General features: G+C 54.2%; 3 protein-coding genes across 6 annotated transcripts in view; 2 read left to right on the top strand and 1 right to left on the bottom strand.

Moving 5' to 3' along the window:
- Nucleotides 1–408, top strand: part of LOC139240911 (dynactin subunit 2-A-like) — a 93,567-nt gene extending 93,159 nt beyond the window's left edge. The window contains exon 14 of the mRNA XM_070869418.1: nt 1–408. This exon is cut by the window's left edge and continues 234 nt beyond it. The gene's annotated coding sequence lies outside the window, so the exon portion shown is untranslated.
- Nucleotides 409–10,575: 10,167 nt separating this feature from the next.
- On the bottom strand, nt 10,576–46,169 carry LOC139241026 (methyl-CpG-binding domain protein 5-like). Its single transcript, XM_070869741.1, has 12 exons — nt 45,806–46,169; nt 41,488–41,840; nt 34,631–34,733; nt 28,702–28,876; nt 26,497–28,095; nt 21,040–21,812; nt 19,589–19,769; nt 18,149–18,366; nt 15,730–16,329; nt 14,127–14,200; nt 11,734–11,809; nt 10,576–10,811 (listed from the first exon to the last, which is right to left on the bottom strand). Exons 2-12 carry the CDS (start codon nt 41,595–41,597, stop codon nt 10,740–10,742), a joined length of 3,981 nt encoding a protein of 1,326 aa, XP_070725842.1. The 5' UTR covers nt 41,598–41,840; nt 45,806–46,169; the 3' UTR covers nt 10,576–10,739.
- A 9,098-nt stretch (nt 46,170–55,267) lies between these two features.
- Nucleotides 55,268–70,490, top strand: part of LOC139241027 (CCAAT/enhancer-binding protein delta-like) — a 16,995-nt gene continuing 1,772 nt past the window's right edge. Inside the window, exons 1-4 of one of the 4 annotated variants that reach the window (XM_070869742.1) lie at nt 56,197–56,296; nt 57,956–58,000; nt 63,107–63,528; nt 68,379–70,490. The exon at nt 68,379–70,490 is cut by the window's right edge and continues 1,772 nt beyond it. In XM_070869742.1, coding sequence (XP_070725843.1) covers nt 56,284–56,296; nt 57,956–58,000; nt 63,107–63,528; nt 68,379–68,831 — 933 coding nt within the window. In that variant the 5' untranslated portion in view covers nt 56,197–56,283 and the 3' untranslated portion in view covers nt 68,832–70,490. Of the gene's footprint in view, nt 56,297–57,955; nt 58,001–62,656; nt 62,906–63,106; nt 63,529–68,378 lie in introns of those variants that run through there. The other 3 variants (XM_070869743.1, XM_070869744.1, XM_070869745.1) reach the window with 3 other exon arrangements.

The following is a 70,490-nucleotide window of genomic DNA, read 5'->3' on the forward strand; positions in this document are numbered from 1 at the left end:
GGGCAGGGAAAGCACTCTAACTCCACAGCAGCCCGATCAACTCGGCCAACACTGCCCACTCAGTTCTGCTCCTTGAAACCGATGTTTATAAATATACATCCCATTTCTTTACTCTCTCTTGCCCCCCCCCCCCCCCTTCTTATTTAATCAGCCAACGGTTTAAGCTTCAGGCGACGGAGCGCGCAGAACACGAGGCGTGTGAACCGGTGTGATCGCCCTCCCCTTTCCCCCACCTTTTATTGGTGATGTATCATGTAACCCGTGCTGTCTGTCGCTCTCCCAACGCCCCCTCCAGAGCGGCTCCGTGTATAAATATGGTAATCGTGCGCCTCTCGTACACTATATATGTAACCCCCCCCCGCCCCCTGTTGCTTGCCAATACAGTCCCAATAAAAGGCCTTTGCCGGATACTGCTGTCTCTGTCTGGTGCAACGCGCGCTGCACTCTCGCACACACAGCTACACGAAGCTGCCAGTCTGTACCGCGCACCCCTCGCTCTGCGTCCACGGCTCTCGGCCGGACTGCCTGGTTAAAGGGGCTTTGCTCCGCTGTACAAATGGTTTGCACTCGCATTGCGCTGTGGGAGACGGACAGAGAGACGCAGTAACTCTCAAGTGTTGGGTTGCTGCCCAGCTCCTCGAGTCTGCAGGAGGAGATGGTCGGTCCCTAACTTCGCCACTGGTGATGGAGGGGCAGCACGGGGCAGTGTGTGTGTGCGCACGTTTCCGACAGTGTGTGTGTCTGGATGGCTGGCTGTTTGAGTGGGGCTGTGTGCATGCGCGCATGTGTCTCTATCTGTGTCTGTGGCTCCGTAGCTGTGTTTCTCAATGTCCCTGTGGATGTGACTGGCTGGCTGTGTGTCTGTGCACTGGTTTCACGAGTGCAGCAATCTGTCTGGAGCGCCGAGCAGCGGATGTGTTGCAGATCCTCGCGTCATTACCTGCAGCAGCTGGCCTAGATTTTCCCACTTGCCCCATCCCGATCCTTGGAATTGTCCGGAGGTGCCGCTGGTAACGAGAGATTTCTGCCGGTGATCTCGGGGAAAGCACTGCAGAGTCGGGTAGCGCGGTTTAGTTGCAGACACCAATGGGATGTCGGTGTCTGGCTGCAAGGATCTCTGGTCAAAGGAGTTCAGCACAAAACTGCTCCCTGGTCCCCACAGCACTCTGGACATGTGGCTCGGAGTGCCCACAGGATGGTTGGTGCAGGGAAATGGGGGAAAATCAGACTTTTGTAGTATGGTTGGAGCTGAGGCTCCCAATTGGTCGATGGAGCTTTACTCTGTATCTAACCCCATGCTGTACCTGCCCTGGGAGTGTTTGATGGGACAGTGTAGAGGGAGCTTTACTCTGTATCTAACCCCCTGTACCTGCCCTGGGAGTGTTTGATGGGACAGTGTAGAGGGAGCTTTACTCTGTATCTAACCCCCTGTACCTGCCCTGGGAGTGTTTGATGGGACAGTGTAGAGGGAGCTTTACTCTGTATCTAACCCCCCCTGTACCTGCCCTGGGAGTGTTTGATGGGACAGTGTAGAGGGAGCTTTACTCTGTATCTAACCCCCTGTACCTGCCCTGGGAGTGTTTGATGGGACAGTGTAGAGGGAGCTTTACTCTGTATCTAACCCCGTGCTGTACCTGCCCTGGGAGTGTTTGATGGGGACAGTGTAGAGGGAGCTTTACTCTGTATCGAACCCCCTGTACCTGCCCTGGGAGTATTTGATGGGACAGTGTAGAGGGAGCTTTACTCTGTATCTAACCCCCTGTACCTGCCCTGGGAGTGTTTGATGGGGACAGTGTAGAGGGAGCTTTACTCTGTATCTAACCTCATGCTGTACATGCCCTGGGAGTGATTGATGGGACAGTGTGAAGGGAGCTTTACTCTGTATCTAACCCCGTGCTGTACCTGCCCTGGGAGTGTTTGATGGGGACAGTGTAGAGGGAGCTTTACTCTGTATCTAACCCCCTGTACCTGCCCTGGGAGTGTTTGCTGGGACAGTGTAGTGACCTTTAGTCTACTACCAATTTTTCAATCCCCATTGCTTTGCAGTTTAATTCTCGTGCACACTACACGCATTGCACCTGCTAAAGTGGACTGAGGTTCTGCAAAGCCAGCTGGTGAAATAATCACGCTCTGTTTCAATTCTTGCACTGGACAACAGCACATGGATTGTACACACCAAGCAATAGGACATCTGAGGACTGGTGTCATCTGGAATCGTACCAAGCCCTGTAGCAGGAGAATGACAAACCCTTTGTCCCCCCTCTCCAACGCATCCATCGTGCTCTCTCTGCCACCTACACCGCTCTCCGTTGCTTTATCTACTGTTCCCGATCTGTTGCTTTCACACTGGATCATTGTTTCCTCCACCACTGGGTCCGTTGCTCTTTTCCCCACCAGATCCCTTGCCCCTCCTTACATTGGAGGCAGTTTGGAGAAGGTTCACGAGATGAAGGAATTTCTTATGATTGAAAGGTTGAGTCTGTACTTATTGGAGTTGAGAAGAGAGGAGCTTAGGATTCCGAGGGGGCTTGACCAGGTCGATGTCGAGGTTGTTTCCCCTCATGGAGGAATCTGGAACTCGGGGGCAGAGTCTCACATTAAGGGGTCACCCATTTAAGACAGAGATGAGGAGGAATTTCTTCTGAGGGTTGTAAATCTGTGGAATTCTCTGCCTCAGAGAGCTGTGAAGGCTGGGTCATTGAATATATTTAAGGCAGAGATACAGATTTTTGAGCGATAAGGGAGTCTAGGGTTATGGGGAGCGAGCTGAGTCCATGGTTACATCAGCCATGGTCTAAGTGAATGGCAGAGCAGGCTCTACTACTATTTCTTATGTCCGCTTCTTCCCCCCCCCCCCCCCCCCCACTGGATCCGTCACCCTTGGAGTACCGTCCCAGGGAGAGTTGGTGTGCAGACAAGGAAATAAAACCCCAATCGTGTTCTATTCTACAGCGTTTGACAGGTGGTGAGGCACACAAGAGAATGCGACACGGATCCCCAGGCGGGAGCACTACGATTGACTATCTCGCTGAGTCCGGACACGGATGCAAAACTGCAGTGAGCGCAGGCTGAGTTGAACCAGAGACCACAATGAGCGACTTTGCTTCCCCAGAAGCTGGTTTGTTCTTACATTTATACATCACCTTTCACCACCACCTCGGGACGTTCCCAAAACGCTTTATCGACACTTTATTTTGCAACGTAGTCACTGTTGTAACGTAGGGAAACGTGGCAGCCAATTTGCGCACAGCATGTTTCTGCCATCAGCAATAAGATGACGAACAGGTAATCTGTGTTTTAACGATGTTGGTTGAGGGATATATATTGGCCCCAAGACACTGGGGAGAACGACACTGCTCTTCGAAATGGTGGCCACAGGCTCTTCTGCGTCCACCAGAGAGGGCAGAGGTGGCTGAACAGCCCAATACGGGACCCACAGTCCCTGTCACAGGTGGGACAGATAGACGTTGAGGGAAGGGGAGGGTGGGACTGGTTTGCCGCACGCTCCTTCCGCTGCCTGCGCTTGGTTTCTGCACGCTCTTGGCGACGAGACTCGAGGTGCTCGGCGCCCTCCTGGATGCACTCCCTCCACTTAGGGATGACTGGTCTTTGGGCCAGGGACTCCCAGGTGTCGGTGGGGATGTTGCACTTTATCAGGGAGGCTTTGAGGGTGGTCCCTTGTAACGTTTCCTCTGCCCACCTTTGGCTCGTTTGCCGTGAAGGAGTTCCGAGTAGAGCGCTTGCTTTGGGAGTCTCGTGTCTGGGGGACATGCGGACAATGTGGCCCTGCCCAGCGGAGCTGGTCGAGTGTGGTCAGTGCTTTGATGCTGGGGCTGTTGGCCTGATCGAGGACGCTAACGTTGGTGCGTCTGTCCTCCCGGGGGATTTGTAGGATCTTGCGGAGACATCGTTGGTGGTATTTCTCCAGCGACTTGGTGTCTACTGTACATTCTTCACGTCTCAGCCATACAGGAGGGTGGGTATCACGACAGCCCATGAGCTTGGGAGTAAATTTGAGGGCCTGATCTTCAAACACACTAATCCTCAGGTGGCCGAAGGCTACACTGGCGCACTAGAGGTGGTGTTGAATCTCGTCGTCTATGTCTGCCCTTGCTGATAAGAGGCTCCCGAGGTATGGAAAGTTGTCCAGGGCCGTGCCGTGGATTTTGGATGACTGGGGGCGGGGAGTGGGGGAAGGCAGTGCTGTGTGGCGGGGTCAGGTTGGTGGAAAACCTTTGTCTTATGGATATTTAGTAAGGCCCATCTATGCTTTCATACGCCTCAGTGACGATGTTGACTATGACTTGGAGTTCAGTCTCTGAATGTGTTGAGACGCAAGCGTCGTCCATGTACTGAAGTGCTGTCATCATCATCATCGGCAGTCCCACAGAATCGAGGAAGACTTACTTCCACCCCTAAAGTGAGTTCTTTGGTGGCTGAACAGTCCAATACAGGAGCCACAGTCCCTGTCACAGGTGGGACAGATAGTCGTTGAGGGTAAGTGGAGGGTGGGACTGATTTACCACACGCTCCTTCCACTGCCTGTGCCTGACCTCTTCATGCTCGCGGCGTTGAGATTCGAAGAGCTCAACGCCCTCCTGGATGCACTATCTCCACCTTGGTCGGTCTTTGGCCAGGGACTCCCAGGTGTCAGTGGGAGTACAGAACCAGTGGGAACCTGTTCAAGCTTCATCGACTCCAGGCCAGATCCAAGACTGTCCCAACCTGTCGTCTAACTCCCTCAGTACTGCCCCTCCGACAGTGCGGCGCTCCCTCAGTACTGCCCCTCCGACAGTGCGGCGCTCCCTCAGTACTGCCCCTCCGACAGTGCGGCGCTCCTTCAGTACTGCCCCTCCGACAGTGCGGCGCTCCCTCAGTACTGCCCCTCCGACAGTGCGGCGCTCCCTCAGTACTGCCCCTCCGACAGTGCGGCGCTCCCTCAGTACTGCCCCTCCGACAGTGCGGCGCTCCCTCAGTACTGCCCCTCCGACAATGCGGCACTCCCTCAGTACTGTCATAGAAGTTAACAGCACGGAAGGAGGCCATTTTGGCACATCATGTCCATACCGTCCAACAAGAGGCTATCCAGCCTAATTCCACTTTCCAGCTCTAGGTCTGTAACCCTGCAGTTTACAGCACTTCATAGAAACATATAAAATAGGTACAGGAATAGGCCATTCAGCCCTTTGAGCCTGCATCACCATTCAATAGGATCATGCAACCTCAGTACCCCTTTCCTGCTTTCTCTTCATACTCCTTGATCCCTTTAGCCGTAAGGGCCACATCTAACTCCCTTTTGAATATATCCAACACACTGGCCTCAACAACTTTGATAGAGAATTATGAACCTGTGGAATTCTGAGTGAAGAAGTTTCTCCTCATCTCGGTCCTAAATGGCTTCCCCCTTATCCTTAGACTGTGACCCCTGGTTCTGGACTTCCCCAACATCGGGAACATTCTTCCTGCATCTAACCTGTCCAATCCAGTCAGAATTTTATATGTTTCTGTGAGATTCCCACTCATTCTTCTAAATTCCAGTGAATATAAGCCTAGTCGATTCAGTCTTTCTTCATATGTCAGTCCTGCCATCCCGGGAATCAGTCTGGTGAACCTTTGCTGCACTCCCTCAATAGCAAGAATGTCCTTCCTCAGATTAGGAGACCAAAACTGAACACAATATTCCAGGTGATGCCTCACCAAGGCCCTGTACAACTGTAGTAAGACCTCCCTGCTCCTATACTCTCATCCTCTCGCTATGAAGGCCAACATACCATTTGCTTTCTTAACTGCCTACTGTACCTGCATGCCTACGTACCATGACACCCAGGTAAATAGCTGGAGTCCCAGCACAGAACCTTGCGGTACCCCACTAGTCACTGCCTGCCATTTTGAAAAGGGCCCGTTTATTCCCACTCTTTGCTTCCTGTCTGCCAACCAGTTCTCTATCCACGTCAATACATTACCCCCAATCTCCTGTGCCTTGATTTTGCACAATCTCTTGTGTGGGATCTTGTCAAAAGCCTTTTGAAAGTCCAAATACACCACATCCACTGGTTCTCCCTTGTCCACTCTACTAGTTACATCCTCAAAAAACTCTAGAAGATTTGTCAAGCATGATTTCCCTTTCATAAATCCATGCTGACTTGGACCGATCCTGTCACTGCTTTCCAAATGCACTGCTATTAGATCTTTAATAATTGATTCCAGCATTTTCCCCACTACCAATGTCAGGCTAACCGGTCTCTCATTCCAGCAGATCCAAGTACTTTTTAAATGTGGTAAGGGTTTCTGCTTCGACCACCCTTTCAGGCAGTGAGTTCCAGACCCCCACAACCTTACTACTCGGGAAATCAAGGGGTATGGTGAGAAAGCAGGAAGGGGGTACTGAAGTTGCATGTTCAGCCATGAACTCATTGAATGGTGGTGCAGGCTCAAAGGGCCGAATGGCCTACTCCTGCACCTATTTTCTATGTTTCTAACCCTCTGCATGAATTAATTTCCCCTTCGACCAATTACTTTAAATTTATGCCCCCTAGTTGTCGACCCCTCTGCTGAGGGAAATAAGTCCTTCCTATCCACTATAGGCCCCTCATAATTGTATACACCTTAATGAGGTATCCCCTCAGCCTCTGTTCCAAAGAAAACATACCCAGCTTCTCCAGTCTTTCCTCATAGCTTAGATTCTCCACTCCTGGCAACATCCTGGTAAATCTCCTCTGCACCCTCTCCAGTGCAATCACATCCTTCCTGTAATGTGGTGACCAGAACTGCACGCAGTACTCCAGCTGTGGCCTAACTAGTGTTTTATACAGTTCAAGTATAACCCTCCCTGCTCTTGTATTCCATGCCTCGGCCAATAAAGGCAAGTATTCCGTACGCCTTCTTAACCACCTTATCCACCTGGCCTGCTACCTTCAGGGATCTGTGGACCTGCACTCCCAGGTCCCTCTGTTCCTCTACACTTCTCAGTGTCCTACCATTTAATGTGTATTCCCTCGTTCGCCCTCCCCAAATACATTACCTCACAATTCTCTGGATTAAATTCCATTTGCCACTGTTCTGCCCACCTGACCAGTTTATTGGTATCTTCCTGCAGTCCACAGCTTTCTTTTTCATTATCAACTACACAGCCGATTTTTGTATTATCTGCAAACTTCTTAATCATACCCCCTATATTCAAGTCTAGTTATTGATGTATACCACAAAAAGCCAGGGACCCAGCACTGAGCCCTGTGGAACCCCACTGGAAACAGCCTTCCAGTCACAAAACACCCATCCACCATTACCCTCTGCTTCCTGCCTCTGAGCCCATTTTGGATCCAACTTGCCACTTTGCCCTGGATCCCATGGGCTTTTACTTTCGTGACCAGTCTGCCATGTGGGACCTTATCAAAAGCTTTGCTAAAATCCATATACACTACATCGTACACACTGCTCTCATCAACCCTCCCGGTTACCTCCTTGAAAAATGTAATCAAGTTAGTCAGACACGACCTTCCCTTAACAAATCCGTGCTGACTGTCCCCCATTAATCCAGGTCTTTCTAAGTGAAGATTTATCCCGTCCTTAAGGATTTTTTTTCCAAGAATTTTCCCACCAGAGGTTTAGGCTGACTGGCCTGTAATTACTCAGTCTATCCCTTTCTCCCTTCTTAAACAAGGTACAACATTAGCAGTCCTCCAATCCTCTGGCACCACACCTGAAGCCGGGGAGAACTGGAAAATGATGGGCGAAGCCTCTGCTATTTCCTCTTTTGCTTCACTTAGCAGCCTGGGATACATTTCATCCAGGCCTGGGGATTTATCCACTTTCAAAGCTGCTAAACCCCTTAATATCTCCTCTCTCATGTTTATTTCATCTAATATTTCACACCACTTTTCATCGATAGTAGTGTCTGCATCGCCCCTCTCTTGTGAAAACAGATGCAAAGTATTCATTAAGAACCATACCCACATCTTTTGCCTCCACACACAGATTACCCTCATGGTCTCTAATAGGCCCTATCCTTTCTTTAGTTATCCTCTTGCTCTTTAATATATTTATAAAACATCTTTGGGTTTTCCTTGATGTTACTTGCCAAGAATTTTTCATGCTCTCTCTTTGCTGTCCTAATATCCTTTTTAATTTCATGTCTGGACTTTTTATACTCCTCCAGAGATTCTGCAGTATTGAGCCCTCGGTATCTGTCACAAGCCTCTCCCTTTTTTCCCTTTATCCTACCCTGTGTAACGCTCCCTCAATACTGCCCCTCCGACAATCCCTCATTACTGTAATGGCCTCCTCCTGTGCCTAATGTAACAGGCTCGAGGGGCTGAATGGCCTCCTCCTGTTCATGTAACAGGCTCGAGGAGCTGAATTGCATCGTCCTCCTGTTCCTAATGTAACAGGCTCGAGGGACTGAACGGCCTCCTCCTGTTCCTAATGTAACAGGCTCGAGGGGCTGAATGGCCACCTCCTGTTCCTAATGTAACAGGCTCGAGGGGCTGAACAGCCTCCTCCTGTTCCTAATGTAACAGGCTCGAGGGGCTGAACGGCCTCCTCCTGTAACAGGCTTGAGGGGCTGAACGGCCTCCTCCTGTTGCGAGTACCCGATCTGTACTCACCAGCACTTTAGCCCAGTGTCACAAAGCTTACTTGCAGCCACACATTTCGGAAGGACAGAACCTGTAATTTCACTGGGCGGGCGTTTGCAGCATCATCTCGCCCTCTCCGGCTGCGGAAATCCTCATGGAGGTACAGCAGTGTGAAATGTCCATCTGTGGGCCGACACCAGCTTGCCCCCATTAGCGAGGCCCCCAATCCACCCCCACACAGTTGTGTTGTGAGCGACGGGGCAGCACCATGCTGAACTGCACCACTTCTTCACGTCAAGACTTCTCCTGTCAACGGCAAAGTGGCCTGTGGGTTTATAAGCTCTTCCTTTCAATTAACGGTCGGAGAGGGCTGTTCCTTCACTTCCTTATCCCCCATCGTGGGCACGTTCACAGCCATTCACACCAGAACTAGCATCAATTCTCAGAGGGGGTGCCTTGTGCTTGTGGCAATATTCAGGTGGGCTGGGCAGTGACAATGTACCAAGAGTTGCAGTTGGCAGTGGGGAAAGGAAAAGTGCCCCAAGCGTGTGTGAAATATTTAGAGAATTTTTATTAATTTATTCTCAATGTGGGCGTCGCTGTCGAGGCCAGCATTTATTGCCCATCCCTAATTGCCCCTTGAGAAGGTGGTGGTGAGCCGCCTTCTTGAACCGCTGCAGTCCGTGTGGTGAAGGTGCTCCCACAGTGCTGTTAGGGAGGGAGTTCCAGGATTGTGACCCAGCGACGATGAAGGAACGGCCGATATATTCCCAAGTCGGGATGGTGTGTGACAGGGAGGGGAACGTGGAGGGGGTGGTGTTCCCATGCGCCTGCTGCCCTTGTCCCTCGAGGCGGGTAGAGGTGGCGGGTTTGGGAGGTGCTGCCGAAGAAGCCTTGGCGAGTTGCCGCGGTGCATCTTGTAGACGGTGCACACTGCAGCCACGGTGCGCCGGTGGTGGAGGGAGTGAGTGTTGGAGGTGGTGGAGGGAGTGAGTGTTGGAGGTGGTGGAGGGAGTGAGTGTTGGAGGTGGTGGAGGGAGTGAGTGTTGAAGGGGGTGGGTAGCGTGGCCCATCGAGCGGCCTGCTTTGTCCTGGATGGTGTCGAGCTTCGAGTGTTTGTTGGAGCTGCAACTCATCCAGGCAAGTGGGGAATGTTCCATCACACTCTTTGTCGATGGTGGGAAGGCTTTGGGGAGTCGGGAGGTGAGACACTGGCCGCAGAATACCCAGAAGGGGATAGGAGTGTTGAGGCGAATAGTATACATAGATTTAAGGGAAAGCTAGATAAACACATGAGGGAGAAAGGAATAGAAGGATATGACGATGGGGTGGGAGGGGGCTGGTGTGGAGCATAAACACCAGCACGGAGCAGTTGGGCCAAATGGCCCGTTTTAGTGCTATAAATTTCCAACAACCAATTAACATGCACTCAACCTCATTCAGGAGTTTGAAGAAATAACCAAACAGTAACCAGTAAAGGAGAGAGATTAGACTGGTCGGGGTTATTTATTCCGTTCTACCTAATTATATTAAAAGTATTCAAAATTGCTTTGGGCAGACTATACAAACAGGGAGGGAGGGTATAACAAAAAAACTAAAATAATTAACCAACCCATGTGTAACTGGAGTCAGGTACTCGAAGGGTCAACAAGTGCAGCTGGGCGAGTCTTTAACTGGCTGGCTTGGAGAACAGGTCAAAAAATATATATATCGATCACTTGAGTGTTTCCGAGGGAGGGGGAGGGGGAGGGAAGTTTAAATATCGAGGGTGACAGGAGGCAGAATTAACGGTACAAAGATTATTGCTGTATCGAATTACTCGCCTGCAGTAAGGCTGCGCCACCAGTAGATGGTGATGGTCGACCCCAAACGGGCCACGAGAGGGTTTTAAATTGGAACCCACGACACAATGGCCCCATTGTCAGTTTAATGGTAGCCCCCTGACCCGCAGGGGGCTCTACTACACACCCACCACCCCCCCTCCCTTCCCCACCCACTCCCGCTCGTCCCGATGGCAACTGATTCCATCTACTGGTGCGACGTATCATTTTTTTTTTTAAAAAGAGAGTTCAGAACCGCCAAGTAGAATACAGATAAAAATTATATATAAATGTCTCCCAAAATGACCTCCTGGGGATCCACCGCCTGCTCCCAGCGAGGCCAGCGTTATCGCACAATCTTCCTCTGTTTAGACTTCATTGGCTTCCTCAGTTTCTCTTTTGGAGTTTGGTGCTCAGCCTGAAATGATAAATCATTTTGCTTTTTTCAACTTCAACAAAAAAAGCTATTAAAAAAATCGCGTCACAACATTTCAGAGAAGAAAACATGGTTATGTGAAGTGTCGATATACAGGGAGACTTCCCCCCACCCCCGACCTTCCGATTGCTGGCCATTTTAATTCTCCGCTCCCAGTTTGATCCCCCCTCTCTTTCCAGTCCCAGGACACTGGGCAGAACTCCCATTGTTCTTTTTCCAAATAGTGCCTGGGATCTTCGACAACCACCTGAGGGGGCAGACGGGGCCTCGGGTTTAACGTCTCATCCTAAAGACGGCCCCTCCGACAGTGCGGCGCTCCCTCAGTACTGCCCCTCCGACAGTGCGGCGCTCCCTCAGTACTGCCCCTCCGACAGTGCGGCGCTCCCTCAGTACTGCCCCTCCGACAGTGCGGCACTCCCTCAGCACTGCCCCTCCGACAGTGCGGCACTCCCTCAGTACTGCCCCTCCGACAGTGCGGCGCTCCCTCAGTACTGCCCCTCCGACAGTGCGGCGCTCCCTCAGTACTGCCCCTCCGACAGTGCGGCACTCCCTCAGTACTGCCCCTCCGACAGTGCGGCGCTCCCTCAGTACTGCCCCTCCGACAGTGCGGCGCTCCCTCAATACTGCCCCTCCGACAGTGCGGCACTCCCTCAGTACCGCCCCTCCGACAGTGCGGCACTCCCTCAGTACGTAACTCCCTCAGTACTGCCCCTCCGACAGTGCGACACTCCCTCAGTACTGCACTGCAAGCGTCAGTCTGGATCTCTAGTCTCGAGTGGGGACTTGAACCCACGACCTTCTGACTCAGAGGCGAGAGAGAGTGCAGCTACTGCCACAGGGACTAAGGTTCAACACACCGCAGAATATTCCCCCGCCGTTTATCTGGCTCTTGACCTGTACTCACGTTGGCTGTTATTTGGTCCAGTTCCATCATGGCTTCCTGCAATGCAACTTCTAGATTGCTGCTTATTTTCGGAGTGCTGTGGAGACAAGGAGTGGGGGGTCAGCGGTGAACATAAGAAAAAGCCAACTCCCGTTACAAATTCCCACCTCCGCGTTTATAACAGGAACTGGCTATGTAAACAAGTCACACTGTAGTTACACTCTCCTGTCAGTGGGGGTGCTGCCAGCACCTCAGTTTGTGTAGGAGGTAGGTTGGACCTGGATTTCACGGTGGCGGGGCAGAGTGATTTGAGATTCCAACTACACCAGTCACTAAAATATCGTGGACTGATACAAAAAGCAATCAAACAGGCTAATGAAATGTCGGCCTTTATCGACCAGTTGCTTAGAGCTCTAGTCAGACCCCACCTGGAGTAACTGCGTTCAGTTCTGAGCACCTCACCTCACCTCAGGAAGGATACATTGGCCTTGATGGGCGAGCAGCGCAGATTCACCACAATGATACCCGAGGGGGGCTAAAAGAGGTTAAATAACAAGGACAGGTTGCACAGGCTTGTATTCCCTCGAGCATAGAAGACTAAGGGACAATCTGATCGAGGTGTTTAAAATGATTAAAGGATTCAAGAGGGTAGATAGAGAGAAACTATTTCCTGTGATGGGGGAAGTTCATTCAGGAATGATGTCAGGAAGCACTTCTTCACACGAAGGGTAGTCGGAATCGGGAACACCCCCTCTGCCCCAAAGAGCTGCAGGTGTTGAAGGTCAGTTGCAGCTCTGAAAATTGAGATCAATAGATTTTTGTTGGTAAGGGGATCGAGGGATACGGAGAAAAGGCAGGTAAATAAGAACATTAAGAGCAGTGGTTGGCCATTGGGCCCCTCGAGCCTGCTCCGCCATTCAAAGAGATCATGGTTGATCGTTGACCTCAACTCCACTTTCCCGCCCAGTCCCCATATCCCATAATATCCAAAACTCTATCGATCTCAGCCTTGAATATACTCAAGGACTGAGCCTCCACAGCCCTCTGGGGCAGAGAGTTCCAAAGATTCACCCCCCTCTGAGTGAAGAAATTCCTCCTCATCTCAGTCCTAAATGGCCGAGCCCTTATCCTGAGACTGTGTGACCCCTGGTTCTAGACTCCCCAGCCCGGGGGGAAACACCTGCATCTACCCTGTCAATCCCCCTCAGAATCTGGTATGTTTCAGTGAGATCACCTCTCATTCTTCTAAACTCTAGAGAATATCGGCCCAGTCTGCTCAATCTCTCCTCATAGGACAATCCCCCCATCCCAGGAATCAGTCTGGTGAACCTTCGCTGCACTCCCTCTATGGCCAGTATATCCTTCCTTAGGTAAGGAGACCGACACTGTACACAATACTCCAGGTGTGGTCTCACCAAGGCCCTGTATAACTGCAGTAAGACATCTTTACTCTTTTCTCAAATCCTCCTGTAATAAAGGCCAACATACCATTTGCTGTAAACACTTGCTGTACCTGCAGGTTAACTTTCAGTGATTGGTGTACAAGGTCGGCCAGGTCCCTCTGTACACCGACATTTCACAATCTCTCACCGTTTACAAAATACTCTGCTTTTCGAGTTTTCCGACCAAAGTGGATAACTTCACATTATATTCCATTCATCATGTTCCTGCCCATTTACTTAGCCCGTCTAAATCTCTTTGCATCCTCCTCACAACTTACATTTCATCATCAATCATCAGCAAACTTGGATATATTACACTCCTCATCCAAATCATTGATATAGATTGTGAATAGCTGGGGCCCCAACACTGATCCCTGCAGCACCCCACTAGTTACAGCCTGCCAACCCGAAAATAACCCGGTTATTTGGAGTTTAAATGGAGTTGAGATGCAGATCAGTCATATGATATGATTGAATGGTGGAACAGGCTCGAGGGGCTGAACGGCCTCCTCCTGTTCCTAATGTAACAGGCTCGAGGGGCTGAATGGCCTCCTCCTGTTCCTAATGTAACAGGCTCGAGGGGCTGAACGGCCTCCTCCTGTTCCTAATGTAACAGGCTCGAGGGGCTGAATGGCCTCCTCCTGTTCCTAATGTAACAGGCTCGAGGGGCTGAACGGCCTCCTCCTGTTCCTAATGTAACAGGCTCGAGGGGCTGAACGGCCTCCTCCTGTTACTAATGTAACAGGCTCGAGGGGCTGAATGGCCCCCTCCTGTTACTAATGTAACAGGCTCGAGGGGCTGAATGGCCTCCTCCTGTTCCTAATGTAACAGGCTCGAGGGGCTGAATGGCCTCCTGTTGACTTAGAAACATAGAAAATAGATGCAGGAGCAGGCCATTCGGCCCTTCGAGTCTGCACCACCATTCAATAAGATCATGGCTGATGTAACAGGCGCGGGGGGATTGAAACTTACTTTTTGCTTCTTTTTCTGGTTCTGTGTGAGCCATCAAGTGTTCCAGATAGCGTCTTCACAGTCTCCGGGTTCATCTGGGATGGGGGACGGGGGAGAGGGGAAGAGAGACAATCACAGGCGCTGAGTAACAAGGTCTTAGCATGGCAGGGCTCCACGAAAACATGCACCCGTTGAAGGCGAATATCCTCCATTAGGATCTCGCGTTAAATGTGTGATATATTCTTTACATCATAAACACACGCTAACAAGATGGCTCTGCAGAAAACTTGTCAGATGACCTGGTCACATGACCCTTTTATTATTGTACATCAGCAGTTGCATTACCATAGTCGTCCACTAGGTGGAGCATATACACACACACACAGAAAATAGGTGCAGGAGCAGGCCATTCAGCCCTTCGAGCCTGCACCACCATTCGATATGATCATGGCTGATCATGCACCTCAGTACCCCTTTCCTGCTTTCTCTCCATACCCCTTGATCCCTTTAGCCGTAAGGGCCACATCTAACTCCCTCTTGAATACACCCAACGAATTGGCCTCAACAACTTTCTGCGGTAGGGAATGCCACAGGTTAACAACTGAGTGAAGAAGTTTCTCCTCATCTCGGTCCTAAATGGCTTACCCCTTATCCTTAGACTGTGACCCCTGGTTCTGGACTTCCCCAACATCGGGAACATTCTTCCTGCATCTAACCTGTCCAGTCCCGTCAGAATTTTATATGTTTCTATGAGATCCCCTCTCATTCTTCTAAATTCCAGTGAATATAAGCCTAGTCGATCCAGTCTTTCTTCATATGTCAGTCCTGCCATCCCGGGAATCAGTCTGGTGAACCTTCGCTGCACTCCCTCAATAGTAAGAACGTTCTTCCTCAGATTAGGAGATCAAAACTGAACACAATATTCCAGGTGAGGGCTCACCAAGGCCCTGTACAACTGCAGTAACACCTCCCTGCTCCTATACTCAAATCCTCTCGCTATGAAGGCCAACATACCATTTGCCTTCTTCACCGCCTGCTGTACCTGCATGCCAACTTTCAATGACTGATGTACCATGACACCCAGGTCTCGTTGCATCTCCCCTTTTCCTAATCTGTCACCATTCAGATAATATTCTGTCTACGTGTTTTTGCCACCCATCAATTTCCCTAACACAATTTTCCGCCTAATAAGGATTTCCTTCAGTATATATTACACTTCTCTCTCCTTAATGAAGAAGTAATCATAACAAAATAATCATTATATAGTTTGGCAGTCTCTGCCCAGCCCAACACAATGACTTTAACGTAGTAAAGCATCTCAAGGCTCTTCATTGGAGCATAAATCAGACAAAATTTGACACCGAGCCAGATCAGGAGATGGCGAAAAGCTTGGTTTTAAGGAGTATATTAAACGAGAGAGAGAGAGGGGGGCAAAAAGGTTTAGGGAGGGAATTCCAGTGCTCGGGGGCCAGGCAGCTAAAGGCACAGCCACCAAAGTGAAAAGGGGAGGAGGGCTGTGGATATTTTCAGCTGCTAGCTTGGCGAGGCGATTCAGCTGTTGGGAGTTGTGGAATTTTTGGAGGGAGGGGGAACAGAGAGAGAGAATCTTGATATTTTGTTTTACCTTGGCTAACCCCCTCTTCTGCTGCCTGGGGTGTTGTGCGTTGCTGTGCGCCCCGTGCTTGCCCGACCTGAAGGGGCCACCCTTGTCCTGCCCTGGCTGCGTGCAGTCGCAGCCCGGAATCCGGTGTCCGTGCCGCTCCGCAGGCCCCCCAGTGTCCGTCCCGCACTGTCCGTTAACGCACTCACGCCCGCACTTGCGCCATTCCTCCGCGCGGCCGTTGTGCCCTGAGATTTCCCCATTCAGTCCGATGTAGGCCTCCCGTGGGCCCTCATCCTCGCCGCTCGGCCGCGGCGTGCTTCGCCCAGCGGCCCCTTCCTCCTCCGCCCCCTCCCGCCACCCGGGCTGGGCTCGTGTAAAGGCACTCGTGGTACTGAAGGCTGAAGCGGGGCAGAGGTCGGCGGGTGCGGAGAGCGTCGCCCCTTCGCCTGCCGGGGCTCCGTCGCAGGGGTCCATCCCCTCGGGCTTCCGCTGGAGGGATGGGGAGGGGTCCGAGGGCAGCTGACTCGACGTGGAGTTGTGGGAGGGAGCTGGGCTGGTGTACGGGCCGTCGGGGAGGCTCCCCATTTTACCGGGGACCATCACGGCCTGCCCCATGGTCAGCTGAAAGAGAGGAAGAAATAAGGAGTCAATGTAACAGGAGCTGGAGGGAAAGAAAGCACCATCTAAACAAAGAACTTGCATTTCTATAGCCCCTTTCACCACCTCAAGAGGTACCAAAACACCAATGAAGTACTTTCCCCGAACCCTCCCCCACCCACCCCCAGGTGCAGTCACTGATGTAATGTGGGAAACACGGCAGCTGATTTGCACACAGCAAGCTCCCACAAACAGCGATGTGATAAACGATCAGATAATCTGTTTTAGTGATGTTGATTGAGTGATAAATATCGGCCCCAGGACACCCGAGATAACTCCCTCGAATAGTGGCCGTGGGATCTTTTACAGCCCTCTGACAGTACTCCCTCAGTACCGCCCCTCCGACAGTGCGGCGCTCCCTCAGTACTGCCCCTCCGACAGTGCGGGGCTCCCTCAGTACCGCCCCTCCGACAGTGCGCCGCTCCCTCAGTACCGTCCCTCCGACAGTGCGGCGCTCCCTCAGTACCGCCCCTCCGACAGTGCGGCGCTCCCTCAGTACCGCCCCTCCGACAGTGCGGCACTCCCTCAGCACTGCCCCTCCGACAGTGCGGCACTCCCTCAGCACTGCCCCTCCCCTCCAACAGTGCGGCACTCCCTCAGCATTGCAGTGGGAACGTTAGCCTAGATTTTTGTGGCTATGTCTCTCTCGAGTGGGACTTGAACCCACAACCTTCTGAGGAACAGCACCTCATCTTTCGATTAGGCACTCGATAGCCTTTCGGAATCTACAACGAGTTCAACAATTCAGATTGGGTTGGACAGGATAGATGTGGAGAGACTGTTTCCACTTGTGGGACAATCAAATATGAATTACTAATAAATCCAATGGGGAATTAGCAGCAATTTCTTTACCCAGAGTGTGTTGAGAATGTCGAACTCACAACCACAGGGAGTGGTTGAGGCAAACGGCCGAATCCCCCACCATCAACCATTGACCAGAAACTTACCTGGACCAGCCACATAAATACTGTGGTTACAAGAGCAGGTCAGAGGCTGGGTATTCTGCGGCCAGTGTCTCACCTCCTGACTCCCCAAAGCCTTCCCACCATCGACAAGACACAAGGCAGGAGTGTGATGGAACACTCCCCACTTGCCTGGATGAGTTGCAGCTCCAACAAACACTCGAGAAGCTCGACACCATCCAGGACAAAGCAGGCCGCTCGATGGGCCACGCTCCCCACCACCTTCAACACTCACTCCCTCCACCACCTCCAACACCCACTCCCTCCACCACCTCCAACACTCACTCCCTCCACCACCTCCAACACTCACTCCCTCCACCACCTCCAACACTCACTCCCTCCACCACCTCCAACACTCACTCCCTCCACCACCTCCAACACTCACTCCCTCCACCACCGGCGCACCGTGGCTGCAGTGTGCACCGTCTACAAGATGCACCGCGGCAACTCGCCAAGGCTTCTTCGGCAGCACCTCCCAAACCCGCCACCTCTACCCGCCTCGAGGGACAAGGGCAGCAGGCGCATGGGAACACCACCACCTCCACGTTCCCCTCCCCGACTTGGGAATATATCGGCCGTTCCTTCATCGTCGCTGGGTCACAATCCTGGAACTTGCTCTCCAACAGCACTGTGGGAGCACCGTCACCACACGGACTGCAGCGGTTCAAGAAGGCGGCTCACCACCTCCTTCTCAAGGGGCAATTAGGGATGGGCAATAAATGCCGGCCTTGCCAGCGACGGTCACATCCCGTGAATAAATTTAAAAAATAGATGAGTAGTTTAAAAGTGGGGAGAAGAGGAGAGCGGAGGCACAGATTTACCTGGACATTCTGAAAGAGGCATGCTAGGGGGTTAGTGTGATTATTCACTTGTCCTGTGAGGGGGGTCTGGCTCGGAAACATCTGGATGCCCAGGGGTCCCTGGAGAGATTGTACCAGTGGCTGTTGTTGCTGCAGTAGCCAGGGGTTGCTGCTCAGCATTGTCTGCACCCCTGGCAGCTGTGGTGGACTCAAGCCGCTGTTCAACGCCGACATGTCACCTGAGGAAAGACGACACATCAGATTACATTGCGTCTACAGCACAAAAGCAGGCCATTCGGCCCCTCCGGTCCGTGCCGGTGTTTGCGCTACACACCAGCCCCCTCCCACCCCTCCTCCATCTCTCCCCATCACCATATCCTTCTATTCCTTTCTCCCGCATGTGTTTATCCAGCTTCCCCTTAAATACATCGATACTATTCGCCTCAACCCCTCCCTGTGGCAGCGAGTTCCACATTCTCACCCCGCTCTGGGTGAAGAAGGTTCTCCTCATCTAGAAGTCATTAGTAAATGCAGTGAATAGTTGAGGCCCCAACATAGATCCCTGCAGGACACCACTAGTCACATCCTGTCCTTTAGAGTACCTGCCCATTATCCCTACTCTCTGGTCTCCTGCCACTCAGACAGTTCCTAACCAGGTCAATAATTTACTCAATTCCATGAGCTGCAACCCTTAGTTAAGAGTCTTTTATGAGGGACTTTATCAAATGCCTTCTGGAAGTCCGTAGAAATAACATCCACAAACATTCCCCTGCCCACTACTTTAGTCACCTGCTCAAAAAAACTCAGGCATGGCCTACCTTTCACAAACCCATGCTGGCTCTCTCTGATCAGCTGAAAACGTGCTCAATCACCATATCCTTAATTATCATAGAATCACAGAAATTTACAGCACAGAAGGAGGCCATTTCGGCCCATCGTGTCCGCGTCGGCCGACCAAGAGCTACCCAGCCTAATCCCACTTTCCCGCTCTCGGTCTGTAGCCCTGTAGGTTACGGCACTTCAGGTGCACATCCAAATGCCTTTCAGGCCGCCCCAGACCCCCACCGCCCTCTGGGTGAAGACATTTCCCCCAAATCCCCTCTAAGCCTCCCCCCAATTGCTTTCAATCCATGCCCCCTGGTTGTCGGCCCCTCTGCCAAGGGAAACAGGTCCTTCCTATCCACTCTATCTAGGCCCCTCATCATTTTATACACCTCAATCAGGTCTCCCCTCAGCCTCCTCTGTTCCAAAGAAAACAACCCCAGCCTATCCAATCTTTGCCCATCACTAAAATTCTCCAGTCCCGGCAACATCCCCATAAATCTCGTAATTTTAGACTCTAGAAATCTCCCTTTGGACTAGAATTCCCTGGTTTCCCCAGCACAGACCATTGGGTGGTGTATTCACCTCCCTGCAGCTGGGTCACAAGCGAAGGACCTGCAGACTGAAGGCCCCACTCACCCAGCAAACTGGCTCCCAGCAGCGGGTTCAGGAGCTGAGGCATCACGGTGTTGATTTTCCCATGTCCCGGTAATGGCAACAGGGATTCACCGACCGACAGCACCGTGCTGCCCTCCGGGTTCGGGGAGGCGGTGGTGCAGGTCGTGGCAGTAGATCCCAAGGGAACGGCAGAAAGGCAGACCTAGAGATGGGGAGAGTGGGAGAGAGAGAGGGGAGAGAGAGAGGTGAGAATCAGTCATCCAATCACACAACAAACACTAGGACACAGTTCCGAAACACAAGTTGAGATTTAATATTCTTTCAATATAAATAACTATATATGTTTCAATTTTAAAAATGAGGTGTTTAAGATGATTGAAGGATTTGATAGGGTAGAGAGAGAGAGAAAAACTATTCCCTCTGGTGGGGAGAGTCCAGAACAAGGGGGCGTCACCTTAAAATTACAGCCAGGCCGTTCAGGGGTGACGTCAGGAAGCACTTGTTCACACAAAGGGCAGTGGGAATCTGCAACTCTCTCCCCAAAAAAAAGCTGTTGATGCTGGGGGTCAATTGGAGCTTTCAAGACTGAGCTGCATACATTTTTGTGTTAGGGTATCAAGAGTTATGGAACCAAGGTGGGTAAATGGAGTTAAGATACAGATCAGTCATGATCTAATTGAATGGGGGATCAGGCTCGAGGGGCTGAACGGCCTCCTCCTGTTCCTAATGTAACAGACTCGAGGGGCTGAATGGCCTCCTCCTGTTCCTAATGTAACAGGCTCGAGGGGCTGAATGGCCTTCTCCTGTTCCTAATGTAACAGGCTCGAGGGGCTGAACAGCCTCCTCCTGTTCCTAATGTAACAGGCTCGAGGGGCTGAATGGCCTCCTCCTGTTCCTAATGTAACAGGCTCGAGGGGCTGAATGGCCTCCTCCTGTTCCTAATGTAACAGGCTCGAGGGGCTGAACGGCCTCCTCCTGTTCCTAATGTAACAGGCTCGAGGGGCTGAACGGCCTCATCCTGTTCCTAATGTAACAGGCTCGAGGGGCTGAATGGCCTCCTGTTCCTAATGTAACAGGCTCGAGGGGCTGAATGGCCTCCTCCTGTTCCTAATGTAACAGGCTCAAGGGGCTGAATGGCCTCCTCCTGTTCCTAATGTAACAGGCTCGAGGGGCTGAATGACCTCCTCCTGTTCCTAATGTAACAGGCTCGAGGGGCTGAATGGCCTCCTCCTGTTCCTAATGTAACAGGTTCGAGGGGCTGAATGGCCTCCTCCTGTTCCTAATGTAACAGGCTCGAGGGGCTGAATGGCCTCCTCCTGTTCCTAATGTAACAGGCTCGAGGGGCTGAACGGCCTCCTCCTGTTCCTAATGTAACAGGCTCGAGGGGCTGAACGGCCTCCTCCTGTTCCTATGCTCTACAAAAGAGAAACCAATGCAGATAGAGTCCCGGCTCCCCCTCCCCACCCTTGTACCTGAGGCGGACTGGTACCATTGTCTGATGAAGAGCTGAGCACGGTGGCCAGGAGCTGGGGGTTTAGGCCCAGCCAGGCCGGCACGCTGGACGACGTCGGGAAGAGAAGGGGCAGCACGGCACCGTCGTGGCCAGAGGGTCCTCCGAAAGCGTTGCCCAGGGGGCCGGTCAGCAGTCCCTCCTGCCTGTGCCCGGCGGTCTGGCCGCCGGACAGCTGGTCCTGGAGGGTGGGGAATTGGAGAACGGACGAGAGCGCGCCGGGCTGTTGCTGCTGCTGAGTCAGGTCGGCCAGAGGAAGGCTGATGGGCGGCAGAGGGAGGATGGCTGTTGGCGAGTGGTTCTGGAGCAGCGCAGCCATGAGGATCTGCAGGGCCTGTAGTGTCTGTCCATCGAGGTCGCTGGAGTTTGGGGATAAAGCTGTGTGCAGATTCGGGTTGAGAAGACCCAGGAGAGTCAGTATGATGTCCCCCTGCCCGTCCACGGCACCGGGGAGCAGGTTTACAGGGTTCTGGCTGAGCGCCTGCTGTTGGCCGACGGCGAGGGAGATGGGCAGCGGGCCCAGCAGGTTGGGGTTCAGAGTTCCGGGCAGCCCAGGGCTGCTGGGGGCCGGCTGCCCGAACGGAAGCACCTGGTTACCGAAGGGGCAGCTCTCTCCGAGGGTCAGCGGCCCGGGCAGTGACTCGTTTACTGTAGTGGTAACTATGACGGCGGGGTCGAGGAGCGAGGTGGTCTTTGTGCCGGCGACAGAGACGGAGGCAGACGGAGACGTACTTTCTGCAAATGGAAAAAAAACGGAAGGTCTTAAGCAATTGACAAGCCAGGATTTAACAAAAGAAAAATGGTTCAGGTGTAATCCCATGAGGGGCCGCTTGTACTTAAATCAGTAACTACCACGTCCGTGGACAGTTGAACTAGGAGTTGAAACGCACAAATTAGTTTGTAGAATCTCACAGCACATGTATGTGCCAGCTCTTTGAAAGAGCTTTCAGACTATAAGGAATAGGAGCAGGAGTCGGCCATTCGGCCCCTCGAGCCTGCTCCGCCATTTAATACCATCATGGCTGATCCGATCATGGACTCAGCTCCACTTCCCCGCCCGCTCCCCATAATCCTTCACTCCCTTATCGCTCAAAAATCTGTCTATCTCCACCTTAAATATATTCAATGTCCCAGCCTCCACAGCTCTCTCCATAGATTCACGACCCTCAAAGAAATTCTTCCTCAGCTCAGTCTTAAATGGGCAACTCCTTAGTGAAACTATGCCCCCTAGTTCTAGATTTCCCCACCTACCCTGTCAAGCCCCCTCAGAATCTTATATGTTTCAATAAGATCACCTCTCATTCTTCTAAACTCCAACGAGTAGAGGCCCAATCTGCTCAACCTTTCGTCATAAGACAACTCCTTTATCCAATCAGTCCCACTCCCCTTTCCCCCACAGACCTGTGAATTTTTCCCCTTCCAGTATTTACCCAATTCCCGGTTTGAAAGTCACGATTGAATCTGCTCCCACCGCCCTTTCAGGCAGCGCGTTCCCGATCACAACAACTCGCTGCGTAAACACAGGCAACTTTTGGTCCAGCTTTGTGACCAGCTAGATCCGAGTGGTGACCTCGCCCCAGGATATTGACCGATTTGGCGATAATAATGCCACTGAATGTCAAGGGGAGGTGGTTAGGCTATCTCTTGTTGCAGCTGGTCATTGTAAGGCACTTGTATGGTCTGCATGTTACTTATCAGCCCAAGCCTGAATGTCCTCCAGATCTACAGAAGATTGCACACACTGGTTTCACACGTACAAGAGGCAACAGGAGATTTCACACGATAGAAAGGCTACACCCGGGATCACACGGTTTTGAGTGGTCTGGCCATCAGCCCTTCATTAATGCAACGGTGGGCGAGCGACCATGGGAGTTCTTAACTTTAAACTCACACACCAATTGTCAATCATATAAAAAAAAATAGGACATCGTGGTAGATTCTTCACTGTAGTCGGAGGAGCCTCGAGAATTTTCGCCTGGAGGCAGGATGACAACAACATGCATTTGTATAGCTTCTTTAATGTAGTAAAAGGTCCCAAGGCGCTGCATCGGAGCGATTACTAACACCAAGCCGCAAAAGGAGATATTAGGGCAGGTGAGAGAGAAGTTTTAAGGAGCATCTTAAAGGAGGAAAGAGGTAGAGAGATGGAGAGGTTTAGGGAGGGAGTTCCAGAGCTTGGGGCCCAGGCAGCTGAAGGCACAGCTGCCAAGGGTGGGGCGATTATAATCAGGGATGTGCAAGAGGCCAGAATTGGAGGAACGCAGAGGTGTCGGAGGGTTGTGGCGGCTGGAGGAGGTTACAGGAATTGGGGTGGTCGCGGAGGCCATGGAGGGATTTAAACAGGAGGATGAGAACTTTAAAATCGAGGCATTGCTGGATCGGGAGCCAATGTAGGTCAGCGAGCACAGGGGGATGGGTGACCGGGACTCGGTGAGAGTTAGGACACGGGGGCAGTGAGCACAGTGGGTGATGGGTGATTGGGACTCGGTGTGAGTTAGGACACGGGGCAGCGAGCACAAGGGGTGATGGGTGAGCGGGACTCGGTGTGAGTTAGGACACGGGTCAGCGAGCACAGGGGGTGATGGGTGAATGGGACTGGGTGTGAGTTAGGACACGGGGTCAGTGAGCACAGGGGGTGATGGGTGAGTGGGACTCGGTGTGAGTTAGGACACGGGGCAGCGAGCACAAGGGGTGATGGGTGAGCGGGACTCGGTGTGAGTTAGGACACGGGTCAGCGAGCACAGGGGGTGATGGGTGAATGGGACTGGGTGTGAGTTAGGACACGGGGCAGTGAGCACAGGGGGTGATGCGTGAGTGGGACTGGGTGCGAGTTAGGACACGGGGTTAGCGAGCACAGGGGGTGATGGGTGAGTGGGACTTGGTGTGAGTTAGGACATGGGGGCAGCGAGCACAGGGGGTGATGGGTGAGTGGGACTCGGTGCGAGTTAGGACACGGGGGCAGCGAGCACAGGGGGTGATGGGTGAGTGGGACTGGGTGTGAGTTAGGACACGGGGCAGCGAGCACAGGGGATGATTTGTGAGTGGGACTGGGTGCGAGTTAGGACACGGGGTTAGCGAGCACAGGGGGTGATGGGTGAGTGGGACTTGGTGTGAGTTAGGACACGGGTCAGTGAGCACAGGGGGTGAATGGGTGAGTGGGACTCGGTGCGAGTTAGGACACGGGGGCAGCGAGCACAGGGGGTGATGGGTGAGCGGGACTCGGTGTGAGTTAGGACACGGGGCAGCGAGCACAAGGGGTGATGGGTGAGCGGGACTCGGTGTGAGTTAGGACACGGGTCAGCGAGCACAGGGGGTGATGGGTGAATGGGACTGGGTGTGAGTTAGGACACGGGGCAGCGAGCACAAGGGGTGATGGGTGAGCGGGACTCGGTGTGAGTTAGGACACGGGTCAGCGAGCACAGGGGGTGATGGGTGAATGGGACTGGGTGTGAGTTAGGACACGGGGTCAGTGAGCACAGGGGGTGATGGGTGAGTGGGACTCGGTGTGAGTTAGGACACGGGGCAGCGAGCACAAGGGGTGATGGGTGAGCGGGACTCGGTGTGAGTTAGGACACGGGTCAGCGAGCACAGGGGGTGATGGGTGAATGGGACTGGGTGTGAGTTAGGACACGGGGCAGTGAGCACAGGGGGTGATGCGTGAGTGGGACTGGGTGCGAGTTAGGACACGGGGTTAGCGAGCACAGGGGGTGATGGGTGAGTGGGACTTGGTGTGAGTTAGGACATGGGGGCAGCGAGCACAGGGGGTGATGGGTGAGTGGGACTCGGTGCGAGTTAGGACACGGGGGCAGCGAGCACAGGGGGTGATGGGTGAGTGGGACTGGGTGTGAGTTAGGACACGGGGCAGCGAGCACAGGGGATGATTTGTGAGTGGGACTGGGTGCGAGTTAGGACACGGGTTAGCGAGCACAGGGGGTGATGGGTGAGTGGGACTTGGTGTGAGTTAGGACACGGGTCAGTGAGCACAGGGGGTGAATGGGTGAGTGGGACTCGGTGCGAGTTAGGACACGGGGGCAGCGAGCACAGGGGGTGATGGGTGAGCGGGACTCGGTGCGAGCTAGGACACGGGGGGTGATGGGTGAGTGGGACTCGGTGCGAGTTAGGACACGGGGGGTGATGGGTGGGCAGGACTCGGTACGAGTTAGGACACGGGGGGTGTGATGGGTGAGTGGGACTCAGTGCGAGTTAGGACACGGGGCAGTGAGCACAGGGGGTGATGGGTGAGCGGGACTCGGTGCGAGCTAGGACACGGGGGGTGATGGGTGAGTGGGACTTGGTGCGAGTTAGGACACGGGGGGTGATGGGTGGGCAGGACTCGGTACGAGTTAGGACACGGGGGGGGGTGATGGGTGAGTGGGACTCGGTGTGAGTTAGGACACGGGGCAGTGAGCACAGGGGGTGATGGGTGAGCGGGACTCGGTGCGAGCTAGGACACGGGGGGTGATGGGTGAGTGGGACTCGGTGCGAGCTAGGACACGGGGGGTGATGGGTGAGTGGGACTCGGTGCGAGTTAGGACACGGGGGGTGATGGGTGGGCAGGACTCGGTACGAGTTAGGACATGGGGGGGGTGATGGGTGAGTGGGACTCGGTGCGAGTTAGGACACGGGGCAGTGAGCACAGGGGGTGATGGGTGAGCGGGACTCGGTGCGAGTTAGGACACGGGAGCAGTGAGCACAGGGGGTGATGGGTGAGCGGGACTCGGTGCGAGTTAGGACACGGGATGAGCTGGAGTTTACAGGTGGTGAAAGATGGGAAGCCAGCCAGGAGTGTGTTGGAATAGTCAAGTCTGGAGGTAACAAAGGCACGGATGAGGGTTTCAGCAACAGATGAGCTGAGGCAGGGTGGATACGGGCGATGTTACGGAGGTGGAAGTAGGCGGTCTCGGTGATGGTGAGGATAGGTGGTCGGAAGCTCATCTCGGGACCAAACACAACAACCAAGGTTGTGAACGGTCTGGTTTAGCCTCAATGGCCAGGCAAAGGGATGGAGTCAGTGACGAGGGAATGGAGCTTGTGGTGGGGACCGAAGATGACCACTTCAGTCTTACCAATATTTAGTTTGAGGAGGAGGAAGAAACTTCGAGAGCTCTTCTGCTTTGCTGCTGACCCTTGGTTTACAGGGTTGTGTGCATTTTCTGATTTGCTTGATGCCTGCGTTAATTGTGTCGACAACAGACACACAAGTGATCAGAAATAGGGAATTCATGTCGATTCCACCCCCCGCAAAAGCGCAGAGGATGTACTGAAGCCCAATCGTGGTAACGTCCCGCCAATCTCCACCCAAAGAAACCAGCTGGCCTAGCGCACAGATCGACACTGAGGGGGCGTCTGGATTAGTGCGAGGCTGGGCTGGGCAACACCCGATGGGGGGGAATGCTACCTTCCAGCTCAGCGTACTTACCGGGATTTCCGACGTTGTGGACGCAGTCGGGCATCACGAGCAAGGCGGAGGCCGGGACCTTGAGTAACGGAGTGCTGCTCCCGGGCGCAGGCCCCGGCAGAGCGACCAGGCCCAGCAGCGGGCTGCCCGTCTGCTGGCAGCCCGGGATTAAATTAGTGCTTATACTTTGGCAAGAGGCTCCCTCGGCGTCCCCGACGGGCAGGCTCTGGGTGCAGAGGTGGGTGAGGCTCGGCTCAAATCCGCTCGGCTGGCTGTCGGGACGGGGCAGGAAGGACGGAGGGGCAGAGACGGAGACGAGGCCTCCGCCGTTGGCCGGAGCACGCAGAGAGTAGAGCAGCTGCGACGCTTGCGATGGATCGGCTTCCGGCCTCCAGCCATGTGACTGCTTGAGCATGCTGAGCACCGTGGGGGCAGTGGGCTTGCGTTTCCGCGAGGGGTCCTTCTGAGGCGGCCCCGCCCGCCCGCCTCCTCCTCCCGAGGCCGTTGCTGCTGCCGAGCCCAGAAACCCGGGGAGGGGGTAACCGTTTGGTAAAGTGCTTGTTGCCCCGGGATCGCCAGCCGTCAGCTTGCTCCGGCTAGCCAGCTGGGCTTTGGCAGCGGCCGAGAGCAGGCTGCTGGCCGGGAAGAAGGCAGCGTTGTGGTGGCTGAAGATCTGGTTTAAAGGCATGCCCAGAAGGCCGGGCTGGGGCAAGTTGTCCGGCAGGGCGGCAGAGGGGGAGGAGGGGTGGGGGGCAGAGAGCGGGAGGCCGGGGTGGACCGGGCAGGGCTGCAGCAGACCCTCCGGCCGGGCGGTCGGGCTGGGCGGCAGGGAGGGCACAGGGGAGCTCAGGGACCGCGGCGATCTGGAGGGGGGCCGGGAGGAGACGCACGGGGGCTGCAACACGTAGCACCCTGGATCGGAGGAGGAGACGGACAAATGACGCGAGCCCTGGGGCGACCTCGCCGCGCCGATCCCGTGGCTGGCTCTGCCCGCGGCCAGAGGCGGGTATACACTCGCGCTCTCCGGGCTGGCAGAGGCGGGGCGGAGGAGGAGGAGGGCGAGGGGATCGTTCCCGGAGCCGAGCGGCTGACCCCGTGCCCCGCAGGGCTTGGCGAACGAGGGCGCTGCCGCTGCCGTCTCGGGACTAGGGGCGAAAGCGCGGGAGATCTTCGCGGCAGGACTCTTTGGAGAGCGGGGAGCAGGAGGAGGGTGAGGGTGAGCGACGGGAACACAAGGTGTCATTGCCTGGGGCTTCTGCGGCAAGCCGGAGGGAACGGACGGGCTTCGGGGCTGGAGGCGAGCGGCGATCGGGTGAAGCTCCGAATTGAAGGCGGAGCAAGTCCTGGGTTCGAGCCTGGGCGACTGGGAGCCAGCCTCTCCCTGTGGCCGGGGGCAAGGAGAATGTTGCCTGCAGTCCGAGCTGCCGTGCCTCTGCCGGTGGGCCAGACGCTGACCCGGGGGCTGTTCCGGCTGGTAGGATCTGGCCACGGCGCCCGGTGCTCCCATTAACTTGGAGAGCAAAGCGCTCTTGTACTCCGGCATCAAGGAGTGAGGCGCCTTGCTCATCGTCATCATCATCCCCGGCAAAGGAGTTTCCGCAAACTGGCTACAGCTCCCTCCTGCAATCCGGGGGGAAAAAAACAGAATCGTAAATGCCACCGTCTCAGAATTTATTTAGTAATTGTTTATGAATATCAACATTTATGAACAGGAGTGTCAGCTGTGGCTCAGTGGGTAAGCACCCTCGCCTGAGAGTCAGAAGGTTGTGGGTTCAAGTCCCACTCCAGGGCACACAAATCTAGGCTGACACTCCCAGTGCGGTACTGAGGGAGCGCCGTACTGCACTGTCAGAGGGGCGGTACTGAGGGAGGGCCGCACTGTCGGAGGGGCTGTCATTTGGATGAGATGTCAAACCGAGGTCCCAGCCTGCCGGTTCAGGAGGGAATAAATCTTCCCATCTGAAGAGATGGGGAAATCTCCTGCATCCTGGGCCAATACATCTTTAAACCAACACCGCCACTAACAGATTAAGTGGTCAGTTATCTCAGGTGCTGTGCGTGGATGCTTTCTGTGCGCGAGTTGGCTGCCATGCTGCCCTAGGCAAAAGTGAGCGCACTTCCAAAAAGTACTGCATTGGCTGTGCAGCACACTGGGACGTCCTGAGGCGGTGAAAGGCAAGTTGTTCTTTCCTTTGCCAGGAAGGTGCATGGAAATCTTTTACGCACCAGTCGTCGGGCCGCTTAGTGCAAGCGATGGGTGAGGCGACTCCAAGCTCTTGTGAAGCGTTGCCATGGCGACGATCTTCCTCTTGTGATTGCAGAGTTTGGTCACATCCTCGTCCGCTTTCACGTCCTCTGCCGTCCTGTGTTTAACCGTCGCCGCAGGATCAAAGGTGAACACCTGCGAGCGCGCGAGAGAGAGAGAGAGACAGAGAGGGGTAGAGGGATAATTTCAGAACTCGAATCACCAGACATCTGGCAATTGTCAGACGGAAATTGACCTTGTAACTGCCGCGTATTACAACAAAATGGTGTCCAATTCTGGGCATCACACTTGAGGGAGGATGTGTAGGCCTGGGAGAGGGTGCAGAGGGAGATTGACCAGAATGGTCCCGGGGGGATGAGGAACTTCAGTGACGTGGGGAGACTGGAGAAGCTGGGGTTGTTCTCCTGGGAGCAGAGAAGGTTAAGGGGAGATTTAATAGAGGGGTTCAAAATTATGACGAGTTTCACCCCTTAACCGTCTAAATTCCAGGGAATACAACCTTAGTTAGTTAGTTCCCGATGTTGGGGAAGTCCAGAACCAGGGGTTACAGTCTAAGGATAAGGGGTAAGCCATTTAGGACCCAGATGAGGAGAAACTTCTTCACTCAGAGAATTGTGAACCTGTGGAATTCTCTACCACAGAAAGTTGTTGAGGCCAGTTCGTTAGATATATTCAAAAGGGAGTTAGATGTGGCCCTTACAGATAAAGAGATCAAGGGGTATGGAGAGAAGGCAGGAGTGGGTACTGAGGTGAATGATCAGCCATGATCATATTGAATGGTGGTGCAGGCTCGAAGGGCCGAATGGCCTGCTCCTGCACCTATTTATGTTCTTATGTTAACCGTCTAAATTCCAGGGAATACAACCTTAGTTTGTGTAATCTCTCCTCGTAATTTAACCCTTGGGAGTACAGGTATCATTCTGGTCAATCTGAGCTGCACTTCCTATCAAGGCCAATATATCCTTCCTAAGGTGTGGTTTTAATAATACGTCCTGTCTGTCAGCTTGCCCCCACGCCCCATTATAAATTGTTGTGTCCACATTTACAATGGAAATTTCCTATGTAAACGGTCACAGTAATTACAGTCTGTTGTCAGTGACAGTGCTCTAGCCCCTCAGTTTTTTTATCATCAGTCCGTAGAGCAGATGGGAATAAAGGGATCTGGGAACAGGGATTTAGGACCGCTACTCGTGTGGAGAATATATGAATACAAGAACACAAAAAACAGGAGCAGGAGTAGGCTGTACGGCCCCTCGAGCCTGCTCCGCCATGCAATATCATGGCTGATCTTCTACCTCAACTCCACTTTCCCGCCCTATCGCTTGATTCCCTTCGTGTCCAAAAAAATCTATCGATCTCAGCCTTGAATCTACTCAACGATTGAGCCTCCACAGCCCTCTGGGGCAGAGAATTCCAAAGATTCACCATCCTCTAAGTGAAGAAATTCCTCCTCATCTCAGTCCTAAATGGCCGACCTCTTATTCTGAGACCGTGACCCCTGGTTCTGGACTCCCCAGCCCGGGGGAAACATCCTCCCTGCATCTACCCTGCACAGCCCTGTAAGAATGTTATACATTCAATGGGATCACCTCTCATTCTTCTAAATTTCAGAGAATATCGGCCCATTCTACTCAATCTCTCCTCAAAGTACAGCCCTCTCATCCCACAAATCAGTCCAATGAATCTTTGTTGCACCCCCTCTAAGGCAATTATATCCTTTCTTGGGTAAGGTGACCAAAACTGTACACAATACTCCAGGTGTGGTCTCACCAAGGCCCTATATAACTGCAGTAAGACATCCTTGCTCCTGTACTCAAATCCTCTTGCAATGAAGGCCAACTTTGACTTTAGAATTGCTTCCTGTAGGTGCATATTAACTTACTGTGAACACAGACCTGTTGGGCCAGATTTCTTGTTTAAAAGGGGCTGCAAGAACAGAGACCCGAGGGGTGTTTGTGCACAAATCTTTGAAGGTGGCAAGGACAGGTTACGAACATAACATAAGTAGGAGCAGGAGTAGGTCATAAGGCCCCTCGAGCCTGCTCCGCCATTCAATAAGCTCATGGCCTCAGCTCCACTTCCCCGCCCGCTCCCCATATCGTTTAAGAGGTAGTTAGTAAAGCATATGGGATCCTGGGCTTTATAAATAGAGTACAAAAGCCAGGAAGTTATGCTAAACCAATATAAAGTACTAGATCAGCGCCAGCTGGAGTATTGTGTCTCAATTCTGGGCACTGCACTTTAGGAAGGATGTGGAGGCTTTGGAGAGGGTGCAGAAGGGATTTACCAGAATGGTTCCAGGGATGAGGGACTTCAGTTACGCTGATCGACTGAGTAAGAAATTTGATTGTTTTTCAAAATCATTTAAAGAAGAGTAAATCAAGAGAAACGGTTTCCAATGGCTGAAGGGTCGGTAACCAGAGATAAATTTTGTCTCCGAGTCAGAAGGCTGTGGGTTCAAGTCCCACTCTAGAGACGTGAGCACAAAAAAAACTCGCACAAAGCACGCAAATTGGCTGCCACGTTTCCCACATTACAACAGCGACTACACTTCAAAAGTACTTAATTGGCTGTAAAGCGCTTTGAGACATCCAGTGGTCGTGAAAGGCGTTATATAAATCCACTTTCTTTTTTTTAAACCAGAGGGCACAAATTTAAGGTGATTGGCAGAAAACCCAGAGGCGACGGGAGGAAAAACCTTTTTGACACAGCGAGTGATTAGGATTTGGAACATAGAAAATAGGTGCAGGAGCAGGCCATTCGGCCCTTTGAGCCTGCACCACCATTCAATATGATCATGGCTGAAAATGCAACTTCAGTACCCCATTCCTGCTTTCTCTCCATACCCCCTGATCCCTTTAGCCGTAAGGGCCACATCTAACTCCCTTTTGAATATATCCAACGAACTGGCCCCAACAACTTTCTGTGGTAGAGAATTCCACAGGTTCACCACTCTGAGTGAAGGAGTTTCTCCTCATCTCGGTCCTAAATGGCTTACCCCTTATCCTTAGACTGTGACCCCTGGTTCTGGACTTCCCCAACATCGGGAACATTCTTCCCGCATCTAACCTGTCCAGTCCCGTCAGAATTTTATATGTTTCTATGAGATTCCCCTCTCATTCTTCTAAATTCCAGTGAATATAAGCCTAGTCGATCCAGTCTTTCTTCATATGTCAGTCCTGCCATCCCGGGAATCAGTCTGGTGAACCTTCGCTGCACTCCCTCAATAGCAAGAACATCCTTCCTCAGATTAGGAGACCAAAACTGAACACAATATTCCAGGTGTGGCCTCACCAAGGCCCTGTACAACTGCAGCAACACACTGCCCGACAGGGCGGTGGAAACAGATTCAATAGTAGACTTCAAAAGGGAATTGGGTGAAGACTTGAATGAGAAAAAAATTGCAAGAATGATCAGCCATGATCTTACTGAATGGCGGTGCAGGCTCGAAGGGCCGAAGGGCCTACTCCTGCACCTGTTTTCTATGTTTCAGAAGAGGAAAGAGGGGTGGAGGGTGGGGGAGTGGGACTAACTGGATTTTTCTTCGAAAGAGCTGGTGCAGGCTCGATGGGCGGAATGGCCTCCTTCTGTGCTGTACAATGCTATGATTTTTTAAAAATTCATTCTCAGAATGTGGCGTCGCTGGCAAGGCCAGTATTTATTGCCCATCCCCCTAATCGCCCTTGAGAAGGTGGTGGTGAGCTGCCTTCCTGAATTGCTGCAGTCCTTGTGGTGAAGGTACCCCCACAGTGCTGACTTTGTCGTAGCGGTTTGGTACAACTGAGTGGCCCGCTGGGCCGTTTCAGAGGGCAGTTAAGAGTCAACCGCATCGCTGTGGGTTTGGAGTCACATATAAACCCAGACCGGGTAGGGCGGCAGATTTCCTTTGCGAAAGTATAGAAACATAGAAAATAGGTGCAGGAGCAGGCCATTGAGCCCTTCGAGCCTGCACCACCATTCAATGAGTTCATGGCTGATCATCACCTCAGTACCCCCTTCCTGCTTTCTCTCCATACCCCCTGATTCCTTTAGCCGTAAGGGCCATATCTAACTCCCCTTTGAATATATCTAACGAACTAGTCTCAAAAACTTTCTGTGGTAGCGAATTCCACAGGTTCACCACTCTCTGGGTGAAGAAGTTTCTCCTCATCTCGGTCCTAAATGGCTTACCCCTTATCCTTAGACTGTGACCCCTGATTCTGGACTTCCCCAACATCGGGAACATTCTTCCTGCATCTAACCTGTCCAGTCCCGTCATAATTTTATATGTTTCTATGAGATCCCCTCTCATTCTTCTAAACTCCAGTGGATACAAGCCCAGTTGATCCAGTCTCTCCTCATGTCAGTCCAGCCATCCCGAGAATCAATCTGGTGAACCTTCGCTGTACTCCCTCACTAGCAAGAACGTCCTTCCTCAGATTAGGCCAAAACTGAACACAATATTCCAGGTGAGGCCTCACCAAGGCCCTGTACAACTGCAGCAAGACCTCCCTGCTCCTATACTCAAATCCTCTAGCTAAGGAGGCCAACATGCCATTTGCCTTCTTCACGGCCTGCTGTACCTGCATGCCAAACTTCAATGACTGATGTACCATGACATCCGGGTCTCGTTGCAACCCCCTTTTCTTAATCTGTTACCATTCAGATAATATTCTGTCTTCCTGTTTTTGCCACCAAAATGGATAACCTCACATTTATCCACATTATACTGCATCTGCCATGCATCTGCCCACTCCTGTCCTCTTAGCATCCTCCTCGCAGCTCACACCGCCACCCAGCTTAGTGTCATCTGCAAACTTGGAGATATTACATTCAATTCCTTCATCCAAATCATTAATGTATATTGTAAATAGCTGGGATCCCAGCACTGAACCCTGCGGTACCCCATTAGTTACTGCCTGCCATTCTGAAAAGGACCCATTTATTCCTGTCTGCCAACCAGTTCTCTATCCACGTCAATACATTACCCCCAATACCATGTGCTATAATTTTGCACACCATTCTCTTGTGTGGGACCTTGTCAAAAGCCTTTTGAAAGTCCAAATGCACTACATCCACTGGTTCTCCCTTGTCCACTCTACTAGTTACATCCTCAAAAAATTCTAGATTTGTCAAGCATGATTTCCCTTTCATAAATCCATGCTGACTAGGACCGATCCTGTCACTGCTTTCCAAATGCGCTATTTCATCTTTAATAATTGATTCCAACATTTTCCCCACCACTGATGTCAGGCTAAACGATCTATAATTACCTGTTTTCTCTCTCCCTCCTTTTTAAAAAAAAGCGGTGTTACATTAGCTACCCTCCAGTCCATAGGAACTGATCCAGAGTCAATAGTATGTTGAAAAATGATCACTAATGCATCCACTATTTCGAGGGCAACTTCCTTAAATACTCTGGAATGCAGCCTTTCAGGCCCTGGGGATTTATCGGCCTTCAATCCCATCAATTGCCCTAACACAATTTCCCGACTAATAAGGATTTCCTTCAGTTCCTCCTTCTCACTAGACCCTCGGTCCCCTAGAATTTCCAGAAGGTTATTTGTGTCTTCTTTCGTGAAGACAGAACCAAAGTATTTGTTCAATTGGTTTGCCATTTCTTTGTTCCCCGTTATAAAGTCACCTGATTCTGACTGCAAAGGACCTACGTTGGTCTTCAATGAACCAGATGGGTTTTTAACGACAATTCAGTAGATACTAGCTTTTTATTCCAGATTTAATTAATTAACTATTTAAATTGCCCAGCTGTTGCGGTAGGATTTGAAGATGTCTCAAGACCATGAGACCAGTCCAGGAACATAACCACTATGCTACCGTACCCCAAAAGGGCGATTTCTATGGAATATGATACATTCTGATTACCTGGGCCAGACCCTTATGCCAACCTACCTTGTGCACGATAAGAGGACACTCCAGGCCACACTTGCAGGCTCCCTCTGTCAAGAGGTACATCCTCACCTGCTCGACAGAGGAGAGGACTGTACCACTTGGACTGCAGAGAAAAGGAGAAGAGGAGAAATTAGTTTGACGGGTTGCAGAATCTCCGTCACATTGATTTTTTACCATTTTTCCAGAGAAAGGAATTAAGGAAAACAGTCTTATTTAAATATCGGAGTTCTAAAAACATATGTATTCACACAATTTTTTAAAAAATAGATCAGTGCGGGGCTCCCTCAGTGCCACCCCTCCGACAGCGCGGGGCTCCCTCAGTACTACCCCTCCGACAGCGCGGGGCTCCCTCAGTGCCATCCCTCCGACAGTGCGGGGCTCCCTCAGTGCCACCCCTCCGACAGTGCGGCGCTCCCTCAGTGCCGCCCCTCCGACAGTGCGGGGCTCCCTCAGCGCCGCCCCTCCGACAGCGCGGGGCTCCCTCAGTACTAACCCTCCGACAGCGCGGGGCTCCCTCAGTGCCACCCCTCCGACAGTGCGGGGCTCCCTCAGCGCCGCCCCTCCGACAGTGCGGGGCTCCCTCAGCGCCGCCGCTCCGACAGTGCGGGGCTCCCTCAGTACTGCACTCCCTCAGTACTGCCCCTCCGACAGTGCGGGGCTCCCTCAGTACTGCACTCCCTCAGTACTGCCCCTCCGACAGTACGGGGCTCCCTCAGCGCCGCCGCTCCGACAGTGCGGGGCTCCCTCAGTACTGCCCCTCCGACAATGCGGCGCTCCCTCAGTACTGCCCCTCCGACAGTGCGGCACTCCCTCAGTACTGCCCCTCCGACAGTGCGGCGCTCCCTCAGTACTGCCCCTCCGACAGTGCGGGGCTCCCTCAGTGCCACCCCTCCGACAGTGCGGGGCTCCCTCAGTACTGCCCCTCCGACAGTGCGGCGCTCCCTCAGTACTGCCCCTCCGACAGTGCGGGGCTCCCTCAGTGCCACCCCTCCGACAGTGCGGCACTCCCTCAGTACTGCCCCTCCGACAGTGCGGCGCTCCCTCAGTACTGCCCCTCCGACAGTGCGGGGCTCCCTCAGTGCCACCCCTCCGACAGTGCGGGGCTCCCTCAGCGCCACCCCTCCGACAGTGCGGGGCTCCCTCAGCGCCACCCCTCCGACAGTGCGGGGCTCCCTCAGCGCCGCCCCTCCGACAGCGCGGGGCTCCCTCAGTACTAACCCTCCGACAGCGCGGGGCTCCCTCAGTGCCACCCCTCCGACAGTGCGGAGCTCCCTCAGTGCCACCCCTCCGACAGTGCGGCGCTCCCTCAGTACTGCCCCTCCGACAGTGCGGCGCTCCCTCAGTACTGCCCCTCCGACAGTGCGGCGCTCCCTCAGTACTGCCCCTCCGACAGTGCGGCGCTCCCTCAGCGCCGCCCCTCCGACAGTGCGGGGCTCCCTCAGCGCCGCCCCTCCGACAGTGCGGGGCTCCCTCAGCGCCGCCGCTCCGACAGTGCGGGGCTCCCTCAGTACTGCACTCCCTCAGTACTGCCCCTCCGATAGTGCGGGGCTCCCTCAGTACTGCACTCCCTCAGTACTGCCCCTCCGACAGTACGGGGCTCCCTCAGCGCCGCCGCTCCGACAGTGCGGGGCTCCCTCAGTACTGCCCCTCCGACAATGCGGCGCTCCCTCAGTACTGCCCCTCCGACAGTGCGGCACTCCCTCAGTACTGCCCCTCCGACAGTGCGGCGCTCCCTCAGTACTGCCCCTCCGACAGTGCAGGGCTCCCTCAGTGCCACCCCTCCGACAGTGCGGGGCTCCCTCAGCGCCACCCCTCCGACAGTGCGGGGCTCCCTCAGCGCCGCCGCTCTGACAGTGCGGGGCTCCCTCAGCGCTGCCCCTCCGATAGTGCGGGGCTCCCTCAGCGCTGCCCCTCCGACAGCGCGGGGCTCCCTCAGCGCCGCCCCTCCGACAGCGCGGGGCTCCCTCAGCGCCACCCCTCCGATAGTGCGGGGCTCCCTCCGATAGTGCGGGGCTCCCTCAGCGCTGCCCCTCCGACAGTGCGGGGCTCCCTCAGTACCGCCCCTCCGACAGCGCGGGGCTCCCTCAGCGCCGCCCCTAACCGGCCGCACACGATTGGGCGGAACAGTAAGCGCGCCCTCAGCACTGCACTGGAGTGTCAGCCTAGCCCAACAACCTTGTGACTCAGCACGTCACGGCCGGTCCCATTCAGCTGTCTCTCCTTTCTCCCTTCCTGTTTAGCCTCCTCCTAACCTCACGTTGCAATACCTCCATTTTTATATCTAACCTCATGACTTCACATGATCTGTGGATGCACCAATTGCCAGAAGTCTTCATCAAAGAGCTCCTGCACAAATACTTCTCACTCTTCTGACCTCTTATGGTTTCGAGTTGTACAGAAAGGCATTGGTGTTCAAGACGAAGACATAAAACCCAACCAAAATGCTTGTAGTTTAGAATCTAAATGTAAGGATGTGCAAGCTGTCCTCGAAGGAGGCTGTTAACCTTTGTACACACATGCTATTTTTAACTATAGCATTACATTGAATTTACACCACAGTAAATGGCCATAAGGCCCCACCGCTCCGTGCCGGGGTTAAACTCCACACCAGCCCCCTCCCACCCCTCCTCCATCCCACCCCCATCACCATATCCTTCTATTCCTTGCTCCCTCATGGGTTTATCCAGCTTCCCCTTAAATCCATCGATACTATTCGTCTCAACCCCTCCCTGTGGCAGCGAGTTCCACATTCTCACCCCGCTCTGGGTAAAGAAGTTTCTCCTAATATCCCTGTTGTATTAGTGACTATCTTATATTTATGGCCCACTAGTTTCGGACTAGACCCACAAGTGAAAACATCTTCTCTGCATCTACCTTATCAAACCTTTTATAATTTTATTCTATCAGGTGACCCCTGAATCTTCTCTTTTCCATAGCTTCAGCACGTTCCATATTTACTGATAGTTATAACCTCTCAGTTTTCGTATCATTCTTGTAAATCTCTATTTGCACCTCCTCCAGTACCTATATATTCTTTTAATAATATGGAGACCAGAACTGTGCACGGTGCTCCAAGTGTGGTCTAACCCAGGTATATGGAGACCAGAACTGTGCACGGTGCTCCCAGTGTGGTCTAACCCAGGTATATGGAGACCAGAACTGTGCACGGTGCTCCAAGTGTGGTCTAACCCAGGTATATGGAGACCAGAACTGTGCACGGTGCTCCAAGTGTGGTCTAACCCAGGTATATGGAGACCAGAACTGTGCACGGTGCTTCCAGTGTGGTCTAACCCAGGTATATGGAGACCAGAACTGTGCACGGTGCTTCCAGTGTGGTCTAACCCAGGTATATGGAGACCAGAACTGTGCACGGTGCTTCCAGTGTGGTCTAACCCAGGTATATGGAGACCAGAACTGTGCACGGTGCTCCAAGTGTGGTCTAACCCAGGTATATGGAGACCAGAACTGTGCACAGTGCTCCCAGTGTGGTCTAACCCAGGTATATGGAGACCAGAACTGTGCACAGTGCTCCAAGTGTGGTCTAACCCAGGTATTATGGAGACCAGAACTGTGCACGGTGCTCCAAGTGTGGTCTAACCCAGGTATATGGAGACCAGAACTGTGCACGGTGCTCCAAGTGTGGTCTAACCAAGGTTCGATACAAGTTTAACATAATTGCTCTGCTTTTCAATTTGTCCAGAAATGAACCACAGTGCTTTTGTTTGCTTTTATTTAATGGCTTTATTAACCTGCATCGCTACATTTAATGATTTGTGAATCTTTACCCACAAGTCCCTCTGTCCCGCTACCCCATTTAGACACTTATTTTCCCAGAAGTATGTGGCCTCCTTATTCTAAACTACTAAAATGCCCCACCTCACACCTATCTGTAGTGAAATTGATTTCTCTTTGTTTATATCCCAGATAGATTCCCAGAACGATATTTGTCCAATTATCCTACATTACAACAGTGACTACACTTCATAAAGTACTTTGTTGGCTGGAAAGTGCTTTGGATGTCCGATAGATGTGAAATGCAAATCTATCTTTCTTTCATGCAAAACTAAAACACAGATGTACCAGAATGGTTCCAGGGGATGAGGGACTTCAGGTACGTGGGGAGACTGGAGAAGCTGGGGTTGCTCTCCCTGGAGCAGAGAAGGCCAAGAGGAGATTTGATCAAGGTGTTCAAAATCACAAAGGTAAATAAAGAGTAAATGTTTCCAATGGCGGATAGGTCGGTAACCAAAGGGCACAGCTTCGCAAAAGAACCAGAGGCGACAAGAATAAAATCTCTCTCTCACAACAAGTGGTCAGGATCTGGAATGTGCTGCCTGATAGGGTGGCGCAAACAGATTCAATAGTAGCCTTCAAAAGGGACTGGGCGAGAAAACAACTGCGGCGATATGGAGAAAGGGGAGGGGTGGGGAATGGGACTAACTGCTCTTTGAAAGAACCGGCGCAGACTCGATGGGCTGACTGGCCTCCTTCTGTGCTGTGCTGTACTGTTCTGTTCTGTCTTCGCCCGTCTCCGCCCCACCTGCCTCAGCTCATCTGCTGCTGAAGCCCTCATCCGTGCCTTTGTTACCTCCAGACTTGACCATTTCAACGCACTCCACTGGCCTCCCACATTCTACCCGACGTAAACTAGAGGTCACTGGAGTTACAGCACCAACAATGTCTCCGCAAGATCCCGCAAATCCTCTGGGAGGACAGACGTACCAACATCAGTGTCCTCGACCAGACCAACATCCCCAGCATTGAAGCACTGACCACACTCGATCAGCTCCGCTGGGCAGGCCGCATAGTTCGCATGCCAGACACGAGATTCCCCAAGCAATTGCACTACGCGGTGCTCCTTCATGGCAAATGAGCCAAAGGTGCGCAGCGGAAACGTTATAAGGACACCCTCAAAGCCTCCCTGATAAAGTGCGGCATCCCCACTGACACCTGGGAGTCCCTGGGCCAAAGACAGCCCTAGGTGGAGGAAGTGCATCTGGGAGGGCGCTGAGCTCTTCAAATCTCAACGCTGCGAGCGTGAAGAGGTCAGGCGCAGCCAGCGGAAGGAGTGTGTGGTAAATCAGTCCCCCCCACCACTTCATCCGACGAATGTCTGTCCCACCTGTGACAGGGTCTGCGGCTCTCGTATTGGACTGTTCAGCCACCAAAAAACTCATTTTAGGAGTGGAAGCAAGTCTTCCTCGGCTCCGAGGGACTACGAGAGATGATGATGAAACTAGAGGTGATCCAAAACTCGGCTGCCACCCCCCCCCCCCCCCCACCACCGTGTCCTAACTCGCAGAGTCCCGCTCACCCATCACCCCCTGTGCTCGCTGACCCCGTGTCCTAACTCGCACCCAGTCCCTCTCACCCATCACCCCCTGTGCTCGCTGACCCCGTGTCCTAACTCGCACCGAGTCCCACTCACCCATCACCCCCTGTGCTCGCTGCCCCGTGTCCTAACTTGCACCGAGTCCCACTCACCCATCACCCCCTGTGCTCACTGCCCCGTGTCCTAACTCGCACCGAGTCCCACTCACCCATCACCCCCTGTGCTCGCTGCCCCGTGTCCTAACTTGCACCGAGTCCCACTCACCCATCACCCCCTGTGCTCGCTGCCCCGTGTCCTAACTTGCACCGAGTCCCACTCACCCATCACCCCCTGTGCTCACTGCCCCCGTGTCCTAACTCGCACTGAGTCCCACTCACCCATCACCCCCTGTGCTCACTGACCCCGTGTCCTAACTCGCACCGAGTCCCACTCACCCATCACCCCCTGTGCTCACTGACCCCGTGTCCTAACTCACACCCAGTCCCACTCACCCATCACCCCCTGTGCTCGCTGACCTACATTGGCTCCCGGTTAAGCAATGCCTTGATTTCAAAATTCAATTCCTTGTTTTCAAATCCCTCCATGGCCTCCTCACCCCTCCCTATCCCTGTAACCTCCTCCAGCCCCTACACCCCTCCCTATCTCTGCAACCTCCTCCAGCCCCCTACACCCCTCCCTATCTCTAACCTCCTCCAGCCTCTGTACCCCTCCCTATCTCTGTAACCTCCTCCAGCCCCGACACCCCTCCCTATCTCTGTAATCTCCTCCAGTCCCTACACCCCTCCCTATCTCTGTAACCTCCTCCAGCCCTTACACCCCTCCCTATCTCTGTAACCTCCTCCAGCCCCTACACCCCTCCCTATCTCTGTAACCACCTCCAGCCCCTACACCCCTCCCTATCTCTGTAACCCCTTCCAGTCCCTACACCCCTCCCTATCTCTGTAACCTCCTCCAGCCCCTACACTCCTCCCTATCTCTGTAACCCCTCCAGCCCCTACACCCCTCACTATCTCTGTAACCTCCTCCAGCCCCTACACTCCTCCCTATCTCTAATCTCCTCCAGCCCCTACACTCCTCCCTATCTCTAATCTCCTCCAGCCCCCTACACCCCTCCCTATCTCTGTAACCTCCTCCAGCCTCTATACCCCTCCCTATCTCTGTAACCACCTCCAGCCCCCACAACCCCCCCCCCAATGATGTCTGCACTCCTCTAATTCTGCCCTCTTGAGCATCCCTGATTATAATCGCTCCACCATCGGTGGCCGTGCCTTCTGTTGCCTGGGCCCCAAGCTCTGGAACTCCCTCCCTAAACCTCTCCACCTCTCTTTCCTCCTTAAAATCTACCTCTTTGACCAAGCTTTGTGTCACCTGCGCGGCTCGGTGTCAATCTCATAATACTCCTGTGGAGCGCCCTGGGACGCTTCACTACGTTAAAGGCACAAGTTGTTGTTGTTGTATAATTCCATGATCATGGGACTCCGCTTTTTGTACGATCAGCATTGTTAACGACCAAGTCTCAACGAACCTGATATAAGCCACCCTCTGCTCTTCGAGTCTTCGATCCCAGCCAACGGGAATCTGCATGGCCGCCGGCCCTCCTCCTCTGTCTCTGCTGCATTCCTTCCCGCCATTCATTTTGCAATTTCTTCGTTCGGAGACCCAAGCAAGAAGGTCAGCGGCACCTGGGCGTCATGTTGCTATTGACCCCGGGGGAGAGCGCCCATCCAGCTCAGCGTCTTGCCTCCGAGATCTGCCGGCACGTCCCGTGCACCGCGGGGGAGGCAGACCAGCCACTGTGGATCCATTCCGGCCGGTTTCCCACTGCGGGGCACAGTCACTGGGCCAGTCGGTCCCGTGGAGAGCGGCTACAGCTGGGGGCTGAAAAAGAAAGAGAGCGCAAGAATAATGATGGCACTCAAGTTCAAACATCCCTATACCACAAGCAAATATTCACAGAGAGTGCTGGAGGGGATTCAAAACCCTGCTGCCTCTAATTCTGCCCTCCTGAACATCCCTGATTATAATCGCTCCACCATCGGTGGCCGTGCCTTCTGTTGCCTGGGCCCCAAGCTCTGGAACACCCTCCATGAACCTCTCCGCCTCTCTCTCTCCTCCTTCAAGATGCTCCTTAAAACCTACTTCTTTGACCAAGCTTTGGGTCACCTGTCCCTAAGTTCTACTTAGGTTTAGAGATTTCTGTTAACCGAAGGTATTAAGGTATACGGGGTAAGGGAGGGTAGATGGAGCTAGATCGCAGAACAGCCATGATCTCACTGAATGGCAGAACAGGCTCAAGGGCCTTCTTCTGTCCCTACGCTGGACTGACTCAGCACAAACCAGACAGGGTTAGATTAGCACCTATTCAACGGCAGGTCCCTGCCAGCTTCCCTCCCCTCTCAGAGATTGCATCCACACTATCGGACGTTAATCGACAGTTCATCAGCAGAAAGTACACATTATAAATGAGAGTCAGCCAGTGACTCAGTGGGTAGCACACTCTCTCTCACTGAGTCACAAGCTTGTGGATACAAGTCCCAGTCTAGAGACTTGAGCACAAAAATCGAGGCTGACACTCCAGCGTCGCACTGTCGGAGGGGCAGTACTGAGGGAGTGCCGCACTGTCGGAGGGGCAGTACTGAGGGAGCGCCGCACTGTCGGAGGGGCAGTACTGAGGGAGCGCCGCACTGTCGGAGGGGCAGTACTGAGGGAGCGCCGCACTGTCGGAGGGGCAGTACTGAGGGAGCGCCGCACTGTCGGAGGGGCAGTACTGAGGGAGCCCCGCACTGTCGGAGGGGCAGTACTGAGGGAGCACCGCACTGTCGGAGGGGCAGTACTGAGGGAGCACCGCACTGTCGGAGGGGCAGTACTGAGGGAGCACCGCACTGTCGGAGGGGCAGTACTGAGGGAGCACCGCACTGTCGGAGGGGCAGTACTGAGGGAGCACCGCACTGTCGGAGGGGCAGTACTGAGGGAGCACCGCACTGTCGGAGGGGCAGTACTGAGGGAGCACCGCACTGTCGGAGGGGCAGTACTGAGGGAGCACCGCACTGTCGGAGGGGCAGTACTGAGGGAGCACCGCACTGTCACAGGGGCAGTACTGAGGGAGCCCCGCACTGTCGCAGGGGCAGTACTGAGGGAGCACCACACTGTCGGAGGGGCAGTACTGAGGGAGCGCCGCACTGTCGGAGGGGCAGTACTGAGGGAGTTCCGTACTGTCACAGGGGCAGTACTGAGGGAGCACCGCACTGTCGGAGGGGCAGTACTGAGGGAGCGCCGCACTGTCGGAGGGGCAGTACTGAGGGAGCCCCGCACTGTCGGAGGGGCAGTATTGAGGGAGCACCGCACTGTCGGAGGGGCAGTACTGAGGGAGTGCCGTACTGTCACAGGGGCAGTACTGAGGGAGCACCGCACTGTCGCAGGGGCAGTACTGAGGGAGCGCCACAGATTAATTTTTAAAAAACCATTTAAGCAGGTGGAATGACAAATAAATAACCCATGACAATAAATACAAGAGTGGCTGGGTGGACAGAGGGGGACCGGGACAATAAACACAATAGTGACGAGATGGATGTAGAGTGACAGAAACCACAGTGAATTTGGAGAATGACCGAGCCCAGGGTTTGAGCCATGCGGTGGAGTGAGGGCGGACACGAACTCAGTGGGCTTGGGTACAGGGGGATGGAGGGGGTTATTACCCCACTGCCCCAGTCCCCAAAAACACCCCTCACCTCCCTAGGGTAGTGGCAGTATCGGTGGGAGGGAGGGGGAGCTGGTGAGAGACCCTCGACCCTCCTTTTATCAGCAGCTCCACCAACCCCAGAATAAAACCTGCCGATCTACTGACAGGCGCCTGGAACCTCCCTGAGGGGGGCGATTCTGGAACATCAACATCCGGGAAACTGCTCGAACTTCAACATCCTGGAAACATCCTGGCAGCTCAACATTTTGGACGATTCTGGAAGCCGCTGGAACTTTCTAGAGGGGGAGGGGGCATTCTGGAACCTCAACATTCGGGGAAGCTGCTAGAACATTCTGGAAGATTCAGAAACATTCTGGAACGTCAACATTCAGGAAGATGCTAGAACATTCTGGAACCTCAACATTCGGGAAGATGCTCAAATATTCTGGAAGATTAAGAAACATTCTGGAACCTCAACATCCGGGAAGATGCTAGAACATTCTGGAACCTCAACATTTGGGGAGATGCTAGAACATTCTGGAACCTCAACATTTGGGAAGATGCTAGAACATTCTGGAACCTCAACATTCAGGAAGATGCTAGAACATTCTGGAACCTCAACATTCAGGAAGATGCTAGAACATTCTGGAACCTCAACATTTGGGGAGATGCTAGAACATTCTGGAACCTCAACATTTGGGGAGATGCTAGAACATTCTGGAACCTCAACATTTGGGGAGATGCTAGAACATTCTGGAACCCCAACATTCAGGAAGATGCTAGAACATTCTGGAACCTCAACATTGCTGACCCTGAACATTCAGGAAGCTGCTAAAACATTCTGGAACCCCAACATGCGGGAAGCTGCTAGAACATTCTGGAACCCCAACATGCGGGAAGCTGCTAGAACATTCTGGAACCCCAACATGCGGGAAGCTGCTAGAACATTCTGGAACCCCAACATGCGGGAAGCTGCTAGAACATTCTGGAACCCCAACATGCGGGAAGCTGCTAGAACATTCTGGAACGGCAACATGCGGGAAGCTGCTAGAACATTCTGGAACCCCAACATGCGGGAAGCTGCTAGAACATTCTGGAACAACATGCGGGAAGCTGCTAGAACATTCTGGAACCCCAACATGCGGGAAGCTGCTAGAACATTCTGGAACCCCAACATGCGGGAAGCTGCTAGAACATTCTGGAACCCCAACATGCGGGAAGCTGCTAAAACATTCTGGAACCTGAACATCCAGGAAGCTGCTAGAACAATCTGGAACCCCAACATGCGGGAAGCTGCTAGAACATTCTGGAACCCCAACATGCGGGAAGCTGCTAGAACATTCTGGAACCCCAACATGCGGGAAGCTGCTAGAACATTCTGGAACCCCAACATGCGGGAAGCTGCTAGAACATTCTGGAACCCCAACATGCGGGAAGCTGCTAGAACATTCTGGAACCCCAACATCCAGGAAGCTGCTAGAACATTCTGGAACCCCAACATGCGGGAAGCTGCTAGAACATTCTGGAACCCCAACATCCAGGAAGCTGCTAGAACATTCTGGAACCCCAACATCCAGGAAGCTGCTAGAACATTCTGGAACCTCAACATCCAGGAAGCTGCTAGAACATTCTGGAACCCCAACATCCAGGAAGCTGCTAGAACATTCTGGAACCCCAACATCCAGGAAGCTGCTAGAACATTCTGGAACCCCAACATCCAGGAAGCTGCTAGAACATTCTGGAACCCCAACATCCAGGAAGCTGCTAGAACATTCTGGAACCCCAACATCCAGGAAGCTGCTAGAACATTCTGGAACCCCAACATCCAGGAAGCTGCTAGAACATTCTGGAACCCCAACATCCAGGAAGCTGCTAGAACATTCTGGAACCTCAACATCCGGGAAGCTGCTAGAACATTCTGGAACCCCAACATTGTTGACCCTGAACATTCTGGAAGCTGCTAGAACACTCTAGAACCTCAACATTCTGGAAGTGTCGAGAACATTGTGGAACGCTGTGGAAGCTTGTTTCCGAGAGAAGGAGAAGGAGAAAGAGAAAGAGAAGGAGGAGAAGGGGAAGGGGAAGGGGAAGGAGAAGAAAGATTGCGGGCAGCCCGCGAGAGACAAACTTCACCCCCCGGTCCCCCCGCTCCCCGAGTTATTACCTCATGCCACATCCCGGCCGCCGCCGCCCCATTCCCTGCCCGCCCGCCGGGCCAGGCCAGGCCGGGCCGGGCTCTGAGGGAGCAGGGGTGTGGGCGGCCGGCCCGCCGACCCGCCGAGCGCCGAGCGCCGCCGCCTCTTCTCTCTCCGCAGGCCAGAAAGGGAGCCGGGGAAGGAAGGGAGGGTTGTTTTGTTTTCCTTTTTCTTTCCCCCTCCCTCCTCCTCTCCTCCTGCTCCGGCTTTTATAATATTCTTCTTGTGAGTGAGTGAGTGTGTGTGTAAAAAAAAAAAGAAAAGGAAAATGACTTCCAGCCGATCGGAGGGTGTGTGTGTGTGTGTGTGTGAGTGAACTCTGAACCGGAGGTGCCTGTCACAGGGGGAGGGGGCGGGGCCCCAGGGTTTGCACCCACGTGATACTCTGCCGCTGGCCAGCCACAAGTTCGAGGGAGAGGGCGACCAAGGCTGGGTCACGTGTTTACGCTGCAGCCCCACCGCCGACTGGGCTCAAGGCTAAAGGGAGGGGAGGGGCCGGGGCCCACACGTGATCGGTGCCACGTGATAGCTGTGCTTTGCAAGCCAGAAATTGAGGGCGGGAAGAATGGGAGGCGAGGGCCCACACGTGTGTGTGTGTGTACCAGTGCTGCGTACCGTCGACCACACTAAAGGGGGCGAGGCCCATGTGTACCACACGTGTGTGTTCCAGTGCTGCGTACCGTCGACCACGCTAAAGGGGGCGAGGCCCAGGTGTACCACACGTGTGTGTACCAGTGCTGCGTACGGTCGACCACGCTAAAGGGGGCGAGGCCCAAGTGTACCACACGTGTGTGTACCAGTGCTGCGTACGGTCGACCACGCTAAAGGGGGCGAGGCCCAGGTGTACCACACGTGTGTGTACCAGTGCTGCGTACGGTCGACCACGCTAAAGGGGGCGAGGCCCAGGTGTACCACACGTGTGTGTTCCAGTGCTGCGTACGGTCGACCACGCTAAAGGGGGCGAGGCCCAGGTGTACCACACGTGTGTGTACCAGTGCTGCGTACGGTCGACCACGCTAAAGGGGGCGAGGCCCAGGTGTACCACACGTGTGTGTTCCAGTGCTGCGTACCGTCGACAAGCTAAAGGGGGCGAGGCCCATGTGTCCCACACGTGTGTGTTCCAGTGCTGCGTACGGTCGACAAGCTAAAGGGGGCGAGGCCCAGGTGTACCACACGTGTGTGTACCAGTGCTGCGTACGGTCGACAAGCTAAAGGAGGCGAGGCCCAGGTGTACCACACGTGTGTGTACCAGTGCTGCGTACCGTCGACCACGCTAAAGGGGGCGAGGCCCATGTGTCCCACACGTGTGTGTTCCAGTGCTGCGTACGGTCGACAAGCTAAAGGGGGCGAGGCCCATGTGTACCACACGTGTGTGTTCCAGTGCTGCGTACGGTCGACAAGCTAAAGGGGGCGAGGCCCATGTGTACCACACGTGTGTGTTCCAGTGCTGCGTACCGTCGACCACGCTAAAGGGGGCGAGGCCCAGGTGTACCACACGTGTGTACCATGTGTTCCAGTGCTGCATACCGTCGACCACGCTAAAGGGGGCGAGGCCCATGTGTACCACACGTGTGTTCCAGTGCTGCGTACCGTCAACCACGCTAAAGGGGGCGAGGCCCATGTGTACCACACGTATGTGCCACGTGTTCCAGTGCTTCGTACCGTCGACAGGCTAAAGGGGGCGAGTCCCATGTGTACCACACGTGTGTACCATGTGTTTCAGTGCTGCGTACCGTCGATAGGCTAAAGGGGGCGAGTCCCATGTGTACCACACGTGTGTTCCAGTGCTGCGTACCGTCGACCACACTAAAGGGGGCGAGGCCCATGTGTACCACACGTGTGTACCACGTGTTCCAGTGCTGTGTACCAGCGACAGGCTAAAGGGGGCGAGGCCCATGATTTGGATCACGTGTTACTGCGCTTGCGGAGGTGGTGGCGGCTCGCATGCTGTGGCATGGAGTGGCGAACACTCGAATCAAAGGCAGGGTCTCGATTGAGGAGATCTTCCAAGTGCTCCTTCCAGCCTCGTTGGCCTTGAGTGTTTGCCCATTCTTGGCCAGCAGCGGGGTGGGGTCTTGGGTGCCTGGGCCCGTAGGTGGCCTTGACAGCTTCAGAACAACACGGCTACGGGTGCGGATGGAATCCCTGCTGGGGCGCTAAAGTATGGCGGAGAGGCGCTGCTGGCGCGAATACACGACCTCATCTCTCTCATCTGGAGGGAGGAGAGCACGCCGGGAGATCTCAGAGATGCAGTGATCGTGACCATCTTTAATAAAGGGGACAAGTCCGACTGCGGCAACTACAGGGGAATCTCCCTGCTATCAACCACTGGGAAAGTTGTCGCTAGAGTCCTCCTCAACCGTCTTCTCCCGGTGGCCGAGGAGCTCCTCCCGGAGTCACAGTGTGGATTTCGTCCCCTCCGGAGCACAACGGACATGATCTTTGCAGCGCGACAGCTGTAGGAAAAATGCAGGGAGCAGCGCCAGCCCTTATACATGGCCTTCTTCAACCTTACAAAGGCCTTTGACACTGTCAACTGCGAGGGTCTATGGAGCGCCCTCCTCCGTATCGGATGCCCCCAAAGGTTCGTCGCCATCTTCTGCCTGCCCCACGATGACATGCAGGCCATGATCCTGACCAGCGGATCCATCACAGACCCAATCCACGTCCAGACCGGGGTCAAACAGGGCTGTGTCATCGCCCCAACCCTCTTCTCAATCTCCCTCGCTGCCATGCACCACCTCACACTCAACAAGCTCCCCGCTGGAGTGGAACTAAACGACAGAACCAGTGGGAACCTGTTCAACCTTCGCCCTCTCCAGGCCAGGTCCAAGATCACCCCAACCTCTGTCGTCGAGCTACAGTACGCGGACGATGCCTGCGTCTGCGCACATACAGAGGCTGAACTCCAGGATATAGTCGATGTATTCATTGAGGCGTACGAAAGCACGGGCCTCACGCTAAACAATCCGTAAGACAAAGGTCCTCCACCAGCCTGTCCTCTCCGCACAGCACTGCCCCCCAGTCATCAAGATCCACGGCACGGCCCTGGACAACGTGGACCATTTCCCATATCTCGGGAGTTTCCCATCAACAAGAGCAGGCATCGTCGCCGAGATCCAACATCGCCTCCAGTGCGCCAGTGCAGCCTTCGGCCGCCTGAGGAAGAGAGTGATCGAAGCCCAGGCCCTCAAATCCACCAACAAGCTCATGCTCTACAGGGCTGTAGTTATAACCGCCCTCCTGTATGGCTCAGAGACATGGACCATGTACAGTAGACACCTCAAGTCGCTGGGGAAATACCACCAATGATGTCTCCGCAAGATCCGGCAAATCCCCCGGGAGGACAGACGCACCAACGTTAGCGTCCTTGACCAGGCCAACATCCCCAGCATCAAAGCACTGACCACACTCGACCAGCTCCGCTGGGCAGGGCCACATTGTCCGCATGCCCCAGACACGAGACTCCCAAAGCAAGCGCTCTACTCAGAACTCCTTCACGGCAAACGAGTCAAAGGTGGGCAGAGGAAACGTTACAAGGGACCACCCTCAAAGCCTCCCTGATAAAGTGCAACATCCCCACCGACACCTGGGAGCCCCTGGCCCAAAGACCAGTCCGCCCTAAGTGGAGGAAGTGCATCCGGGAGGGCGCTGAGCACCTCGAGTCTCGTCACCGAGAGCGTGCAGAAACCAAGCGCAGGCAGCGGAAGGAGCGTGCGGCAAACCAGTCCCACCCTCCCCTTCCCTCAACGTCTATCTGTCCCACCTGTGACAGGGACTGTGGTTCCCGTATTGGACTGTTCAGCCACCTAAGGACTCGTGTTTAGAGTGGAAGCAAGTCTTCCTCGATTCCAAGCGACCGCCTACGATGATGATGATGACTGTGTTTGCAAGCCCAAATAAATCTTGGATGGTAAAGCGGACGAGGTCAGGGACACCTGTCCATGGGTAAAGGGGGCGGGGTCATGGCCACCTGTCCCCAGGTAAAGGGGGCGGCGTCAGGGCCACCTGTCCCCGGGTAAAGGGGGCGGGGTCATGGCCACCTGTCCCCAGGTAAAGGGGGCGGGGTCAGGGCCACCTGTCCCCAGGTAAAGGGGGCGGCGTCAGGGACACCTGTCCAAGGTAAAGGGGGCGGGGTCATGGCCACCTGTCCCCAGGTAAAGGGGGCGGGGTCATGGCCACCTGTCCCCAGGTAAAGGGGGCGGTTCATGGCCACCTGTCCCCAGGTAAAGGGGGTGGGGTCAGGGCCACCTGTCCCCAGGTAAAGGGGGCGGGGTCAGGACCACCTGTCCAAGGTAAAGGGGGCGGGGTCAGGGCCACCTGTCCCCAGGTAAAGGGGGCGGTGTCAGGGCCACCTGTCCCCACGTAAAGGGGGCGGGGTCAGGGCCACCTGTCCCCAGGTAAAGGGGGCGGGGTCAGGGCCACCTGTCCCCAGGTAAAGGGGGCGGCGTCAGGGACACCTGTCCAAGGTAAAGGGGGCGGGGTCATGGCCACCTGTCCCCAGGTAAATGGGGCGGGGTCATGGCCACCTGTCCCCAGGTAAAGGGGGCGGTTCATGGCCACCTGTCCCCAGGTAAAGGGGGCGGGGTCAGGGCCACCTGTCCCCAGGTAAAGGGGGCGGGGTCAGGGCCACCTGTCCAAGGTAAAGGGGGCGGGGTCAGTGCCACCTGTCCAAGGTAAAGGGGGCGGGGTCAGGGCCACCTGTCCCCAGGTAAAGGGGGCGGGGTCAGGGCCACCTGTCCCCAGGTAAAGGGGGCGGTGTCAGGGCCACCTGTCCCCAGGTAAAGGGGGCGGGGTCATGGCCACCTGTCCCCAGGTAAAGGGGGCGGGGTCAGGGCCACCTGTCCCCAGGTAAAGGGGGCGGGGTCAGGGCCACCTGTCCAAGGTAAAGGGGGTGGGGTCAGGGCCACCTGTCCCCAGGTAAAGGGGGCGGGGTCATGGCCACCTGTCCCCAGGTAAAGGGGGCGGTGTCAGACACATCCCGGAGTCACAGTATGGATCCCGTCCACTATGCAGTATAGCGGACATGATCTTCACGGCGCGACAACTGCAAGATAAATGCAGGGAACAGCACCAACCCTTGTACATGGCCTTCTTTGAACGTACAAAAGCCTTTGACACTTAACTGCGAGGGACTTCCTCGCCGCCAAGCTCTACCCCACAGTCGGCAACCTGCCCACTGGAGTGGAACTAAACTACAGAACCAGTGGGAAGCTGTTACACCCACGCCGCCTCCAGGCCAGGTCCAAGACCACCCCAACCTCTGTCGTTGAGCTACAATACGCGGACGACGCCTGCGTCTGCGCACATTCAAAGGCTGAACTCCAGGACATAGTCAACGTATTTACTGAGGCGTATGAAAGCACGGACCTTATGCTAAACATCCGTAAGACAAAGATCCTCCACCAGCCTGTCCTCGCCGCACAGCACTGCCCCCCAGTCATCGCGATCCACAGCGCGGCCCTGGACAACGTGGACCATTTCCCATACCTCGGGAGCCTCTTATCAACAAGAGCAGACATTGATGACGAGATCCAACACCGCCTCCAGTGCCCCAGTGCAGCCTTCGGCCGCCTGAGGAAGAGAGTGTTCGAAGACCAGGCCCTCAAATCTGCCACAAAGCTCGTGGTCTACAGGGCTGTAGTGATACCCGCCCTCCTGTGTGGCTCAGAGACACGGACCATGTACAGCAGACATCTCAAGTCGCTGGAGAAATACCACCAACGATGTCTCCGCAAGATCCTGCAAATCCCCCGGGAGGACAGACGCACCAACGTTAGCGTCCTCGACCAGGCCAACATCCCCAGCATCGAAGCACTGACCACACTCGACCAGCTCCGCTGGGCAGGGCCACATTGTTCTCATGCCAGACACGAAAATCCCAAAGCAACTACTCGGAACTTCTTCATGGCAAACGGGCCAAAGGTGGGCAGAGGAAACGTTACAAGGGACCACCCTCAAAGCCTCCCTGATAAAGTGCAACATCCCCACCGACACCTGGGAGTCCCCGGCCCAAAGACCAGTCCGCCCTAAGTGGAGGGAGTGCATCCGGGAGGGCGCTGAGCACCTCGAGTCTCGTCACCGAGAGCGTGCAGAAACCAAGCGCAGGCAGCGGAAGGAGCGTGCGGCAAACCAGTCCCACCCTCCCCTTCCCTCAACGTCTGTCTGTCCCACCTGTGACAGGGACTGTGGTTCCCGTATTGGACTGTTTAGCCACCTAAGGACTCGTGTTTAGAGTGGAAGCAAGTCTTCCTCGATTCCGAGGGACTGCCGATGATGATGATGGTGATATGATGCTGCGTCCTCTTCCGTTTCAACTGCCTCCAAACGTTTGTCACCATCCTCCGCCTGCTCCACGATGATATGCAGGCCGCGATCCTGACCAACGGTTCCACCACAGACCCAATCCACGTCCGGACCGGGGTCAAACAGGGCTGCGTCATCGCCCCCAACCCTCTTACATAAAAACATAAGAAATAGGAGCAGGAGTCGGCCATACGGCCCCTCGAGACTGCTCCGCCATTTAATACCATCATGGCTGATCCGATCATGGACTCAGCTCCACTTCCCCGCCCGCTCCCCATAACCCTTCACTCCCTTATCGCTCAAACATCTGTCTATCTCCACCTTAAATATATTCAATGTCCCAGCCTCCACAGCTCTCTGGGGCAGAGAATTCCACAGATTTACAACCCTCTGAGAGAAGAAATTCCTCCTCATCTCAGTTTTAAATGGGCGGCCCCTTATTCTAAGACCATGCCCCCTAGTTCTAGTCTCCCCCATCAGTGGGAACATCCTCTCTGCATCCACCTTGTCAAGCCCCCTCATAATCTTATACATCTCGATAAGGTCACCTCTCATTCTTCTGAATTCCAATGAGTAGAGGCCCAACCTACTCAATCTCTCGATCTTTTGTTTCTTTTCTTGTCCCATTACCATCTCGCACCCTCGTCCCTTTAGTCATTTAATTTCCCCTGCCTTCCACCCTATCACAGACCTTCCCTTCTGTTCTTTCCTCCCCTCCCTCCCTTTCCCTGCCTCTGCACTTGCTTAATACCTGTCACATCTCTAACTTTCTCCAGTTCTGATGAGAGGTCATCGACCTGAAACGTTAACTCTGTTTCATTCTCTCCACAGATGGCTGCCAGACGTAGAATCGTCATAGAATGGTTACAGCACAGAAGGAGGCCAATGGGCCCATGCCGGCTCTCTGCAAGAGCACTTCAGCTAGTCCCACTCCCCCTCTGCCCCCCCCCCCCCCCCCCGCCCTTTCCCTATAGCCTTGCAAATGTCCTTCCTTTGGGTACTTATCCAATTCCCTTCGGAAAGCCACGATTGAGTCTGTCTCCCTTTCAGGCAATGCATACCAGATCCTAACCACTCGCTGTGTAAAACAAGGTTTTTTTCTAATGTTGCCTTCGGTCCTTTTGCCATTCGCCTTAAATCTGACTTCGTCTGGTTCTCGACCCTTCCGCCAATGGGAACACTCTCCCTCTAAAAGATACACAAGGACAAAGTATTATTTAAATGGTGATGGCTCGGGAAGTGTGGATGTACAGAGGGACCTGGGTGTCCCTGTACACCAGTCATTGTAAGCAAACACGCAGGTGCAGCAAGCAGTGAGGGAGGCCAATGGTATGTTGGCCTTCATTGCAAGAGGGTTTGAGTACAGGAGCAAGGATGTCTTACTGCAGTTATACAGGGCCTTGGTGAGACCACACCTGGAGTATTGTGAGCAGTTTTGGTCTCCTTACCTAAGGAAGGATATACTTGCCATAGAGGGAGAGCAGCGAAGGTTCACCAGACTGATTCCTGGGAGGGCAGGACTGCCGTATGAGGAGAGATTGGGTCGACTGGGCCTGTATTCACTGGAGTTTCGAAGAATGAGAGGGGACCTCATTGAAAGGTATAAAATTCTGACGGGGTTGGACAGACTGGATGTGGGGAGGATGTTTCCCCCGGGGCTGGGAAGTGTAGAACAAGGGCTCACACAGTCTCAGGATACGGGGGAGGAAATTTAGGAGCGAGATGAGGAGAAATGTTTTCACTCCGAGGGAGGTGAACCTGTGAAATTCTCTACCACAGGAGGCTGTGGAGGCCAAGTCACTGAATATATTTAAGAGGGAGATAGATAGATTTCTAGACACAAAAGGCATCAAGGGGTATGGGGAGACAGCGGGAATATGGTGTTGAGATAGAGGATCAGCCATGATCATATTGAATGGTGCAGGCTCGAAGGGCCGAATGGCCTACTCCTGCACCTATTTTCTATGTTTCTATCTACTCTCTCTAGACCCGCTTGAGTATTTCTGTTGTATTTTTTTTAATTCATTCACGGGATGTAGGCATCGCTGGCAAGGCCGGCATTTATTGCCCTTGAGAAAGTGGTGGTGAGCCACCTTCTTGAATATAACTGAGTGGCCATTTGAGAGTCAACCACATGGCTGTGGTTCTGGAGTCAGATAATGTCTCGGGTACGGACGACAGATTTCCTTCGCTAAAGGGCATTCGTGAACCAGTTGGGTTTTTACAATAATCCGGTCGTTTCATGTTTGATTTCGAGGGACTGCCTATGATGATGATGTGGGTTCAAGTCCCACCCCAGGGACTTGAGCATAAACAAACTAGGCTGACACTTCAGTGCAGTACTGAGAGAGCGCTGCACTGTCGGAGGGGCAGTACTGAGGGAGTGCCGCACTGTCGGAGGGGCAGTGCTGAGGGAGCGCCGCACTGTCGGAGGGGCGGTACTGAGGGAGCGCCGCACTGTCGGAGGGGCAGTGCTGAGGGAGCGCCACACTGTCGGAGGGGCTGTACTGAGGGAGCGCCGCACTGTCGGAGGGGCGGTTCTGAGGGAACGCCGCACTGTCGGAGGGGCAGTACTGAGGGAGCGCTGCACTGTCGGAGGAGCAATACTGATGGAGTGCCGCACTGTCGGAGGGGCAGTACTGAGGGAGTGCCGCACTGTCGGAGGGGCGGTACTGAGGGAGTGCCGCACTGTCGGAGGGGCGGTGCTGATGGAGCGCCGCACTGTCGGAGGGGCGGTACTGAGGGAGCGCCGCACTGTCGGAGGGGCGGTGCTGATGGAGCGCCGCACTGTCGGAGGGGCGGTACTGAGGGAGCGCCGCACTGTCGGAGGGGCGGTACTGAGGGAGCGCCGCACTGTCGGAGGGGCAGTACTGAGGGAGCGCCGCACTGTCGGAGGGGCGGTACTGAAGGAGCGGCGCACTGTCGGAGGGGCAGTACTGAGGGAGTGCCGCACTGTCGGAGGGGCGGTACTGAGGGAGTGCCGCACTGTCGGAGGGGCGGTACTGAGGGAGCACCGCACTGTCGGAGGGGCGGTACTGAGGGAGTGCCGCACTGTCGGAGGGGCGGTACTGAGGGAGCACCACACTGTCGGAGGGGCAGTACTGAGGGAGCGCCGTACTGCGCTGTCGGAGGGGCAGTACTGAGGGAGCGCCACACTGTCTGAGGGGCAGTACTGAGGGAGCGTCGCACTGTTGGAGGGGCAGTACTGAGGGAGCGCCGCACTGTCAGAGGGGCAGTACGGAGGGAACGCCGCACTGTTGAAGGTGTCGTTTTTCGGACGAGATGTTGAACAGAAGCCCCGTCTGCCCCCTCAGGTGGACGTAAAAGATCCCAGAGCAGGGGGGAGTTATACCCGGTGTCCTGGGGCCAATATTTATCCCTCAATCAAAATAACAAAAACAGACGACCTGGGTCATTACCACATTGCTGTGTGTGGGAGCTTGCTGTGCGCAAATTGGCGTTTCCCACATTACAACAGTGATTACACTCCAAAAGTACTTCATTGGCTGTAAAGCGCTTTGAGACGTCCGATGGTGGTGAAAAGCGCTCTTTGGCCAAGCTTTTGGTCACCTGCCCGGTGCAAATTTTAAAAATCTCATCATACTCCTGTGAACCTTTCACTACGCTAGAGGTGCTATATAAATACAGATTGTTGTTTAAGTTGTTTTGTGTGTGACTGCACTTTAAATTGCAAATTCCCCACCGTAACCCATCCCTTTTGCAGCTTTATAAGCCCTAGTCCGCAGATGGGCATGTTATTTAAGCAGATAAACTTCCTAAGTCTCCCCATCTTATTTTAAAACATCCCTTCCTGTAAATTGCATTGCAATTACATCATGCTTTTTAAGCCCTTTCGTCAGCCGCTGAATCACCCAACTTGTGACTGCTTCGGGCTGTCAATCAAAGTGCAGCTCCCGCCCCCGTGCACGGCTGCCATTGGTCAGCCGGCGACGGGCGGCGGCGCTGATTGGCCGGCGCGCCTGTCAATCACCGCCTCCCCGGGAGCTCGCCGGCTGCAGATACAGTGGGGAGAAATTGCCAGCAAATCCGACATCGCAGACTCGACAATGTGGATCATGAAATCTCAGCTCTCTCCAACAACTCAGCTGCACTTGCGCCACTGGCCCCATCTACACCACCAATGCAACGCCACAGTAAGTCTGGCTCTTCTGGATAATACTGAAAATGTTTAAAAATATATTTATAATCAAATAATACATGTAATCTTCAATTTCCCCTGTTGTGATGTGAACCCTTTGTCTCTCCTGTTCCCTTCCCACCCACACTCCTGCATTTATTTACCCCATTCCTCCTCCCTTAACTTTTACCCTTGGAGTAGAATGATGTCTCTTTTTAACTGTACCTTTTAAAGTTTACATAGCCAGGGTTTTAAATTAATGCGATCCCACCCAAGGCAAGACTTAGCTGAGTCAAATGTGTCGCCTGGTTAGCGCTCATAGAGCCACCCGCTGGTAAAGCCATACCCATAATCATTATCTGATGTTTCTGCTTTGTCTCACTATTTTCAACACACAGATTCAATGATTGAATGGTACACTGTCGGCTATGGCACTCTCGCCTCTGAGTCTGAAGGTTGTGCGGGGTCATAGTTCCACTTCAGATAATCTGAGCTGACACTCCCAGTGCTGTATTGAGGGAGCGCCACACTGTCGGAGGGGCAGTACTGAGGGAGCGGCGCACTGTCGGAGGGACAGTACTGATGGAAGGGCAATACTGAGGGAGCGCCACACTGTCGGAGGGGCAGTACTGAGGGAACTGTCGGAGGGGCGGTACTGAGGGAGCGCCGCACTGTCGGAGGGGCAGTACTGATGGAAGGGCAGTACTGAGGGAGCGCCGCACTGTCGGAGGGGCAGTACTGAGGGAGCGCCGCACTGTCGGAGGGGCAGTACTGATGGAAGGGCAGTACTGAGGGAGCGCCACACTGTCGGAGGGGCAGTACTGAGGGAACTGTCGGAGGGGCAGTACTGAGGGAGCGCCGCACTGTCGGAGGGGCAGTACTGATGGAAGGGCAGTACTGAGGGAGCGCCGCACTGTCGGAGGGGCAGTACTGATGGAAGGGCAGTACTGAGGGAGCGCCACACTGTCGGAGGGGCAGTACTGAGGGAACTGTCGGAGGGGCAGTACTGAGGGAGCGCCGCACTGTCGGAGGGGCAGTACTAAGGGAGTGTCGCACTGTCGGAGGTGTTGTCTTTCGGATGAGATGTAAAAGATCCTACGGGCGACTATTTCGAAGAAGAGCAGGGGCCAATATTTATCTCTCAAACAACGTAATTTAAAAAAAACATTATCTGGCCATTATCCACTCCCTCAGTACTGCCCCTCCGACAGTGCGGTGCTCCCTCAGCACTGCCCCTCCGACAGTGCGGCACTCCCTCAGTACCGCCCCTCCCACAGTGCGGTGCTCCCTCAGTACTGCCCCTTCCACGGTGCGGCGCTCCCTCAGTACTGCACTCGGAGTGTCAGTGCTCGAGTCCCTGGAGTGGGACTTGAACCCACAACCGTCCGACTCCGAGGCGAATGTCCTGCCCACTGAGCCCCCGCTGACACAGATGGGGAAATGAGCCAGGGTTCTTGCCCCTGATTGTTACGGCTGTGCAAGGGTAAACGATCACCCTCGATGACCTTTCACCTCCAAATGCCTTGATGCCCGGCCAGGTGGCCCCTGACCCCGAACCCCAGCGATTGGAGACAGTGCCTTTGAGTTTGGGGACAGAAAAAAATAATTCTCTCAGCTACGAGAAATGGAACAAAGATTTTTTTTTGAAGCTAATAAAATATTAATCCATCCGCAGATCTTGAGAAGACGAACAACCTCTGTGTGGACAACGTGATTAAAGGTATAATCACCTTCCCCATTCCATCCTTTTTCAGTCAGTACTCTTCCATCGTTACTGCCCGTTCCACGTCTCATTGAGACTCCCAGTTCTTGAGCAAAAGAATGTTCAAATGGAGTGAGCAAGTCTTGCTGCAGCTGTACAGGGCTTTGGTGAGACCGCACCTGGAGTACTGTGCACAGTTTTACATAAGAACATAAGAAATAGGAGTAGGAGTGGGCCATTCGGCCCCTCGAGCCTGCTCCACCATTCAATAAGATCACGGCCGATCTAATCTTGGGCTCAGCTCCACTTCCCCGCCCGCTCCCCATAACCCTCGACTCCCTTATCGTTCAAAAATCTGTCTATCTCCGCCTTAAATATATTCAATGACCCAGCCTCCACAGCTCTCTGGGGCAGAGAATTCCACAGATTTACAACCCTCTGAGAGAAGAAATTCCTCCTCATCTCCGTTTTAAATGGGCGGCCCCTTATTCTGAGACTGTGACCCCTAGTTCTAGATTTCCCCACGAGGGGAAACATCCTCTCTGCATCTACCCTGTCAATCCCCCTCATAATCTTTTACGTTTCAGTAAAATGAAGTTCGGGACCTGGAACTTCAAAATGCTGCGGTACAGTGGGACCTGGGGGTCCTTGTGCATGAAACGCAAAACGTTAACATGCAGGTACAGCAAGTAATTAGGAAGGCAAATGGAATGTTGGCCTTTATTGCAAGGGAATGGAGTATAAAAGCAGGGAAGTCCTGCTGCAGTTATACGGGGTATTGGTGAAGCCACACCTGGAGTACTGCGTGCAGTTTTGGTCTCCATATTTAAGGAAGGAAATACTTGCATTGGAGGCAGTTCAGAGAAGGATCACTCGGTTGATTCCGGAGATGAGGGGGTTGACTTATGAAGAAAGGTTGAGCAGGTTGGGCCTCTACTCATTGGAGTTCAGAAGAATGAGAGGTGATCTTATCGAAACGTATAAGATTCTGAGGGGGCTGGACAGGGTAGATGCAGAGAGGATGTTTCCCCTTGTGGGGGAGACTAGAACTGGGGGCATAGTTTCAGAATAAGGGGCCGCCCGTTTAAGACTGAGATGAGGAGGAATTTCTTCTCTCAGAGGGTTGTAAATCTGTGGAATTCTCTGCCCCAGAGAGCTGTAGAGGCTGGGACATTGAAGAAATTTAAGGTGGAGATAGACAGATTTTTGAGCGATAAGGGAGTGAAGGGTTATGGGGAGCGGGCGGGGAAGTGGAGCTGAGTCCATGATCGGATCAGCCATGATCGTATTAAATGGCGGAGCAGGCTCGAGGTGCCGTATGGCCGACTCCTGCTCCTATTTCTTATGTTCTTATGATCCTCATGGACAACCCCAGCAGCGACAGACCGGAACAACAGAGACTGTCATCGGTCCCACATTGGTCTCATCAGTCACCTGAGAACTCGTTTTAGTGTGGAAGCAAGTCATCCTCGACTCCGGGGGACTACCTGAGAAGGAGAAGTTGTCCAGGTGCATCCCATGTAGAGGACAAAGTAGGCAGTGTCTAAATTTTAAACCCTTCCCCATTAAATCTCCAATGAGGTTATTTCCCGTTAAAGCTCCAGCAATTAAGCGACAGTATTACATTTGCAGAGCAGGATTAAATACGATGTTCATCGACGGCAACAACAGCTGTCACCTTGACTAAATACTCCCCCCTCCCCCCTGCCCCCCCACTCTCCAGTGTGTTCATAAACATGTTGCAACATGGAGTTATCTCCAATCTGGAATCTAATCTTAAGTCTCAGACATCTGCTCATGTGCTTTCAAGCTCACACCCAGGGTTTTCTGTCGGAAGCTCCTGATGTGAATGCCTCTGTTCAATCATACCCAGGGGTGGTGCTTACCTCTTCTTCGACTCAGGACGTCCCCCGGAATCGAGGATGACTTGCTTCCACACTGAGTTCTCAGGTGACTGCTGAGACCAATGCAGGACCCGCAGTCTCTGTCACAGGCGGTGTCTGGGGCAGACGGTGGGCGGAGGGACAGGTGGGTGGGGTGCCTGGGTTGCCGTGCGCTCCTGCCGCTGTCTGCGCTTGGCCTCCGCACGCTCCCGGCAAAGAGACTCGAGGTGTTTGGCGCCCTCCCGGATGCTTCTCCTCCACTCTGAGCGGTCTTGGGCCGGGGATGCCCAAGGGACGGTGGGGATAGAAACATAGGAAATAGGTGCAGGAGTAGGCCCTTCGAGCCTGCACTGCCATTCAATGAGTTCATGGCTGAACATACAACTTCAGTACCCCATTCCTGCTTTCTCGCCATACCCCTAGTAGTAAGGACTACATCTAACTCCTTTTTGAATACATTTAGTGAATTGGCCTCAACAATTTTCTGTGGCAGAGAATTCCACAGGTTCACCACTCTCTGGGTGAAGAAGTCTCTCCTCATCTCAGTCCTAAATGGCTTACCCCTTATCCTTAGACTGTGACCCCTGGTTCTGGACTTCCCCAACATTAATAAGAACATAAAAACATAAGAATTAGGAACAGGAGTAGGCCATCTATGATTTTGCAAGCTTGGCAGGCCTACATAAATGTCACCCTGATGACCCTGGTGAGGTCGTTGAACTTCTTGCGACATTGTGTGCCAGTTCTGGCCACCACGACTGCCGCTGACACCTCCAGTGCTATCTCCCGCCAGATTCTCTTGAAAATGCCAGGCAAAGGCCCCCCTGCCCCAACAAGATGGAGTAAGACCACCTCCCTTCAACGGCCTGCACTGAGGCCTCAGCAGCCGCTGCAGACAATCGACTGGCGTGCTGCCTGCCCTCTGGCTGTGCCATCTCTCCCCAACACAGCAAAATCCAACCCCTGCAGTCACTTGTGAGCTCGCTGGTGCCTCAGCAGGTTGGTGACTGAGTGAATCCCTTCCCGCACTCGAAGCAGGTGAACGGTCTCTCCCCAGTGTGAACCCTTCAACTAGGCTGGAGTTTAATATTTTGGTATTTCAAACAGTGTGTCGATATTTGATGTCTCCAAGATAAGAGGAGACTAATTGATGTCCTGCCACTGACTGCTCCATTTTTGATCGGGGCGGAGCAGCGGTGAGAGATCGGGGCCGAGGAGCATCATGATCGGGGTCCAGGAGAGGCGAGGGCCCAGGGGCAGCACGGGCCCAGCCCACACTGTGCGATATGTGGGCGCACTGGGTCCGTGCAGCAGAGCAGGTTTCCCGTCGTCCTGGTTAACCCTTGCCACTGGACCGAGACCTCGCTCTGTCAAGCCCCGTGTGGTGGCTGGTGTGCAACGGTCACCCCACGTTAAAACAATCCACCCACAGGCATCTTCCACCCTTCAGGATGTAGTTCGGGATCTGGAATATTAGGTCCTTCATTGAAGCACCTGTGAACTCATCCTTTTTGGTGTGGAAGCGATACGAGGGACCGCCTAATACTATACTCTCCTAAAGTCTCTGAAATGGACCGGGTTGGCTGCACATGTGCGCAGGGAACCGTATCGCCCTCAAGAACCGACTGCGCCCGGTAAAATTGAAAGACGCAAAATGCCGAACATTTTTAACGTCGCCGTTTTCGGGTGAGGGGCTAAAATATCCTTGTGTAACGCCTGATTTCGCACCCCCCCCCCCCCTCCCCGATCATGAAACCTCACTTTCTGGCGGAATTTGCAGACGAGGACGTAAATTTTTTCCCCGCTGCCATTACCGCCCCGAAATCGCAAAAGCCAAAAATCCAGCCCATAATACGATTCTCCCCGCAAAGAGCGGTTAGAAGTGTGGAACTCTGTCCCACACAAAGCAGCAGATGCGGCCTCAACTAATAACTTTAAATCTGAGATCAACAGACGAGGACGTAAAAGTATATGGAGGCAAGGCAGGTGGATGGAGGGAAGGAATCAGCCATGATATCATTGAGAAGAGGCTCTCAATGGTCTCCCTTCCCTCAGAGCCTCTTTCTTTTTCCTCTCCTTGTCTCTAATGGCCATTCACACCCTATCTCGATCAATGTTTCTCTAACTCCTGCCATGACCATTTGAATTACATAAGAACATAAGAATTAGGAACAGGAGTAGGCCATCTAGCCCCTCGAGCCTGCTCCGCCATTCAACAAGATCATGGCTGATCTGGCCGTGGACTCAGCTCCACTTACCCGCCCGCTCCCCGTGACCCTTAATTCCCTTATTGGTTAAAAATCTATCTATTTGTGACTTGAATACATTCAATGAGCTAGCCTCAACTGCTTCCTTGGGCAGAGATTTCCACAGATTCACAACCCTCTGGGAGAAGAAATTCCTTCTCAACTCGGTTTTAAATTGGCTCTCCCCGTATTTTGAGGCTGTGCCCCCTAGTTCTAGTCTCCCCGACCAGTGGAAACAACCTCTCTGCCTCAATCTTGTCTATCCCTTTCATTATTTTAAATGTTTCTATAAGATCACCCCTCATCCTTCTGAACTCCAACGAGTAAAGACCCAGTCTACTCAATCTATCATCATAAGGTAACCCCCTCATCTCCGGAATCAGCCGAGTGAATCGTCTCTGTACCCCCTCCAAGGCTAGTATATCCTTCCTTAAGTAAGGTGCACGCAGTACTCCAGGTGCGGCCTCACCAATACCCTGTACAGTTGCAGCAGGACCTCCCTGCTTTTGTACTCTTGATGTTGATGTTGCACTTTTTGCCAAGGAGGCTTTGCGGGTGCCTTTGAAACGTTTCCTCTGCCCACCTTTGGCTCGCTTTCCGTGTCGGAGCTCGGAATAGAGCGCTTGTTTTGGGAGTCGAGTGTCGGGCATACGGACTACGTGGCCCGTCCGTCGGAGCTGGTCGTGTGGGGTCAGTGCTTCGATGCTGGGGATGTTGGCCTGGGTGAGAACACTGACTTTGGTGCGCCTATCCTGCCAAAGGATTTGCAGGATTCTGCGGAGGCAGCATTGGTGGTACGTCTTCAGTGCTTTGAGGTGCCAACTGTACATAGTCCATGTCTCTGAAGCATGTGCGTGCGTGTGCGTGCATGTCCCTTCGGTTTGTGTAATCAGCAAAAGTTCTGCGTTCCTGTAGCGGTGTTGTTGCATGTGTTATCGTCACCCTCCACCCGCCCTGTGACCTGACTGGCCCTGCATATTTGTCACCCCGTGCAGTTTATCGAGACGTGCTGGAGATGATGTCAGAGCCACCAGCTTCCACTGCCTTGCCCTCTGCCCCTGCCCAACTGTCGGGGCAGGAGCTGGAGACGTGGCTGGAGGACCTCGAGAGTGTCCTGACCCCGTCGGAGGAGGGAAGAAAGCTGGGCCAGCTGTGGCTGGGGGATATCGACAGCATCCTGTACCCCTCACCCCCAGGGAACCCTCCTCCGGGTGACAGCAGGAAGCTTCGCCAACTGTGGCTGGAGGATATCGACAGCGTTCTGTACCCTTCTTCACCACCAAGCAACACAGCGCAAGACAGCAAGACATTCAGCCAACTCTGGTTGGATGACCTGGAGACCATTCTCTACCCTTCTTCAGCTGGGGACTCATCGGAACACAACAAGAAGCTAGACCTGGCTCCGCAATTCACGCAGGTAAGAGAGACTGAGGCAAATGGTATCTTGGCCTTTATTGCAAGGAGGATAGCGTATAAAAGCAGGAAAGTCTTGCTCCAGTTATACAGGGTATTGGTGAGGCCACACCTGGAGTACTGCGTGCAGTTTTGGTTTCCGTATTTAAGGAGGGATATATTTGCATTGGAGGCAGTTCAGAGAAGGTTCACTCGGTTGATTCCGCAGATGAGGGGTTTGTCTTATGAGGAAAGGTTGAGTAGGTTGGGCCTCTACTCATTGGAGTTCAGAAGAATGAGAGGTGATCTTATCGAAACATAGGATTCTGAGGGGGCTCGACATGGTAGATGCCGAGAGGATGTTTCCCCTCGTGAGGGAATCTAGAACTAGGGGGTCGCCCATTTAAAACTGAGATGAGGAGGAATTTCTTCTCTCAGAGGGTTGTAAATCTGTGGAATTCTCTGCCCCAGAGAGCTGTGGAGGCTGGGACATTGAATATATTTAAGGTGGAGATAGACAGATTTTTGAGCGATAAGGGAGTGAAGGGTTATGGGGAGCGGGCGGGGAAGTGGAGCTGAGTCCATGATCGGATCAGCCATGATCGTATTAAATGGTGGAGCAGGCTCGAGGGGCCGAATGGCCGACTCCTGCTCCTATTTCTTATGTTCCACTTCCACTTCCGTAACATCGCCGCTGAAACCGTCATCTGTGCCTTTTGTTACCATCCGACTCTTCACTATTCCCAGCGCTCTCATGGCCAGCTCCCATCTTCCAGGCTACATAAACTTCAGCTGCCCCCGTGTCCTAACTCACACCCAGTCCCGCTCACCCATCACCCCCTGTGCTCACTGCCCCGTGTCCTAACTCGCACCCAGTCCCACTCACCCATCACCCCCTGTGCTCACTGACCCCGTGTCCTAACTCGCACTGAGTCCCACTCACCCATCACCCCCTGTGCTCACTGCCCCGTGTCCTAACTCGCACCCAGTCCCACTCACCCATCACCCCCTGTGCTCACTGCCCCGTGTCCTAACTCACACCCAGTCCCACTCACCCATCACCCCCTGTGCTCACTGCCCCCGTGTCCTAACTCACACCCAGTCCCACTCACCCATCACCCCCTGTGCTCACTGACCCCGTGTCCTAACTCGCACCGAGTCCCGCTCACCCATCACCCCCTGTGCTCACTGCCCCGTGTCCTAACTCACACTCAGTCCCGCTCACCCATCACCCCCTGTGCTCACTGCCCCGTGTCCTAACTCGCACCCAGTCCCACTCACCCATCACCCCCTGTGCTCACTGCCCCGTGTCCTAACTCACACCCAGTCCCACTCACCCATCACCCCCTGTGCTCACTGCCCCCGTGTCCTAACTCACACCCAGTCCCACTCACCCATCACCCCCTGTGCTCACTGACCCCGTGTCCTAACTCGCACCGAGTCCCGCTCACCCATCACCCCCTGTGCTCACTGCCCCGTGTCCTAACTCGCACCCAGTCCCACTCACCCATCACCCCCTGTGCTCACTGCCCCGTGTCCTAACTCGCACCCAGTCCCACTCACCCATCACCCCCTGTGCTCACTGACCCCGTGTCCTAACTCACACCGAGTCCCGCTCACCCATCACCCCCTGTGCTCACTGACCCCGTGTCCTAGCCCGCACCGAGTCCCGCTCACCCATCACCCCCTGTGCTCACTGACCCCGTGTCCTAACTCACACCGAGTCCCGCTCACCCATCACCCCCTGTGCTCACTGCCCCGTGTCCTAACCCGCACCCAGTCCCACTCACCCATCACCCCCTGTGCTCACTGACCCGTGTCCTAACTCGCACCGAGTCCCGCTCACCCATCACCCCCTGTGCTCACCGACCTACAGTGGCTCCCGGTTAAGCAACGCCTCGATTTCAAAATTCTTATCCTTGTTTTCAAATCTCCTCCCTATCTCTGTAACCTCCTCCAGCCCCTACACCCCTCCCTATCTCTGTAACCTCCTTCAGCCCCTTACCCCCTCCCTATCTCTGTAATCTCCTCCAGCCCCTTACCCCCTCCCTATCTCTGTAACCTCCTCCAGCCCCTACACCCCTCCCTATCTCTGTAACCTCCTCCAGCCCCTTACACCCCTCCCTATCTCTGTACCTCCTCCAGCCCCAACACCCCTCCCTATCTCTGTAACCCCCCTCCACCCCTAAGTACACTAATCTTTGAAGGTAGCAGGACAAGTTGAGAAGAAAGACTTGCATTTATATAGCGCCTTTCACGACCACCGGACGTCCCAAAGTGCTTTACAGCCAATGAAGTACTTTTGGAGTGTAGTCACTGTTGTAATGTGGGAAACGAGACAGCCCATTTGCACACAGCAAGCTCCCACACACAGCAATATGATAAATGAACATATATTTTTTCTTATGTTGATTGAGGGATAAATATTGGCCCCAGGACACCGGAGAGAACTCCTCCTGCTCCTCTTCCAAATAGTGCCACCTGAGAGCAGACTGTTTTAACATCTCATCTGAAAGACAGCACCTCCGACAGTGCGGAACTCCCTCAGCACCGCCCCTCCGACAGTGCGGCGCTCCCTCAGTACTGCCCCTCCGACAGTGCAGCACTCCCTCAGCACCGCCCCTCCGACAGTGCGGCGCTCCCTCAGTACTGCCCCTCCGACAGTGCGGCGCTCCCTCAGTACTGACCCTCCGACAGTGCGGCGCTCCCTCAGTACTGACCCTCCGACAGTGCGGCGCTCCCTCAGTACTGCCCCTCCGACAGTGCTGCGCTCCCTCAGTACCGCCCCTCCGACAGTGCGGCGCTCCCTCAGTACCGCCCCTCCGACAGTGCGGCGCTCCCTCAGTACCGCCCCTCCGACAGTGCGGCACTCCCTCAGTACCGCCCCTCCGACAGTGCGGCGCTCCCTCAGTACTGCCCCTCCGACAGCGCAGTATGGCGCTCCCTCAGTACAGCCCCTCCGACAGTGCGGCGCTCCCTCAGTACCACTCCTCCGACAGTGCGGCGCTCCCTCAGTACCGCCCCTCCGACAGTGCGGCGCTCCCTCAGTACCACCCCTCCGACAGTGCGGCGCTCCCTCAGTACTGCCCCTCCGACAGTGCGGCACTCCCTCAGTACTGCCCCTCCGATAGTGCGGCGCTCCCTCAGTACAGCCCCTCCGACAGTGCGGCGCTCCCTCAGTACTGCCCCTCCGACAGTGCGCCGCTCCCTGTCATCATCGGCAGCCCCTTGGAATCGAGGAAGACTTGTTTCCACTCCCAAAGTGAGTTCTCTGGTGGCTGAACAGTCCAATACGAGAGACACAGACCCTGTCACAGGTGGGACAGACATTCGTCGAGGGAAGGGGTCGGTGGGGCTGGTTTGCCGCACGCTCCTTCCGCTCTGCGCTTGACCTCTTCACGTTCCTTGCGTCAAGACTCGAAGAACTCCCGGATGCACTTTCTCCACTTCGGGCGTTCTTCGGCCAGAGTCTCCCAGGTATCAGTGGTGATGTCGCCCTTAACAGGGAGGCTTTGAGGATGTCCTTGTAACGCTTCCGCTGCCCACCTTTGGCTTGTTTGCCATGGGGGACCTCCGCATAAAGCATTTGCTTTGGGAGTCTCGTGTCTGGGGCATGCGGACAATGTGGCCTACCCAGCGGAGCTGGTCGAGTGTGGTCAGTGCTTCGATGCTGGGGATGTTGGCCTGGTCGAGGACGCTAACGTTGGTGAGTCTGTCCTCCCGGGGGATTTGCAGGATCTTGCGGAGACATCGTTGGTGGTATTTCTCCAGCGACTTGAGATGTCTACTGTACATGGTCCATGTCTCTGAGCCACACAGGAGGGCGGTTATAACTACAGCCCTGTAGACCATGAGCTTGGTGATAGATTTGAGGGCCTGGTCTTCAAACACTCTTTTCCTCAGACGGCCTCTCAGTACTGCCCCTTCGACAGTGCGGCACTCCCTCAGTACATCCCCTACGACAGTGCAGTGCTCCCTCAGTACCGTCCCTCCGACAGTGCGGTGCTCCCTCAGTACATCCCCTCCGACAGTGCGGCACTCCCTCAGTACTGCCCCTCCGACAGTGCGGCGCTCCCTCAGTACTGCCCCTCCGACAGTGCGGCGCTCCCTCAGTACTGCCCCTCCGACAGTGCGGCGCTCCCTCAGTACTGCACTGTCAGCCTAGATTTATTTTGTGTTCAATCCCCTGGAGTGGGACTTAACCCACAACCTTCTGATTCGGAGGAGTGTACGCTACCCACTGAGCCACAGCTGACAATGAGGCTTCGAGCACCCCAAAGCAAGGAAGTTATTGCGAAACACTAGTTAGATCCCAGCTGGAGTACTGTGTCCAATTCTGGGCCCCGCACTGTAGGGAGGGTGTGAAGGCCTTGGAGAGGGTACAGAGGGAGATTGACCAGAATGGTTCCAGGGGATGAGGGCCTTGAGTTATTCGGAGAGACTGGAGGAGCTGGGGTTGTTCTTGGAGCAGGTCAAGATGGAGATTTGATAGGTGTTCAAAATTACCAGGGAGCTTTGATGGAGTAGATCGGGGAGAAACTGTTCCCCGGGGGCAGGAGGGTGGGGTAACCAGAGGGACACAGATTGACGATAATCGGCGATGGAACCAGAGGGGGAGATGGGGAGAATGTGTTTACGCAGCGAGTTGTTGTGATCGGGAACGCGCTGCCTGAAAGGGCGGTGGGAGCAGATTCAATCGGGACTTTCAAACCGGGAATTGGGTAAACACTGGAAGGGGAAAAATTCACAGGGCTGTGGGGGAAAGGGCAGGGGGGAGTGGGACTGATTGGGTCGCTCGGGCAACGATGGGCCCCAATGGGATCCTCCTGTGCTGTATCGTTCTGTGATTCTAACTCTTGTTCTGTTGTCTCTTAGCTCGAAGCTCGATCGCCCGGACATGGCGAGCGACCGCAGATCTTCTGCCCGCTGGCGGGCGAGGTGGACACCGGCGATATTCTGAGCACCATCGACTTCGGCCAAAGCCAGGATCTCTTCGGCGTCTTCCCGGCGGGGGGGCCGCCAGTCGGCGGACGGGAGGAGGAAGAGGAGCGCCAGCCCGGCGCGACAAGCACGTCCCCACCCTCGTCCCCACCGCCCTCCTCGTCCAGCAACGGGAGGCGCGGAGCCAAGAGGAGGGGCCAGCGGGGGGCGGACGGTGACTGTGGCTGTGCCAAGTCCAGCCGCGGAGGTACGGAGCAGGGCCAGGAGCGGCAGGTGGCGGAACTGACGGCGGAGAACGAGCGTCTGCGGGCGAGAATTGACCAGCTCGCCGCAGAGGTCCAGGAGGCCCGGAGGATGCTCATTGAGAGAATGGTCAACGCCAACTGAGCCGTCGGGGGGGGGGGGGGGCAATTTCCCAGTCGCAAAAGCCCCTCTTTTGAGTTTTTTGTATCTTCGGAAATCATCACCCATCCAACATTCCTCATTGAATGAAGACTTGTCGTGTGTCTCTGGTTCTGGCCCAGTTGAGTGTATCTTGATACGGGATGACCGAAATAGGGCCCTGGTGAGACCACACCTGGAGTATTGTGTACAGTGTCGGTCTGCTTACCAAAGGAAGGATATACTGGCCATTGAGGGAGTGCAGCGAAGGTTCACCAGACTGATTCCTGGGATGGGGGGGGATTGTCCTATGGAGGAGAGATTGAGCAGACTGGGCCGATATTCTCTAGCGTTTAGAAGAATGAGAGGTGATCTCATTTGAGACATATAAAATTCTTACAGGGCTCGACAGGGTAGATGCAGGGAGGATGTTTCCCCCCCCGGGCTGGGGAGTCTAGAACCAGGGGTCACACAGTCTCAGGATAAGGGGTCGGCCATTGAGGACTGAGATGAGGAGGAATTTCTTCACTCAGAGGGGGGTGAATCTTTGGTACTCTCTGCCCCAGAGGGCTGTGGAGGCTCAGTCGTTGAGTGTATTCAAGGCTGAGATCGCTAGATTTTTGGATATTAAGGGAATCGAGGAATCGGGCGGGAAAGTGGAGTTGAGGTCGAAGATCAGCCGTGATCTCATTGAATGGCGGAGCAGGCTCGAGGGGCCGAATGGCCTGCTCTTGCTCTTATATTGTAGAGAAGACTCAAAAGGCGTGGTTTACTTGGGACTAAACTCTTGATCCAGATTGTCGGGGGCCTTCCCCACACCCGAGAGCTCCCTATTAATAACAATTAGGGAGCTGCCTTACTCCACAGTGATCAACAAGGGCTTGAACTGAGTTGTTGCCTCCTGTGTAGCAAAGCATTCAGTGGCCCTCTACACGTGGAGGCATTGGTCAGGAAGTAATGGTCAAGGGAGAGGAATGAAAGCATGGTGAGAGGTAGGGTTTGAAGGAAGGAAGGAGGGAAGAGATAACTATTTATATAGCACCTTTAATGGGATAAAATACCCCCAAGGCGGTGTTAGATAACCAAGCCACAGAAATTAAGGCAGATGATCAAAAGCTTGTTTAAAGAGGTAGGTTTTAAGACGCGTCTTAAAGGAGGAAAGAGAGGTGGCAGTGGAGAGGTTTAGGGAGGGAGTTCCAGAGCTTGGGGCCCAGGCAACAAAGGCACGGCCACCGGTCATTGGGCAGTTATAATCGGGGATGTACAAGAGGCCAGAATTTGTGGAGCGCAGACATCTTGTGGGATTGTGAGGCTGAAAAAGATGAGAAAGATAGGGAGAGGTGAGGGCCATGGAGGGATTTGTAAAGGATGAGAATTTTGAAATCGAGGCGTTGTTTAACCGGGAGCCAATGTAGATCAGAAGGCTCAGGGCTGATGGGTGAGCGGGACTCGGTATGAGTTAGTACGAGAGGTGTAGGAACACAATGCAAGGGGAAGTAATGGCCAGAGTGAAACACTCTGTTCCTAAATTCAACTCTCTTCTGTTGTCTTTTTGCCCGAACCCTGGTCCTCTGACCCCTAGAGGGCGAAGCCAACACCCAACAATATTCCAAGTACCATTGAGGAACAGAGGGACTTTGGAGTGCAGGTCCACAGATCCCTGAA

The sequence above is a fragment of the Pristiophorus japonicus genome, chromosome X (assembly GCF_044704955.1).
Source record: "Pristiophorus japonicus isolate sPriJap1 chromosome X, sPriJap1.hap1, whole genome shotgun sequence".
NCBI classification, from domain to species: Eukaryota; Metazoa; Chordata; class Chondrichthyes; family Pristiophoridae; genus Pristiophorus; species Pristiophorus japonicus.

Excerpts from the sequence above, each read along its gene's own strand:
- LOC139241026 (XM_070869741.1), bottom strand. The coding sequence starts at position 41,597 with ATGAATGGCGGGAAGGAATGCAGCAGAGACAGAGGAGGAGGGCCGGCG. Across the intron at positions 21,813-26,496 it reads CCACAACGTCGGAAATCCCG|AAAGTACGTCTCCGTCTGCC; the intron begins GTAAGTACGCTG and ends TTCCATTTGCAG. Across the intron at positions 10,812-11,733 it reads TGGACCAAATAACAGCCAAC|GCTGAGCACCAAACTCCAAA; the intron begins GTGAGTACAGGT and ends TTATCATTTCAG.